A 53684-nucleotide genomic window follows, 5' to 3' on the forward strand; every position below is an offset into this window, starting at 1 on the left:
CGAAGGTGATGGAAGTGCAGTGGGAATAACAGAGGGTTCCCCTGAATTGAGAACATGGATGGTAGCTGGTCCCGAAGTCAGTTTTCTGTGTAGGGAGAACAATGACAAAGAAGAGGTTCAGCACCATGAGGAGGAGACTGGTGAACATCCTACCCTGAACACCAGAAAATGTTTTAAAAAGGTCTTGAAGTTGGACAAGACTGTGAATTGTATTGTCCAATAAAGAGGAAGCATCAAAAGCATCCTCAATAGAACGGATGCAGAAGAATATTAAAGATTACTGTCAGTTGTTTTAAAATGTTTATTTCATGCCAGTCACAAGAGTGCAATTTAAACGATTTTTTCAAACACGAAATGTATTTTTCGCATTTATTTTATTACCAAGTTTACGCCAGCTAACTGTAGTTGGATATACGATGTAATTTGAGCAATTTTACCCAGCCTTTAAAGTTATTCTCATTTCATTGTTTCATGGCATTTATTTGATCTAATGACATCAGGCTCATTATAATCAACAGAAGTAGTGCTATTATATCATCACTTATTGAAATAAATTCATGATCCGTGACGAGACAGAATAAAGACGAGGAGAAACCTGCTGATTCCATGATATTCCATTCCGTATTTGTCATACATAAAAGACGCGATGAACAATACAATGACTGTATTATACCCATATGACAGCGCCATCTCACAGAGGACTTAGCAAAGTGTCAACCATACACCTGTCCACGGTTATTGTACGGACGATTCATGGCTTATGAAAAACACACCGTGGGAAATATAAGCCTCGCTCTTCTTGTTATTGGTTTGTTAATGCTAGTCACTGGAATACTGAGTTTCGTGTTCGCAACAGTCACGGGATGGCCAAGAGCTTTCACGCCGTTATGGACGGCAATTCTGGTAAATCATTCAAATATACGTCATATATTTTAAATATTGTTATCCACAGTATGTACAAAATTGCGATAAGGGAGACATACCTGTTATTGTTTGTTTTTGATTTTTGTTTTGTTTTTGCAGTCGTAGTCAATAGTAGGGTTTCCAACTTTAACCGGACATCCATTGTTTAATGTTTCACATCGCGGTCTGTCAGCTACAGTGGTTGTTTCTTACGAATTAATTACGCTCTAAAAATGGTTTACGTGTCTTGAATGATTTATAATTATAAACAAATACATTACATTGGTATAGGGATCTTTGGAAGCAAGTAGTGCAAACTATTTCTCGCTGGTATGAAATATTCTACATTTGCGGCGGAACCAAACTTACATGTTTACATAGAGAACAGAACAACAAAATTACACACATCCTCGACTATTGAAAAATCATTTTTCGCCACAATAAGAACAAACCCTGTCTTAAAATAGCATTTTTGTTTGAATTTTGGCTCCTTTCCACTACCAGCTGGTGACCTGTATATATCTAAGTGTTGCCAAATTTTGAAACGTATGCAAATGAGGATAAATAATTATAATACACGGATTGTTTGTAGGTTATTGTTGATGGTATATAACACATTTAATTTAATTTAACACATTTAATAACATATTTCACTTCATAATACCAACTAATTATAGTATTTGTTATTTCTATTGTGTCTATCACACTGTGTTTTAACCAAACCTTATACTACTGAACTCCTCACCAGCTCTCAGTCTAGCAATGCTATTTTTGGCTGCGATTAGTTTTTTGTATGACAGGGTGGGTCAGGTCAGAATGGGGTAAAACATTTAACCTTTACTAATTCCATCCGATTATATTGTTAGTATGCACGCAGTGACTAAATTTAACTTGTTTGCATTATATGAAAATCACATTTATAATTTATTCTGTTATATTATAGTACTATGTTTTAGCGAATTTAAGTTTGGTTCTGAAATAAAAATGTGCATCTACAAATACTGTGAATTTCTCTCGAGTCAAATCGTGATGATTTATCAATTTGCATCCCAATGTTTATCCCTTATTTGTTTATCAAGGCTATCGCGATTGGTAGTGTTGGACTCCATGCATCGAGAAATGACAGGGTATACACAATTGTAAGTACGCCTTTCACAACTCACATTATTAATATCATTTTAAGGTGGACCATTACTCATAATTTCTGAGAAAGTTGGTAACACATCTGTGAGATTGTTCACTTCTTTACTATGTCCAATCAGTTTTTATTTACTATAGTTATTAACCGATTGTTAATGTGTACACTATTTTGTGAACATTGGTCAAATATATTACAAATTGATATTTTAGAACAATTTCATAGAGCACAATGTTACAGAAGGATAGCATGTATTATCTGCTTTTTAAAATCCAACTGTAAGAAAAATTCATAATAGCAAATGTTTCAGCCAATGAATTGAGAATTGCCATAATAACTCCACAAAAGTTCTAATACCACATAATAATATCATTTAAGTCAACATTTTAATAAAACATAAGTAATATCCAGGGCATGTTCAATTATGAGCATGCTTCTACCTTGTGAAGGGTAATGAGCTAAAATATAAATGTTGTACAATTCACAGGAATACTGCAGCGGTAAGGGGTCTCTTGTATTCATGAGACCGATTATACAACTACCTAACGCTTTTTCTTTCGCTTAACACGTGATCATAAATATAATAATATTGCTGTGATTCATTTAGTACACATATTTATTCACATTCATTATTTATTCTCGCATGTTGTGTTACGTTCCTTAGAGCAAGTTTTTCCGAATATCCAACATGGTGTTAATATTTTCTTCAATTGTATGCTTTATAACTGTAATCACCGACCTAGTCCGAGGGACGGATGAGTTCGTCTTTGAAACACATATAGCTGGGGTAATACTGTTCTCCATACTTGTGGCGCTAGCCTTCGCGTCGCTGATCACATCAGGTATCGCCGTCAGCAGCAGAGCAAATGTACCGGAGAGGGTAAGTGAAATCAATGGTTGAGTTAGTAAAATGGTGGCGAATATTACATATATCTGCATCATATTTATTTATTTATTCATTCATTTATTTAACTCACTGATCAGTTATTTTCTATAGTTTTTGCCTGACGAAATAATATTTATGCAAAATATTTTACATTTTTTTATTTCAGGTAGTTGTTATTCAAGGACCCCTACCACATGTATACACATCAACATCGCCACCAATCGGTGAGTATTCAAATATTTTGTTTTGCGCACACAGGTCAAATGTTAAAAGTTAAAAAAATAATTATATCTGCATGTTATTTATTGAGTATGGTCGAACTTATAGTTATACTTTGTGTTATATATTACTATGGTAACAACCTATATGCTACCATTTTATAATAATTTTCATAATGTTTCAACAACTGGTGACTCTTTGGTGCTGCTCAGCCAATGCATCTTACTTGTTTTCAGTTACAAATGAACCTGCATTTACGTATTCATCACAACCATCGGTACCACAGCAGTCATCGCAACACTATTCATCACAACCATCGGTACCACAGCAGTCATCGCAACACTATTTACCAGAACATTTCAGAACTGTATATAACTGAACTACATAAAAGTTCCTGAGATGCGCCAAGAAGAGCCGAATCATGGAGATTTCTAATATTCAAAATAACAATAAGCATTATGTCTATGTAATATTTAATGTATACATAAGAACAGTAGATTAGTAACAGATGTTTACTGCACACGATAAACCTTTACATAAGTCGCGCCCTCTAGCGCTTCTAAGATATATTAGACCACTTTCACTGAAATCGGTGATACGTAGTTTTGCATCCCCACGCACCGGATATGTATTGTGTATTGTGCTGAGGGATGTACTAATCGACGTGATATAAGTAAGATTTGCTTTCATCAAATATCAACAGACTGACACTGTTGCATTTTACGACGTATTGCTTGCACTTACGTCTCGCTATCAGGAAAGTGGTCTATAACTATTTATACTAGCCGTTAGCAATGTCATTACATTATTTAAATATTATTATCAAAATATTTTCAATCAATTACTTATTTCAATTTTGTTTGCAATTATTTGCTGACTCGGTAGGGAGTGTAGGACCAGGACTTGTCAAAAAGCAATAATGAACGCCGCGACTAGATTGGAGAGTTTGCCTCATGTCACGCCATTGTCTATGTCGTAGTCTTCAATTTGGGTGCGAACGATTTCGAGATCGAGTACCGCAAGTCTTATCCTTTTCCCATAGGCTTTTGCGCTTTACGCACTAGCATTTTTGCCACAGGCAACCTTCAATGTTGGTGGTCAATCGTCTCACTATGCACGTTTCGCCAGTTGTTTTACCTGAAAATGTACCACACAACATAAAATAAATTGACAACAAATTATTTATTAATGTATGACTTCTCTAAAACCCTAAATTTAATGGCGAAACACTAATCGATGTATACATTACTCAGACGGCATATGTTAAAATGTTAAGGCTACTGTGCTAAGCTAACAACTCTAGTTTATTTTTTTAATTTTATTTTCATGTTATTGAAGGAATACCAACTTGTTGTCAAGCTGACACATTGATTTTTCATGGTTTAATGGTGCTATTAAATTACGAATGGTAATAGAATAAAAATTGCATTGAAACAATATTATGATGTGAACGTAACCTATATCATGAAATCCTTATTGTTTAGATTTATTATTGACAGTATATCAACCGAATAAATACAAATATAGTAGAATGTCTTTCACTCACATGACATGGAGCAACAGCATGTGTCACTTAGTACAAATCAAAGAAGATGTTTGAAAAAAGGGGCAATAATAAATTAACTCCACTTCAATCTAATAAAAAGTCTGACAATGGAGAAGCAGTGCACAGCAAATGCACAACCACTATCAACTATCAAATCATCTTTTGAGGAATAGACTAAGCTTGGTCAAAAAATAGATACCTTGAAAAGAAATTGAACAATTGAAATTATCTGAAGAAGTACAATACGAGTACCGCAGAAAATGTTATCAGTCTCTACGTCATAAGCTGAATCTAACAAAGTTTGAAAAGAAAGTAAGTTTATCTTCCTCCAGGAAAGCCTCCTCATCTAAAAGAAGGAAACTATTTGACCAAAACATGTGTGTTTTCTGTCAACATGATGACAAAACAGCTCTATATAGTGTGAGTTGGGAGGAAACTTAACTATTATAGATATTAAAGCATCAAGTCAAAATCAAGAATTCTGTACCAGGTTTACATTTCTCAACGAGGATTTAGATGCTTTTGCCAAAAATGTGAAATACTACATCAACTGTTTACGAAAAGAGACACAAGCAATTGAGTCATCTAGCTGTGGAATTTACATCACTTCAAAAAAAAAAAAAAAAAAAAAAAAAAACTATTGGAAAAGCTACTATTTACATAAAAATAGCAAGTATAGTAGAAATTGTAGTCACAGATAATGAAAACTGTGAATCATACTTCCCCAGTGTTGATATGAATTCCATACATAATACTTACAAATGTCTGGTTGAAGAGAAGGATGTGACATTCAAACCAGAAGCCATTTACAAACGACATATCAAAAACATCCTGCTTGAAAGAATACCTGAAATTGAATTTGCAAAACTTGGAACAAAACCAGAAATAGTATTCTCAGAGTTTACCAAGGAAAAGCAGATGGCCATGTACAAGGCATCCAGGATTATTTGCAACTATTGCAGACTTGATTTGCAGTATGCTACAATATTAGATTAACTCCAGTATTATTAGTACTTTCTTATTGTGAAAAGCCGATTTCTATTGCCACTACGTTGTCAAAGTTGTTGGAATTAATGTTTTTAAAACAATTAATGGTCTTTATTACCATAACTGTCAAAAGAAGCTTATCACAAAAACAGCACCCACGATGTAAACCTATTCACGTCACAGTAGTCCGTTTATGAATTGTATAGTGCTTACCCAATGTTTACAGTAAAAATACGTGATTTCCTATAAAAAGAATCGATATAAACAAATATATCAGGATTACATGTTCCTTTACTATGATGTCATTTCTCCAATTAGATTGCAATCATCATATTTCTAGTGATATTTGTTTGAAGTGCGTAATCAAGCTAGAAACAACAGGTTCGGTTTGCATATTATTGATGAGAAACAAAATACGATTACGCATGCGCATTGTCAATATATCGACATTTTACAACTCGTATACAGACTCTCGGTAATGACGTAGCGTACATGTCGAACAGTCAAATTACTGCTGTATACCACAAACTGGCGACGGACTAATGGCTTACACTAGACATACTGTGAAGAGGATTAGTATTGCGCTCCTAGTTGTTGGTTCTCTCATGGTAGTGTTTGGAGTAGTGAGTCTGTTATTTGTTGTTGTCCCTGGTTGGCCACGTGACTCCGCCGCGCCTATATGGACGGGTGCTCTGGTAAATTTACAAATACTGTTATTTTTATTTGTTTTGTGTTGAGGTAGAAAAAAACAAAACACATTCATGTTCTGTGTTATACTTAGGTAATGATCTGCTATAATTTGGTTATTTTATATTTTGGGAATGAACAGACAATCGTATGCACAATGTCAATAGTAATGAGTTGTATTCAGGTGATGTCCTGTTTTAAAATGTCAGTGTCCAACTGAACAACTCTAATTGGCGATGAAAACATCCCTGTGTTGTTTATTTGCAATGACGTACTTATGTTTGATTTAAACAATTTTAATCCTTCGTCACATCATTCGAGATTTGTTGTTTTCAAGGTTATTTATTAAAATAAAACGTTTGATCATCGCATTGTGTGTATGTCGCAACTCTTCACCACGACGCACCACGGTTATCAATGATATCCGTTCTCTTATTCTATCTACGACGACTTATATTATAGCGATACGATTTTGTTTGAAATATGAGCCACGGGAGTGTTCTCAGCATGGTATACGCATCGTAACCTGCCCGCTCACAAATGGGGATTACAGTATTCATCTGCAGAGTACCTAAATTTAGAATTGTAAACCTGTTTATGAAAGCGACATCGAAACCATTTTTTTCAGTGGCCATATTGGTGTATAAAACACACCGTGTAGAACACGCAGTCATGGTGATCTCTCTAATATAAAATTTTACATTATTTGGTACCCCAATTACGATACACTCAAGTATATGTATCCCGATTCGGAATCACAACGTTGTTTTCGTTGACATCCGATAGCACTAGTAGTTTCGAAATGCTCTCAATTGTCCAACGCGTTTTGTAAACCATGCATCACGATATATACAATAGTTATGATTTCATCCTTAGTGGAGGATTTTATAGAGCAAGGAATGTTTGTTATCATTACGAGTCACATTTTGTATTATTGTTATTAACTAATATAAAGTTGTCATTTCTCTAGGCCATCGCAATTGGCGCTGTTGGTATTCACTCAGCGAGAACAAATCGAATACATTCCGTGGTAAGTCGAGTCTACTGTCATGATTTATTTTTATTTGTCTAAAGATCAGTCACCGATACGACTAGATAGTTGAGTTCTAGTGGACAGCTGGTTAATATCATTTAACACATTTCCATAACCTGTTAACATTTAAGCTTATACGAGGTCATTGACGGAACTTGACTCAGCGAATGGAACTAATTGCGATATACAGCCAAATCAAAGTCAGCTTGGACGTTCAGTTGTGAGACATGACAAAATAAACGGTGCCAGCGATAAATTTCGCCAATGAAAGAACAAAATAAACGCAACCAAAGGCGCCGACCACGCGCGTTGGAAATAAATAGAACACGTTGCGACGAGAAATCTCACCTGCATCTTTCACTCACGCAAACGCATACACATGCTATTTCCATATATTGAATACGTTGGCAACTTGAAAGCAACAGTCTCACACTGAATACATATGTTTAACAATTATCAAACTAAACATTCAATGAAGCAGACTGCGACGATTAAGGCGAAAAGACAAGGCTAAGACGAAAAATGAATTGAATATCCATCTTTTGAAAAAATCAGCTAAACGGTGAATTGGCGAGTTATCAACGAAGACGACCGGACGTCTCCGGTCATGAACTGGCTGGTTCGAATTTATCCACTTTTACAGTGATGAATATTGCGTTCGAGTTGAGTTACTAGTAATTACAAGCCTGATTTACATTTTTCTTGTGTTTTTTTTGTCAATGTATTAAATATAAGTGCCCTGGGAAATAGCATAATTATATTGCGTGAGTGAAAGGGGCTGCCAGAAAGAGTGTGTGTCACAACGCGTTCTATTTATTTCCAACGCGCGTGGTCGGCCCCTCTGATTGCGTTTATTTTGTATTTTTATTTTCGAAATGTATCACTGGCTGCGTGTTTTTTATACGTCTCGCAACTGAAAGTCTAAGCTGACCTTGTTTTAGCTGTAATCGTCGCCAATCTGTCTACTATTTCTGACAATTTCTTAGGTGTAGATTTCCCGTTATAGCAGGCGATTAATCAGTAGATATGACGTGTCCAGTACGTTGTGTGATTGGCTGTATGATTGAAAGCTACGCCTTATACCAGTAGTCTTTATACTCCCTTGTAATTGGCTGGTCTTAGTTAGTTAGTTAGAGAGTTCCGACGTGGCGCTGAGATGAGAGGTTGAAACGATACGAGTATCTGTGTGTTTTGTTCAGTGAAAAGGTGGTGAATTGGCCGAACCCTGGTACCTCAGAATTGGTTTAATAATACGATAATTAAACCTTGATACTACTGTAGGGCGTGGTGCGGTGAATATTAATGAGTAAACCATATCCAGCTTTAAATCGCTATGAATATTGTATTTATTTTATTTGCCGAGACGCTACTCTAAAGAAGGCATTTCAAGATATTTACTGCTATTACCGCAGCGTACACTCAACGGACACGCTATATTGTCCTCGGTTGTAACTTATCAACCCACTCTCTAAACCCATTACATATGATAAAACTAACTTCATTATTGATTGCTTACATATTCAGGGCGTCTTTTTCATGGTGTTCAACTTAGTGTTGATACTATGCTCTTTATTCAGTCTTATATCTGTTATCATGGGAGTTATTGATACCGTGAAGGAATTCGTTTTCAAGACACGAATAGGGAGTGTTGGCATTTATATTGTGGTTGCCATTTTGTCGTTTGTGTCACTTGTGACGTCATGTCTCGCGGTAAATAATAGAGAGAGATCTCCAGACAAGGTAAGTTGTCGGCATTTGTCAACAAAATAAGTGGCGTTTTGAGTTTCGTTATTTAAGATATATGGGGAACTATAGGAGAACATGATGCCCCAGGGTTTGACTGAACCCCACCAAATCTGTTCTAAACGTTTGGAATTTCGGCATTCCCATGATACATTCCATGGTAGGAAAAAGTAAAAAGAGGAAAGAGGAAAAGACTCAGACAGTATGGCGTCGCATCGACCTCCACTGCGCGTCGGTCGACACTACTGATGTAATGTCTTCGTGCATATGTTGCAGTATCCTCGTAAAAACCTCATATTGTGATGTATCATGACCTGAAAACGTTGTTTTGCAGCAAATTTGTTTTGGATATGTTCAATATCAAACATTGCACATGCGTATTAATTTTGTCATAGAAAATAACGGTATATATGCATACATTTTAGACTATGATATCTCATAATACAATGTGTTTATCAATATGCAATACCAAATATGTATCTTTTCGTGACATTGCATCTAAATCGCGTTTGATTCGCATACATCCATGTGTTCGAATTTCGTCTGTTCTATTTTGACTTTTTCCATATACTAGTTACAACTTTGGAACTAATATGTCTAAACTCTGTAAAATATATGTGTTCGAATTTCGTCTGTTCTATTTTGACTTTTCCCATATACTAGTTACAACTTTGGAACTAATATGTCTAAACTCTGTAAAATATATGTGTTCGAATTTCGTCTGTTCTATTTTGACTTTTCCCATATACTAGTTACAACTTTGGAACTAATATGTCTAAACTCTGTAAAATCTATGTGTTCGAATTTCGTCTGTTCTATTTTGACTTTTTCCATATACTAGTTACAACTTTGGAACTAATATGTCTAAACTCTGTAAAATATATGTGTTCGAATTTCGTCTGTTCTATTTTGACTTTTCCCATATACTAGTTACAACTTTGCAACTAATATGTCTAAACTCCGTAAACTCTATGTGTTCGAATTTCGTCTGTTCTATTTTGACTTTTTCCATATACTAGTTACAACTTTGCAACTAATATGTCTAAACTCTGTAAAATCTATGTGTTCGAATTTCGTCTGTTCAATTTTGACTTTTTCCATATACTAGTTACAACTTTGGAACTAATATGTCTAAACTCTGTAAAATATATGTGTTCGAATTTCGTCTGTTCTATTTTGACTTTTCCCATATACTAGTTACAACTTTGCAACTAATATGTCTAAACTCCGTAAACTCTATGTGTTCGAATTTCGTCTGTTCTATTTTGACTTTTCCCATATACTAGTTATAACTTTGCAACTAATATGTCTAAACTCCGTAAACTCTATGTGTTCGAATTTCGTCTGTTTTATTTTGACTTTTCCCATATACTAGTTACAACTTTGCAACTAATATGTCTAAACTCCGTAAACTCTATGTGTTCGAATTTCGTCTGTTCTATTTTGACTTTTCCCATATACTAGTTACAACTTTGCAACTAATATGTCTAAACTCCGTAAACTCTATGTGTTCGAATTTCGTCTGTTCTATTTTGACTTTTTCCATATACTAGTTACAACTTTGCAACTAATATGTCTAAACTCCGTAAACTCTATGTGGTCGAATTTCGTCTGTTCTATTTTGACTTTTTCCATATACTAGTTACAACTTTGCAACTAATATGTCTAAACTCCGTAAACTCTATGTGTTCGAATTTCGTCTGTTTACTTTTGACTTTTCCCATATACTAGTTATAACTTTGCAACTAATATGTCTAAACTCCGTAAACTCTATGTGTTCGAATTTCGTCTGTTCTATTTTGACTTTTTCCATATACTAGTTACAACTTTGCAACTAATATGTCTAAACTCCGTAAACTCTATGTGTTCGAATTTCGTCTGTTCTATGTTGACTTTTTCCCATATACTAGTTACAACTTTGCAACTAATATGTCTAAACTCCGTAAACGTTACGTGTTCGAATTTCGTCTGTTCTATTTTGACTTTTTCCATATACTAGTTACAACTTTGGAACCAATATGTCTAAACTCCGTAAACTCTATGTGTTCGAATTTCGTCTGTTCTATTTTGACTTTTCCCATATACTAGTTACAACTTTGCAACTAATATGTCTAAACTCCGTAAACTTTATGTGTTCGAATTTTGTCTGTTCTATTTTGACTTTTTCCATATACTAGTTACAACTTTGCAACTAATATGTCTAAACTCCGTAAACTCTGTGTGTTCGAATTTCGTCTGTTCTATTTTGACTTTTTACATATACTAGTTACAACTTTGCAACTAATGTGTCTAAACTCCGTAAACTCTATGTGTTCGAATTTCGTCTGTTCTATTTTGACTTTTTCCATATACTAATTATAACTTTGCAACTAATATGTCTAAACTACGTAAACTCTATGTGCTCGATTTTCGTCTGTTCTATTGTCATGAATTTGTTTTCGCGTATCTGTTAACCGACTTAATTAGTTGATTATTAGCTGAATTGCTGTGTTATGTCTGTCATCGTGTAGGCCTATTTGAAGTTTTGGACGGAACTTGGCTCAGTGATTTGGAACTAATTACCAGATAACCGCCGCTATTTAGACTACTCATTCTGACAGTTTATATCCATAGTTATTAATGTAGTGAACGATTAATCAAAAGATATGACGTATTCAGTACTTAGTGTGATTGGCTTTATGATTGAAGGTTACGCCCTAGAGTCTTTTACTGTTTTGTAATTGGTTAGAGTATTGAAAATGAATAAAGAGAGTTTGAGTTGGTCTTGGCGAATACTCCACGACAGACGCAGTCGAGTCGAGTCGAGAGTCCAGTCCAGGGGCGAGCCTTGAGGCAGTCCAGTCTTGGGCGAGTCTTGGTTCAGCCTTGTGAGATTCTTGGGGACTTTTCCCCAGGACGCTGTGTCTTATAGAGTGCTCGGTTGATCGACTAAGACGAGAGTTGAAACGTATTTCGTTGTGTGCGTCTTATTTGACTGTAAAGTATAAGTGACTTTCCCGATCCCGTACCTCGAGGGGACGCGATAGAGAGACGAGACGTGTTTCCACCTGACACGTGTGGAGAACCCCGAGAGAAGAGATTTTCCCCCGTGATACTATTTTGACTTTTTCCAAATAATAGTTACAACTAAACTCCGTAAACTCTATGTGTTCGAATTTCGTCTGTTCTATTTTGATTTTTTCTATATACTAGTTACAACTTTGGAACCAATATGACGAAACTCCGTAAAAGTTATGATGGTAAGAAATGCTGATTATGAAAGCATGTTTTAGGTCATTAATTTCGTTTTGTTGCAGGTTGTTGTTGTTGTGCACGAACCAACTGAACACACGGAAACATCGCCACCAATCGGTGAGTTTTGGCTAACCATCGTGATACACCATTCATGTAGTCGTGGATAATCCATATTTTTATGATGAACTTTGATTTGCGTGAAATAATTGTGATGTATTGTATATTAACTGGCGCTAGCAATTATAGTTGTGTCGCTGTCACAGCAACGAACCAAGTTTTGACAGTTGCTTAGCAACAGGTATGACATAATATATACATTATTTGAACGTTTAATGAATTATAGTGGCAACACTCAGTAACAACTTCGTACAGTCTGCTTATCAGTAGTATTCATTAATATCTGAAAAAAATGAAAGGTTTCCACTACCATTACTCAAATTAGTGTTGAATAAAATTCACGCAAACCATATAGATATGAGTGTACATAATTTGACATCACACACATTACCTCTTTAACTCATTCTGTGTGGTAATCCGAATATAATCCGAACTTTTTTGTTTCACTGTTCACTGTTTTATGACCACGTGCAATAATTTATCAGTAACTCATCTGACAGTAGACAGATATGTCTATGAGTTGGTCCAGTGAAACTAACATGAGGACGTTTCCGCCCTCGATACAGTTATCAATACTTGAACAGTTCTCAATGGGATGCCCGCCTATTAACGCGCACTAAATTTACACAAAGCAAAATCATTTATTTAAATTTATTGCAGTTGTTGGTGAAACTTCGTACGTGTACACGCCACAGGCAGAGATATATGCAACATCGAACACTGGGGCGTCTCCGGAACCATATTATCCACAACCAACTACAACTATCTCTACGTCATACAGTCCTCCTGACACCCCTACATTGAATAATGGACATCATATATACTTTGACTAAAGCCTAATTTAGCCGAAATCATTTTTAATAATTTATAAATAAGTTACATTTCTAAAATTGATATATGCCTAAGCCTTTTTTACATACTTCAAATGTATTTGTTTAATGTGCGCATAATATTGAATAAATTACTATATATCTCGGCCTAAATTATGTAATTTCTGAAACTAAAAACATTATGTCGAATTTAAGTTGTCGTGCTCTATTTGTCTCGTAAATAACAATAATATATACAAGTATCATTCATGCACACATCTATCACATGTATATAATCGTATGCAAATATTTTCAAAATAGTAAATTGCAGTTTAAGTAAATAAAACTTTAGTTCATTTATGTCATGAATGTATTTATTATTTGAAGGAGACTTTCGTAGAGGAGATGTACTAGTATATACAATAACATGTAAGTATTTTGTCCATAACAAGTCTGTTTCAATCAACCATAGCTGATTCCGTAAATAGCTCTTTCTCGTTGACTGCCACGCATGGGTAAACAAAAACAGCGGCACAATCAGTGATACTTACTTGTCCGTCATACCAGTGTGATTCGTCTTATAGTAAGCATCTGCAGACACAAAGTTAAAGTCGCTGGTCACTGGTAGCATAGTGGTTGTCGCATCAGACTCATGATCGGTAGACCCAAGTTCAAATCCTACCTTAGGCTGAACATCAAAATGGTCGACCCCTACCCTGGGTGAGTGTACCACAGACTCAATGGGAAGGCCGATTCCACTGGCCGAGATTCATTCACTAACGAATGCGACTTTGGGGGAACCTTGGTTAAGGTTCGCAGGTGCTTGTGTTCGACCGGGCCTGGTTGACGCCAGGATAGCGCATTACAAATTGCCATTTGACAGAGAGATGGCCACACAACCCTGTCATGTAGTCCCAAACATGAATATGACTTCTGTGGCAAAATGCACTATGTGTCTTCACTAGCACTTGCAATTTGCACATACAAAAAAAAAAGTCAGGAGAGACAACAGTGACACTGAATGTCCGGAACTGTCGCCTGGCACAAAAAATATTTAAAAAAAAAAAAAAAAAAAAAAGTTAAAGTCGCACTTTATCACAAATGTACACGGCAGGCAACCGCCTTTTAGCCACATGTCGATTTCATTATTTATTGTATTTTGAAATATTTTAACAAGCCTTATAATTTTTCAATGTTAATTTTTAGAAAAGTATATGTCACAGTGAAGCAGAATGTACACAAGCGACTTGAGACACAAGGCATCATTTCTTGCAATTGGTTGTATTTGACGTTGTTTATATAGTTTAATACTGTTTTTGTAGGATAGCGGAATGTCCGCCAGTCCTTTATAATTTCATACTTATGAATTGTCCATTTGTTTATTATCATCGATTCCTAATATGAATATGGATTGGTTGTGATATAATTCATAGACGAATTTAAATATACCGATGAGCCACGATGCATATCATGTTTCAGTCGTCATGTTTAAATGTCACAATAACGCAATGCTACGTCACGCTACTTCTTGCGATTGCACAGTTGAAATAAACATACTGCATTACATGTTACTGAACTTTTGCTCTTTGCGAAAAACACGACTGCTGAGACCACTGTATTGTTTATTTAATTGACATCATTAACTCCAGTCGGCGTATCGACAAAAGGCAGAGTAGTTTCCCATGTGGCAGTTTATTTACCCTGTGGTATATCTATTAACGTCTCGTCTTAGAAAACCACAATTTTTGTCGGAAAATCTGTGTAGTCGTATTATCTCAAACGCTGCCGCCATCAAACAGACTCTTACCGCATATTGTTCATGGCTGGTATTAGTAGATGGATTACGCAACATCCTGTGTGTAGATAGTTTTAATGCCGCCTTTCATGTCTGAATTTATATTTAGTATTAGTAGTAGTTGTTTACTTCAACTGTATAAACAACACGTGTTAACTATCTCTGTATTACTGAGAAATAAATCAGTTCTTCTTCAGGTTTGAAACAGTCAACATCGCCTTGTTTTACTCTCTCGCACACACACATACGTCGAACCTTTTCCCACATTAGAATTTATGGTGCCGAGACCAGGATCTTGAACTGAAACAGAGAGTAAACCAAGACATCATCGATATGGCAGAAACTGACGGCCAGAAAGCAAGCAAGAAGCGTAAGGGCAACAGAGGACAGATGACCAAACAGATTCACAAAGCCGAAGAACTCATGCAAAAAGACGAATTCTTGACATCCGATAAAGATTTGATGACTGCAACAATACAAGATATAAGGCAATGTCTAAAAACCATTCAAGAATGCGATGACAAAATACTGGATGAAGCCGAAAACGATGAAGTATACGCCAAAATATTCGAAGAAGCAGATGACTACGGAATCAAGATAAACGAAACTTTGGTGCGTTTTCAAAGCTTTCTAGAGAGAAACACTGAACAAAGACCGGTAACAGAGACACCCACATCACCCGATACTTCGATGACATCAAGAACAACAAGAACGGTCAACCTACCCAAGTTACAGTTACCAACGTTTGAAGGTAACATTCTGAAATGGACCACGTTCATTGACGCCTTTAGGTCGTCCGTAGATAATGACTCTAGTCTGGAAAACATCCAAAAATTCCAGTACTTGATGACACAACTAAGTGGTGAAGCAGCACGAACTGTCGAAGGTCTGCAGTTAACCAACGCAAACTACTCAGAAGCACTGACACTCTTAGAACAAAGGTATGGTCAACCACATAAGATTATTTCTAGCTACATGAAGGCATTACGGGAGCTACTATCAGGGGTAAATATCTCTTCTCTCGGGGTTCTCCACACGCGTCAGGGGGGGAAACTCGTCTCGTCTCTCTCTCGTCCCCTTGAGGTACGGGATCGGGAAAGTCACTTTAACTTTACAGTCAAATAAGGCACACACAACGAAATACGTTTCAACTCTCGTCTTAGTCGATCTTTTGGAGCACTCTATAAGACACAGCGCTCTGGGGAAAAGTCCCCAAGACTCTCACAAGGCTGAACCAAGACTCGCCCAAGACTGGACTGCCTCAAGGCTCGCCCCTGGACTGGACTCTCGACTGCGTCTGTCGTGGAGTATTCGCCAAGACCAACTCAAACTCTCTTTATTCATTTTCAAAACTCTAACCAATTACAAAGCAGTAAAAAGACTCTAAGGCGTAACCTTCAATCATAAAGCCAATCACACTAAGTACTGAATACGTCATATCTTTTGATTAATCGTTCACTACATTAATAACTATGGATACCAACTGTCAGAATCGCGACGGTTATCTGGTAATTAGTTCCAAATCACTGAGCCAAGTTCCGTCCAAAACTTCAAATAGGCCTAAACGATGACAGACATAACACAGCAATTCAGCTAATAATCAACTAATTAAGTCGGTTAACAGATACGCGAAAACAAATTCATGATACTACAACCACCCGATAATTCTTTATCAAGTATGACCAATTTTTACGACAATCTAGAAACCTACATTCGTGGATTGCGATCTCTTGGTAAAAAGGAGGATTCCTATGGCGATCTACTTGTTCCGATTATTTTCGAGAAGTTGCCTGCAAATACAAGAACCCAGATTTCACGCGAACATGGTAATAAGGCCTGGTCGATAACAGAATTGAAGAAAGCCATACACAAAGAAATCCAAGCTAGACAAGCGGGTAATCCGATAGAACAATTCAATGAACAACACGCCACTGAAAGATATTCACCCTCTACAACATCTTTTCATGTTGGATACAAGTCAAACAGATCTTGCGATTTCAAGCCTAGACCCATCAAATGCGCATACTGCAAAGCTGCCCACTCAGCACATGCTTGTGAAATCATAATTGGACCTGATAAACGTATGGCTATAGTGAAAAGAGACAGATTGTGCTTTAATTGCTTAGGACACCATAATGTACACGAGTGCAAGTCTAAATATCGCTGTAAATTCTGTCACGGGAAACACCATTCTACGCTCTGCGACAATGCTAAGAAGACACCCGTGAAATCACAAACTTCCGGTATTGAAGACACACACGTCAAACTGACACCAACTACCAGTCCAGTATTACTTAAAACTGTCTCTGCGACTATCTCCAGTTCAAGACAGGGAACTTCTGTCAACATATTACTAGACGAAGGCGCCCAGCGCACGTTTATTACCCAAGATATAGCGGACAGACTTCAGATTGACACCCGGAAATGCCGAACAGAAAACCTAAATCTCGCTACATTTGGTGCTAACAAGACGACTGTTCAAGCAAGACCTATTGTTCATATCACCCTACAAACAAAGCAAGGACCGGTTTCCATTGACGCCCTGGTTGTACCAAGAATTTCCACTCCAGTCACTAATTACGTGAGTGTTACTGTTTCTAAATACGAGTATCTACAAAAACTCTCACTCGCACCTCATGTCGAAAAGGACACTTTCGAAATAGGGCTTTTGATAGGTGCCGACTACTATTGGTCCATTGTGCAAGATAACGTGATTCGGGGTCCTGGGCCAACTGCAGTTCAGTCGAAATTGGGCTATCTTCTATCTGGACCGACCAACATACATAACAATACATCAGTTATGAACGCTACGTGTTTAAAGGTTATGGTAGACAGTACTAACGACGAACTCAATTTCTCGCGATATTGGGACTTAGAAGCCATCGGTATTTCTCACAAAGAACACTCCCGTCAGACTGATTTCGAAGAGTTCAAAAAAAATAATTTGACCCGCATAAATCATAAAACTGTACCCCCTTGAAGTACAAGATATTAGTTTTAACAGTTCGTCCGTCAGCGATACAATTTCAGCGACTCAACGAACAATAGACAATGTGCAAACAACGCGTTCAAAAAGAATGGCTGCACTCAATGCAAAGGAATTTATTAGACTCTCGGGTTAAGACAATATGTAATCTGTATATCGTACTGTACTGTAAACAGTGTGCTTGACATTAGTTCGTTTGTTGTATCTAAATTCTTTCGTTTATTTTTAATTTACACATTCTCTATGTACTTGTATTCACATACGTATTGAATTTATACTACTTTCTTTGGATTACCGCGTAGATGTTCGAATTGTTATTATATTTGCTCGTGTTATTGTTTCGATATTTGTATTAATTCTTAATTTTCACTTTGATCGTTTATTATCTCGCTGGCCCGGAGTGTCGGAAAATCTGTGTAGTCGTATTATCTCAAACGCTGCCGCCATCAAACAGACTCTTACCGCATATTGTTCATGGCTGGTATTAGTAGATGGATTACGCAACATCCTGTGTGTAGATAGTTTTAATGCCGCCTTTCATGTCTGAATTTATATTTAGTATTAGTAGTAGTTGTTTACTTCAACTGTATAAACAACACGTGTTAACTATCTCTGTATTACTGAGAAATAAATCAGTTCTTCTTCAGGTTTGAAACAGTCAACATCGCCTTGTTTTACTCTCTCGCACACACACATACGTCGAACCTTTTCCCACAATTTTCTTTCAACTCATCTCTTTTCTACCTCCATGGTTACACCAACATCGAAGTGCATTCTCAAAGTGCTGTGTGCAAAAATGCGCGTATTATGCTTCTATGTCGATCGGATGAAGTCGGACACCCTGTTTCGTTTCTGCTCATAATATAATAAACAAACCACAATTACCTATTTCATGTAAGTTTACACGGTACATAGCAGTATAGCATAGGTTTCAATTATCAAACATTGGACAGTATCATTGCTTTCAGCTCTGACACGTTCCGAAATTAAAACTAAACTAACATCAATAACATTGATCAAAAGGAATGACATTCGACTCATCGCATCAAAGGCAATAATATAACCTAGTTGAATGTATACGTTGTGAAGCTTACAATGAGTCGTTTCTCGGGCATATCACGCAGGCTTCTCTGGAATCTGGAATACGTCGACCTTGATGATAGACTCAATTTGAAGAACTGTAAAATACTAAACCAATGTTCCATTGCTTGGCTCAATGGCCCATAGAATAATGGCAAATTGTGTTGTGATTTCAAAGGTTATCTGGGTGTGAAATGCGTTAAGGCCTTTTTCTAATGGCATTGCACTAGAACAGCGTACATATGTGTGTGCCTTTGGAATCGTTAATGAGACAAGGACGGCAGTTGGCATATCTTTTCAACATTTATAACACCGATAAAAGAAATAGTATTTCTTGTGTTATGGTCATTTAATAGTTTGAATACGTCAATGAATAAGACGGAGCTAATCGACTTATAAATGGCAAGATCAATTTAAAAAAAAGAAGGGATGCCGTAGATTTGCAACCCTGTAAACAGCGCTCATCATAAGAATAGTTTGTTTGTTGTTTCGTTTATCTTGTCAAATCATTGGACGTAATATAGTACATTCACCGAGCGTATTAGCGTAAAGATAATATTTACATTTAAAAGACAGCCATGGCCTACATTTTACAAGGTTTATGTCCTATCTTATATTATTTGCTTTCTGTCACATTGTTTTCATAGTTTACACATTATAACACAATAAAATAGACATGAAATGAATGGACTGCAGACGATATGAAACTTAATTGACAGTTGCTTTCATCTGTTCGCCGTGTCTGTGGGTTAGTGTATTGTCATTTTCCACAATTCATTGTAGACAAAAAAACAGACAATACTCAGCAGATATAGTGTGAAGTAAAAGTAGGTATCACAGCGCCACCAAGTTGAAAACAGCTGCATTCCAACGAACATCGATATGTACCCCGCTGTGTGTACACGTGAGTTTGACTATCAGGGTCTTCTAGTCTTGCTGCTCATTAGGAGCGCGTTATTTTTGGAGGTTTACACGTGTTTTACAGAAGTGGCGTGTTACACTAATATGGCGAGCCGCATTATCCTGGCACAACGATTGAAATACTCAATGGCACGGAAATACGCGGATGAAATTGCTAGATACGAGTATTAAGTTCAAGTACAAATTACTGCAAAATCGAGCCAAAAAGTACTTTCTCGTACGATCGTTGGTCGCTTATCCTTTATAAACAGTGGAAATTCATTAAAAAAAACTCCTGACAACTAACAGCAGTTTACATAACTTAAAAATCTACCTTGTAACCCGTGACATTCAATTGAAACGCTCACAATTGAAATATGTCAGTAACGGAACACAACCTGTGAACAAAGTCCATGACCGACCGAACAAGGACGTACGACGTCATCGCTCTGAGTTCGCGAAGATGTAATGCAACTTATGATTGCCGATGATTAATTATTAATGAGCATGCTCCGCCGAGGTGATGTCACGGCCTACTCAAAGTAGCTTGTCAGTACGACAGCGCTGATAAGTCGTACATTTTGAGTGGTTGTTCTTAAGCAACTACCGATGCTAGATACAACTTCTATACCCGGAGGTTAAAGAAAATATTTCTTTGCGTTAGCAAGGTAGCAACGTTGACTGAAGCATTACTCTCAAACAGAAGGGTCTTTCACCAACACCATGCATAGCTGGGGAAGTCAGTGTCTTATCTACTGCGTGTCTTCTGTTTTGTTCGTCATACTGTTTTCGATGGTATGTCATTCTCAGGCTTGGGGGTGAGTACTCGGGTCCGAGTTTACATTGTTTTCATTAATTGCACCACATAACACGGGTGTTATCAGGCAGTCTACTGGGTGTGTATGAATCGTGATATATACAATGAATCCAAGGGAGACGCAGCGACCGATGCAAAGTATGTTTGGCGCTAAGCAGGATGAAATATATTTTGTCAGAGATGTTCTCACAAATGATAAAATGTGAGAGTTCAGACAAAACTTTGCCCGTCTCTTGTATGTATACTAATATATAAATTATAAATATGACAGGTATTTTAGATGTATTATACATTTGCATATTATCACTGTTTGAGCTGTTCGTAAAACAAGGTTTCTTGTCAACTGAATGTAAATATTAATAATAGTATGAAGCGTAATTGTAATTTATTTTTCCTGATCCCATAAGTATTCACTAGTTATGCATTACCTTAATTAACGTTGCCGCGTGTAGCAGATTGTGGTATGTGTGGCAACTTAATCTCTCGTTGCGTTTATAAGTAATTCACATTGGTGTGCGTCTGAGTGAACATTAATTTATCGGAAAACTAAATACCAAATCTAGATTGATACGATTGACAGCCTGGGAACCCAGAGCTTTATGCTCAAATTGTTTTACAAATCATATAAATGAAAATATTCTTTTTAGTGAAATTGCTATACGCAAATTTATACGAGGCCGGATTTCATGAGATTATAGATGATATATTGAACTTAATAAAGTGTTATCGGTACGCTTGGACTCGCTGCGTTATTTAGTTGTGCCATTAAAATATTGTATTGACAGGATTTTGTTATACGATTATAAGTGACTTGTACGATAGTAAATGAATGAATGAGTATTCTATTCTATTCTATTCTATTCTATTGTATTCTATTGTATTGTATTGTATTGTATTGTATTGTATTCTATTCTATTCTATTCTATTCTATTCTATTCTATTCTATTCTATGTTATGTTATTTTATTCTATTCTATTCTATTCTATTCTATTCTATTCTATTCTATTCTATTCTATTCTATTCTATTCTATTTTATTCTTGCTTGGAACAACAATCTAACAGAAAAAACTAGGCAATTTAGAAAGTTAACATTTCTGATTGTGATTCACATCATACACTGTGTGTTCACAGACTTGTGTAGCTGTGTGTTTTTTACGATTCCCACGAACACACGCATCAAGCTGATAGTGTATGAATGCTTGAAAGGGGTGTACAGTATTTTAATTTCGGGTAACTGAATATAATCACATTTTTCACAAAATAAACCCGATTACATTTTGCCACAGCACCAAGTTGGACAGAAAAAGTGTTTCCATGGAAACATAACCAGGACTCAACACTCTTGCATAGTTTTCCCTTCCATCAAAGGTCAGGGTAATATGTTACATTATATATAAATGAATCCAACTATTTTGTTATAAACTCGTGATTCAAATTCGTTTTTATACACGCAAAACAAGATTACACGAATGTTAATTTACGAGTCGTGCATGAGCACAAGTGCCGTGTTCTGTTACATGGCGACTGAGTTTTGAGTTGATGGGCTGTGAAGTGAATTTGCGTCAGAAGGTTCACTTGGGAATAATTGCAGCGTACACAACAGGTGAATGTAGGCTGGCTGAACGAATCACTTCCCTGTGGAGGTTTATTTTATACTCGTACGACCGTTGCTCGGTAGCCAAGCGTGATGAGAAAATGTATTTAATTGGTCGCATGTGAATAATATAGTGAGGAATCCCACAATTCCATGCCTGTCTGAATGCTTCGCTAACTCAGACGGGGACAGAGTGGCTGATACATTAAACGCAAGACTGTCGAGGCTACCGTACGATATGGGCCGCAAGTGACCGCTTTCTGTACCAACTTGCAGCGCATGGAAAACGCATCAAAATTGAATGAATCAACTACCAAAAGACTAAGCATTAAATAGAAGTTATAAAAGGAGAATGCGTAAAACTGCTCTCAAAACTTTGACAGCTCGTTTATCACGCACGCCGAATGTGTTATGTTGTTTCAAACTGTTTTTGCCTTCACGCAATTTATTAAAGTGTCCGAGCTGACGATTGCATGACAACAACAACTCACTGTGGGTTGTCAACATTTGGTCATGTAAAATCACCGCGATTCACGGGGAAATGGAAGTAAATTGGATACGATGTGCTCAAACCAGCATATCGATTTCTTTCTAAATGACAAATTTAATTGTGGTATAGCTGCATAGCGCCCAGACTCGCTTCGTTATCTCGTGCAGGTGAAGATCATTGCGACTGAGATGTTCCCATGGTAACACAATAGTGTTTGTTAACGTCTGTCTCTCTCCATATAACAATGGTTAATTGCACGATAGTTGTCTATTCTGGCATCACATATAACTAGTATCAGTATTCAAAGCAAATTAAACTACCTTCACATTCATGGTAAAGATTTTTCTAGATTTTTCCTCCACACGTTATGTTTGATGCGAGTAACGTCGAATCCAAATACTCATTTGCTTGTTTAACAATTTTCATACAATTTATATTATTTCACATGTTTTCATCTCGGCCCTATGTATACAATTTATATTATTTCACATGTTTTCATCTTGGCCCTATGTGTACAATTTATGACCGTACGATCATATATACTTAGTCATACTGAAGCTGTATGAATCACGATTTTGTTGTTTGCTATTCAGGGATAGGAAATGGTTGCATTTTTTGTAAGGGATGCCGTAGAACGTAATGTATTCAGCTGTTATCAACTACATTTCATTAGGTATATAGCTTCACAGTAATCACGCAACATCAAATCTTTAGAATTTTGTTATTTCATGAAAAGTCGAATACATCGTTAAAACTATATGGTTGTTTTGAATTGCTCGCAATAAAAACAATCTTATTGTTGTCATTGTTTGAATGACTCCTTTATCCTAGAATATTCCTAGTTATTAATATTATACGTTTAAAAGAAAGACATGCCGCCATGAGATTCATTGTGTAAAAAGCAAAGAATATGTGACATGTAAAGCGAATAATTTACGTATTTTACATATTTTAAGTCTTGTTAAATATCACCATATATATGATAAACAATTATAAACTTTTGATCATAAAATGAATGTAGAAAAATAAGGAGCAAGATATTATATATAATTCTTTAAACAATTATAAATTGTTTCATGTACATAATATCTACCAAATGTTGCTATAAAACGAAATTAGCATATAATAATTAATTTCCATTTTTATTAAGTGAAACCTCTGTTGCTATAGATCTTCATACTATTACCTAAACCATCGTTAAATGTACAAGTGCCAATTGACCAATTCATATTCTGTTTGTGATTCAATGCTAGTTCAATAAATATACCGTTGTTGCAACTACGCGTGATACATTGCATACTAATCAAATGTTTTCACGGGATTCTGATCAAATACAGTCTACATATACCTGATCAGTGTGCGTCAACTCACTGACATACTTTATTTGTATAGTTTAGCATCACTAGTGAAATTATTAAATCTATTTTTCCTTCCAAAACTACAATACGGTCTTTGCCATTGTACGGAAAGTAGATCACAACAAATGTAGAATAAATTAAGGAATCAATTTAATATTTCAAGGATAACCATGCAATACAAATAATCTCATTTTCGTGTTTGCGCAAACTCAATGCATCTCAGATTGCTCGTACAGTATCTACCAATCGCTCATCGACGTGACGTGGCAGCGACTCATGATCAACTAGACGGGAAAGTAAAACAAAGGTCACTTGAACAGATGAATCATAATAGAACTGCGCATAATATCAACACATGTTCTGCTGAATGTAATGACATCACAATACGACTTATAATACGATTTAGAGTGCCTGTCATTTGAAAACTGGATCTAAAAGATAGCTTCATGATAAGATCTACGTAAGTAGCACGGCCATTTATAACACTAGACTTATCTATAATTCCTGTTAATGCTTTTGTAGCATTTTTCACGCATATGTATTTATAAATACACACGGGCATTGCATATTAAGAAAATAAATACATGCCCGAACTTTGCAAATTCAATCTTCACCGGTCAACGACATGGCTCAAGTTATAGAGTTAGATATCACAAACGTACTAACAATTAATAACACAGAGAATGATTGTGATTGTGGATATGCTTATAACTACTATAATGGAAACATGAAATCAATATTGATAATTACATCTACCATTATAATTCGAATATGACTTTTCTCAACAAAATCTATGTTTGTAATTTAAACAGAAACTGAAACGCATATAATGCCACATGCAGTGAAAGAAGGCAACAAAAAGGGGAAATCACATAATCATATTTTCTGTTACATGGTTCCATCACATATTGATGATGATGTCTAGGTGTTTTTCGTCTGGTACTTGAATCACTGATGATTGCAAATCTGATCATTTTGGAATCTGATTTTCACATTCAATGATTTCATCAAATGCACAGATTGACGGGTAAATGATATGTACGAGTACTCTTGCCCAATCCACATATAACTGTGAATCAACGTTTTAAATCAAGGGCATGGTGGTACAATTCTTTGAAACCAACAATACTTCAGTTAATAATAACATTTTAAATCATTTGTACATGAAACAAAATGTAATAATCTTATGATATTTAAACCATAACGCATTAAAGAGTGTAGTAAGCATCGCGTGAATGTGAAAACATAATTAAAAGTGACGGCTGGAATTCAGTAGTTAATGTACGTAGTTATCTGATAATTATATTATGCGTGACATAAAATCGGTGTATAACTATTTGGTTATCATGACGTGTTGTCGAATCATCTGACATTGAATGTATGCATTGAGTTTCATGGTATATAATTCTCGCACCGATTTCTAGTGTGTGTCAGTTGTCTGTGTTTTTTTATTTGTGGATTATTTATATAGTAATTGAGGATTGTGTGTTTGTCGTTTGTTTTATTTATCTGTCGAGTGTTTGTCTGTCGCGTGCAGTTTTGTATTGTTTTTGTGTACACTGCGTGTTGTTTGTTTGTATTGTTTGTATTGTTTGTATTGTTTGTATGTTTTCGATTATTTGTCAGTAATTTGTTACTTCGTACTGATGGATTGTGTTGTTATGTACTAGTGGTTTGTTCGTTAGTCATTTCTTTTCTACTCTAAGTATAATATTTAAACGAATGTTTACTGTTGTTTTTATGAAACTGTCAAAAAAGCATTCTTCGTTTCCTCTAATTAAAATCCTGTATATACAGCATCAACACGCACGATATGCCATATGTCCACTTGTTAACCCCACACTACAAGAACAACGTTTTCAATTCATGATAAATCATTAACTAAAGTATTCGTAACATACAGCATCAAGCATATACATTCAAATGTATTGAATCTTTAATAGTGATTAGAAAACACAACATAATGAAGGAACTCAATTAGACCGACAAGCCTGTGTCTCTAAATTAAGTCTAACTGAAATAAACAGGGTATGTATACAAGTATCGATATGCCTACATCTGTAGATCGTACTCTTGAAAACTCGACTACATAGTCAACTCCTACATGTTATATTCAGGAAAATTTGTATTTATCTATTTGCCATAGATTACAGGTAGTACAAAGAATTAAAAACATACGACAAGAGAGAGAGAGAGTACATTGCGAAATAATAAATATTAAAAAATTAAATAGAATAAAATGAGCAACTGATCCATGGCTGGGATAAAAGAAGATAGCAACCGTAATGCTAGACAACTCTGTTCCCCTGTATACAATTATTTCAATAGGAAAAAACACAAGGGCGTAGTATTCACCTAACAGAATTGATTATTAAAAAAAATATTACAAAGACTAGTTATAACAGTAAATAAATAATACATAGAACTAAACATAGAAATACAGAGTAAATAAATAAGGAAATACATTAATTAATTAATCAATTTTCTTTACTAGTAGTACATTGTTAATTTCTACTTGACAGTCTGGGCCATGGACTGGACTAGTCCATAAGGACTATTTTCATGGTCCACACCAGAATTACTACTATTGTATTTTGTTTATAAATTCTGTAATAATGGTCATTCTGGTGAAATAAATAAATAAATAAATAAATAAATAAATAAATAAATAAATAAATAAATAAATAAATAAATAAATAAATAAATAAATGAATGAATAAATAAATAAATAAATAAATAAATAAATAAATAAATAAATAAATAAATAAATAAATAAATAATTAATTCACTACTACATGCTTTTCTCAGTGTGTTTTAAAAGAAAGTGAGGAAAATAAAGTTTTCTGCTGGTTTTCAATCCTTTGTCGTAATTTATGTGAACTTATGCGATCATTTGCAAAAACAACACCTGTGATCTGTGTATCACTGCGATGCCATCGGTATGTTAGAGGTATGCGAATTGCATTGGGGTTTGGACAAGAGATTATAATGATTGACTTTGGTAAGCTTAAGTTTATAAGAGCCGTGATTGGTGCACTGTGTAGAGAAGCACGAATAATGACAATTGGTGTGTTCATATTTGAAGGCATACTTGAATGTAATTTTTTGTCTATCCGGGGTTGTCCTGAGGCAACTCTTGCTGACAGAGAGTGAAACGTAAAACTCAATCTATTTGGTGCGTGTAGTTGATGTATGAAAAGACGAACAGTCACGATAACCCCATAATATAATAATGTCAGTGACGCCTTGACGGAGAACATAGCGATCTCTTGTACTTACAGTGTGGTGACGGAATCATTTTCATCACACTTGTGTCCTAATAAATAGATTAATTGTATACAACTTTATCATAATGTTCGATAAAAAAGCTTGAGTTTGATTGTCAGATACGGGAAAGAAAAATAGAAACGCCAACGGCAAAAATGTCAAATCCGGTGCGTTCGTTATACTACAGCAATCGTAAATATTGCATTCATTAAAAACTGCGTAATATACGTTTTTATGGAAATAGATCCCGGAGCCGTAATATGAGGAGACAAACGCGTAATCAATGAAATATAGAAAGACTATTATTATCTGATCCATTTCATTTATGAGTAATGTCAACATAACAGTAGATATATTATAATACAAGGAAGCATTTGGTACGTCGAAAAAAACTGTCAATAAACAAGCTGCTCTGATTGTTTTGACTGTTAGGGCTGACTAACTAATCAGGCACAAGTATATATATCTTCGTAATGACTTTAAAGTAACGCGGCATATAAATTGATCAGTCATCGTGACAACATAAAAACACATTGACCGACTTTGCTATGTTTTCATGCTGAGGTTTTGTCTGAAGTCCTACAGGGATTTATGCTACTGATTTAACTTTTATTACACGTGTATTATAGATATAAAAACAGGTTTTACGAGCGATTTTTAAGATAATTTATACGTATACTTAATGCTGCAAGGAATACAATACAATACTCACTGCACTGACAGACAGACAGACAATATAATTACTTAAAGAAATTCTTAGTATACATATTTTTGATCGCCACACACTCAGGTTAGTTTTATTGCCCGCATGGAATTAAATAACATTTTCTGATTTTAGGAGGAATGCGACTCTAAATATATTGTAATTTTGTTCATGTTCCATTCAAGTAACATTTTCTCTAGTGACAACACATTGGGACGATATGCCACAGCGTACCAAGTGTTTAAAAACAAATAATTGAATAGTGACTTATAAAATTGAAAAAAGTAAATTAAAAATAATCCGAAATGACTATGAGATTTTGAACGAGGGCCGTAGGCCCGAGCTCTAATTCTCATAGTCGCCGAGGGGCGTGATTTAACCGACTTAGCACTGGCCAATCAGCCCGAGTAAAGATTCGTATTAGCCAATCAAATGATGACATTTTGACAGCAATCAATCTTGTAGTAGTGTCAGTTGAATCTTACGTAACTCAATGGATACTTTATATCTGATCTTGGTGTTGCAATGAAAATCCTTTTTTTTTCGTTTTTCAGCCGTTATCTAAGTGAATTTGTGGTGAAGTAAAACCACACTTTATCGCGACTCTGATTGGTCGAGGGATGTTGGGCATGTGCTAAACAAATTTTAAAAAATACACAGGGAATACATACATACTATTGACTTTGACATTAAATATCCCCAAACATGCATGCTGACATATATTATATTGAAAACTTAATTGATGAGTACATGGATTATTAAGGACTCAATATGGCATAATAATAGTTTAACATATCACGTGATATGGCCATGTGTGGAAGAGGCAAGTTTAGCTCGACGAGCCCCCAGCCAATTAAAGCAAACAATCACAATCAAACAAGAGCCAGGTGTATACGAAAATTGTACGTCCTCATTATTAATAAATTAAATAGAATATACATACACTACCAGATGGACAGGTGAATCAAAAATATAAATATCAATCATAGGACACCAAACAATTGGGATATTGCGTTCAATAATTAATCACGCTAACAATCACTTGAAATAAGATATATCATACTAAATACACTTAATATGTACGCCGAATACTGTGGTAAGTGGTATAAAATTGTCGGCGTAAATTCGTCGTCACCTGCGCATGCGTCAGATAGCCGTAGCGTGTCATTTTTTACAAACGTTTACCCATGAGCCTTTGCGTTTTTACAGTGTGTTGTTATCGTCGCTTGGAATTCAATTCCCGCGCGTGCGCAGGTGACGACCCTCTCACTTTAACTAAAGTTAAACTGTGGATCTTTATTCGGGTGAAGACACCAGATATACAAATTACATATGTTTGTCTATGGGCGTTGGCAAAGGGGTCAAGCCCACAGAGTAACGTAAAGAACCTACTACTAGTCTAATGTCGGTATATGTTTTCTTTTTATTGTATACAAGCTGTCTAAAATTGTGAATATGATCTAAGAATATGGTCGCCCTGTAACTTGAACACCGTAATTATATTGAGAACTATGAGAGCTAGTGCATCTAACCTTTAGAATTGTTATTTATTTCTCCGATTATTAGGAATCTTGCAATGTTGCATCTGTATACGGAACTCCTTCGGACAGCAAACAAGTAACTCGGATCAGTTACGTGATTATGGTGCCATTTTTGATTTTCTTCAAAAATGGCAAAAATGTGGGGCAATTGTGTCGAAGGACTGTTTAAACCAATCAACTGTATATTTGTCACGTGACATATATGACCATAGCTTCGTGCAAGAAGATTAAAGTAATTTTGATCAGTTACATCGTTTGCCTGCCATCACGGATTTTCGCCAAATATCTCAGGTGTGCTTTAACCGATCAACTGGATATTTAGCAAGTAGCATATTTGGTCACAGCTTCTTACGAGACAAATGAAATAGAACAATAATCTCGGATTTCCCACAACAATACTACAATTTGGGTCATTTGTTTCCCATGAATGCTTTAACCGATAAACTTGGTATTTGGCATATAGCAAAGATGGGTATTATTATGAAATATTTGAATTGGAAAATATTGGTTCCAGCAGATTCCAAAAAGTTTTCATTTTTGTTATGATTTCTATCTGTAATTATTTCCTCATATCTTGCTCTGTAACATTTGGAAACATCACGTAAGGTGGCAACACTAATAACTGAGAAACTTATTCATGCTGCAAACATTGCACGCAAAGACGCGTGTACGCGGATATCTAATACATGTGTGAAAGCAGCTTTTCTGCTTCCTCAAATTAGACACTTGTTTTTCAACTTATCTAGTGAGTAAACTTGAGTTTAGACACACTAAACTTTATATTACACTTCAACGTGAGTACACAGAATACCAGTCTGTAATTGATACTACTGACATCTGTTTATGTAGTTATGAAGAAGCCATTAGCAGAACACTCACACACACTGTACTATGAACTTGGTATTTGGTGGTAGTTTTCCCGCCTTTAGTTTAGTGCAGGACAGACCAGTCAAGAGGCAGCAGCTATACTGAAGAGCTCTTACCATGTAGGGAGAAATAGAACCCGTACCTCCAATATTCACTGGAGTGGACATTACTGTCTGGGATCACCTACAAGAGGAAATCTGGAATCTGCTCTGTTGGATGTTGTATGCTAAAGTCCTGTACTGAGGATCTCGCCGCTACATTTATTGTGTGGTACTGCTACAAATACCGAAGGATGCTGATGTGAAAGTCAGAGACTGTACGTGATCACTCCCCAAACCCCTATTTGGTGTCACTGCTTGGTCATATACTTATATATATACAGATAAGTTCTTATTTGTGTTTTATCTTTATTATTTCTTTAGTTTTAAGATTCCATTAAATATTAGTCTAAAGTTAATCTTTGTGTGCTCGTAAGTCATTTAGTCAACAGTCCATTTCTCATTAATGGTTCCGCCCAGCTTCCCGAAACCGGCTTTATTTCGAAATGTTTAGCCTAATAAGACCCAGGCCGTTACAAATTGGTGGCAGCGGTGGGATTGTTTCGAATTTAAGAGAAGTTTTGAGAAATGACTGGCGACTTTGTGATTTCACAGTGCATATTTGATAGACATTTTTTTATAGATTTTGATAAACATTTTTCTTGGGTTTTGTGCTAGACTATTTGAATGTATGCATAACTGTTTCTGAGTGATTTAAAGAAAACTGATTTAAACAAGTATGGCTGATGGAATTTATAGGAATTTATATGATGTGGATGAAACTGGGCGTGTCAGTGGAGATGAGAGTATGCCTGAACTTGTGGGGAATTTAGAGAATGCTGGTAAGAATGAACAGGGTGCAGATGGTGATGAGAGGAGTAAAGTTGGTGATGAAGAATGGATTGATCTGGAAATGAGTGATGAAGAGTTCAGACGTAGTATGAGAAGAGAGATGTTAGAAATGAGAACGATTATGCAAGAACAGGCTAGGATTAAGACAGACTTAGAAAATAGATTAGAGTGTATAGATAGGGAACGTATGGTTGCATTAGACAAGGCTAGAAATTATGAGGAAAAGTTTAGGACATTAACTATGCAAACACATACGCCAGTAGAGATGACCAACAGACGTGAGTGTTGCCATAGTGACTGGAACACACCACTTAGTGGTAGGGACACAGCTCATACTAAGCCAAAGTCCATTGTTTTAGATAGGTCAAGTACATACACAGCAAATGGGGATATATATAAACAGGAACAGATGATGAACAGAGAGACATTAGAGGGAATTGGTTTGTCAGGCAGATCTAGTATTACACCAGGAGATAGGAAAACACAGAATATTGACACATTAGCCAGTGCTAGGTCAAAGTATAGTAGGGAGACAGGGATTCCAACAACTAGTTCATATGCCAATATTAAGATTGATAAGTATAGTGGTGATACCCCATGGGAAGATTATTTAGCATATTTTGAGGGCACTGCCTTACTGCATAGATGGAATGTGGAAGAGAGAGGTTTACAGTTGTTTGTCAACCTTAAAGATGCAGCATTGCGAACTGTAAATGATGAGCTCCGTGGTGCTCATAAATATGACTATGATGCTATTGTTTGTGCTTTGGCAATTCGTTTCGGCACTGCAAATCAAAGTGACCGGTATCTTGCTGAGTTTCGATCACGTAAGCGCATGCCTGGTGAGTCCCTTGATGTTTTTGGGTATGATCTGCGACACCTTGCTAGATTGGCTTATCCGGAAGCAAATCAGCAGATGATAAACAAAATGTCTGTTGAACAATTTGTGCGTGCAGTTGGTCATTCAGGGATTCGTAACCGTTTGAACCTGAAAGAGCCAAAAACTATGGAGCAAGCAGTGAATGAGGCACGCAAGGGTGAGATAGGTTCAGCAATGGAAAGAGATATTGAGGCTGAGGAGGAGCAAAGGTTGAGAAGGTCAAAATATGTTAGACAAGTTAGTCCAAATAATTCAGGTGCCACTTGGAATAGAGATTTTGTGTGTCATCGTTGTGCAGGAAATGGTCATAGAGCAGCCATTTGTCCCAGCATAGTAAATGCCAATACTGTATTGACAGGTGATAAAAGGTTTACGTGTCATAACTGCAGTGGTGTAGGTCATTTTGCCAGGGACTGCCCTACCACTAAAGGGAAAGGTAAGTGGGGAAACGCCAGCCGATCCAACTTGGGGGCACAAGGGGGATCGCTAGCAAACGAGAGCCCAGAGACAAAGGAATAGATACAAAGGAACCGAGTAGTATTGAAACTATAGTAAGTGAGTGTGTAGATGCAAAGCCCCGCACATTGTATGTACCAGTTTACACCTGTGGTGTTAAAGCATCATTCTGTTTTGACACTGGTGCAACAGGTAGTATAGTTTCCATAGATTTTTATAGAAGTATCCCTGCCAAAAAACGCCCAAGTATTAGACAGGTAAGTGACAATACCTGGTCCCTAGCTGATGGTAGTTGTCTTAAGGTTGTTGGCGAAGCTACTTTACCAATATGGGTAGGTTCTACTAAAGTGGAATTACTAGTGATAGTAGCTGACATTAGAGATTCAGGTATCCTTGGAATGGACTTCATGGACCAAACTGGCAGCTTGTTTGATGCACGAGGTAAGTGTGTAATAGTAAATGGAGAAACGATTTTCTGTGAAAATAAAACAACAGGTCCAACATGTGCTAGGATATATTTAAAGAATGCCATTACGATTCCTGGGGGATAAGAACAAATAGTTATAGGTAAGACCTCACGTTCAGTAAAACATAGAGATTGGAGTATGGTAGAACCAACAAAAACAAGTGTTATGGCCAATAAGGGATTATTAGTAGCAAGGTCAATGGTAATGGCACATCAACGTACAATACCTGTCAGAGTTTTAAATGTGACCAACGCTCCTATCGATCTCAAAGCTGGAAATATGATTGGTATGGTTCGTATGCTAGAGAAAGATGGAACTGTCAACATGGTAGATGAGGAAGTGGAGAGTTCGGCAACAGAGAGAGAGGCAGTAACAAGTCTGATGAGTCCTGATCAAACTCTACCAGCCCATGTAACTGACCTCTGGAAAGATGCTTGTGAACACCTGGATGAGGACAATTCTAAGAAGGTTGCTGAATTCTTGACAGAGTACCAAGACATAATCTCGAAAGGTGATGATGACATTGGACGTACCAACTTGGTGAAGCATAGTATAGATACTGGGGACGCCCAGCCTATCAGGCAACCACCAAGACGTTTGCCATTCCAACAGGCACAAGAAGCCAGTAAACAGGTAAGTGATTTATTAAATAGGAATTTGATAGAGAGGTCGACAAGCCCTTGGTCTTCACCTGTGGTCTTAGTTGGTAAAAAGGATGGTACAATGAGATTTTGTATTGATTATCGGAGATTGAACACCTGTACGATTAAAGATGCTTACCCATTGCCCAGAATCGATGACAGTCTAAATTCGTTAGGAGGTGCCAAATGGTTTAGTACTTTAGATTTAGCTAGTGGTTATTGGCAGATAGAACTAGATGAAAGTGCGAAACTAAAGTCGGCATTTGTGACACGTGATGGCTTGTTTAATTTCAAGGTCATGCCCTTTGGCCTTTGTAATGCCCCTGGTACATTCCAAAGATTGGTAGAGAGAGTAATGGCTGGATTGCAGTGGAAAATCCTTCTACTGTATCTAGATGATATTATTGTGTTTGGAGAGACTGTAGAAGAGTCATTAGAACGCTTGGGTCAGGTATTCCAAAGACAGAGGAATGCAGGACTCAAGCTCAAGCCGAAAAAGTGTAGTTTATTTAAGAATAGTGTAGTTTATTTAGGACACAAAGTTTCAGCTGACGGTATCACGACAGATCCGAATAAGGTAGATGCTGTTCGTGAATGGCCGACACCAAGAAAAGTGAAAGATGTCTGGAGTTTCATTGGGTTCGTTTCTTATTACCGAAGGTTTATCCAGGGCTTTGCTAATATATCAAAACCATTACATCGGCTGACAGAAAAGAAGCATTCCTTTGTTTGGTCTGAGGAATGTGATTTAGCATTTCAGACTTTAAAGGGTAGACTCATGAGTGCACCCATATTAGCCTATCCGCTGCCAAAAGGTGAATATATATTAGATGTAGATGCTAGTAATTACGCAATAGGCGCTGTTTTGTCACAAGTTCAAGATGGTGTAGAAAGAGTGATTGCCTATGCTAGTAAATCCTTGACTAAGGCAGAGCGAAACTACAGTGTTACACGTAGAGAGTTATTAGCGCTTGTGACATATGTTAAGTATTTTCGTCAGTACTTATGGGGAGTTAAATTTAGAGCCCGTACTGATCATGGTGCTATCACCTGGCTGAGAAACTTTAAAGAGCCATCTGGTCAAGTAGCACGTTGGATTGAGACGCTTGATACGTTTGATATTCAAATCGAACACAGAGCAGGTCGGAGTCATCAGAATGCAGATGGCTTATCTAGGCGACCAAGTGAGTCTGACAGTGAGTCAGATCAAGAATCTGTAGGTGAGTCAGGTCCCGTTGTTGTGACGCCACATGAGGATGACCCTAAGGTAGGGCGGAACTCTAAGAGGCGAAGACAGGGTCGACAAACCAGAGGTAAGAAGCACAAAGTTAAAAGTGGTCATGATGGGGACGGAAGGTCACCCAGGCCAAAACAGGTAGCTCATAAGGTTGAGATGCCCACACTACTGGCTGGTCCAGAAGTAATTGAGAATGAGGATAGTGATATGGAGAAGTCGCAGAAACCTGTGGGTATTCCAAAGGTTCAACAGGTGTTTGAACATATGAAGAGAGGTAAGGTAATAGATGGTAAGTATGTACCAAATGTATGTGAGGAGAGTGATACAGCTGTAGTAGGGCTTATTGAAGCTAAACCAGTATGGTCGTTAACTGATGTGAGAGAGGCCCAACGCGCTGATCCCGATGTGAAATGGATGATAGAAGCTAAAGAGAGAGCTGATGATCGTCCAAGCTGGACAGACATATCCGGTTTGTCAAGTCGAGCAAAGTCATATTGGGCTGAATGGGACATGATGATTTTGAAAGATGGAGTACTGTATCGACAATGGCAGTCGGTGAATGGTAAGTCAGTACAAAATAAGTTGGTAGTACCGGATGAGTACAAGTCTGTAATTTTAAGTGAATTACATAATGCCAAAACTGCAGGTCACTTAGGAGTGAAGAAGACTATAGATAGGATTAAGCGTAGTTATTATTGGAGAGGTGCAAGTGTAGATGTACGTAGTTGGATACGAAAGTGTGATAGGTGTGCTGCTAGGAAGAGGCCCACCCGGAAGGCAAGAGGGCCACTTCAACAATCTGCAGTTGGAGCCAAACTAGATCGTGTAGCTTTAGATTTATTAGGACCTTTTGATGTAACTGAGCGTGGTAATAGAATAGTTTTAGTTGTAGGTGATTATTTTACAAAGTTCATGGAAGCCTATCCACTACCTGATGGCAAATCTGAGACTGTTGCTCGAACGTTTGTTCAACAATTTGTCACCAGATATGGAGTACCTAGACAGTTACATAGTGATCAAGGTCGTGAGTTTGAGGGTAAAGTATTTCAAGAAATGACTCGCTTATTTGGAACAGAGAAGACACGTACGACTTCATATAACCCTAAGAGTGATGGCCTTGTAGAAAGATTCAATCGCACATTAGTAGCAATGGTTGGTTCACTGGTCGACCCAAATGACAAAAACTGGGATGACCAATTAGCATACGCAGGCATGGCATACCGGAGCACTCCCCAAGCTTCAACTGGAGAGTCCCCAAATATGATGATGTTTGGTGAGGAGAATCCAATGCCAATTGACATTGCGATGAGTGGCATCATTAATAAAACAAGTGATGATATTGAGTCAGATTATGTGCAAACACTTCGACATAATCTGAAAGAAGCATATGAGCGTGCACGAATTGTGCTTAAGGCTAGTGCAAGGAGGCAGAAAAAGGAATATGACCGTAGATTAGTATACAAACCATTAGAAAGAGGTCAATTCGTTTGGTTATTTAATCAACAGCGTAAGAAGGGAGTTTCCATTAAGTTGAGACCAATCTGGGAAGGTCCATATTTGATCCTGGCGAAGTTATCAGATGTGATATATCGCATACAGAAAACACCTAGAGCAGCACCGAGAGTAGTCCACTATGACAGGCTGAAACTATACACTGGTGATAGTATGCATAGTTGGCTAGACAACACAGTTGAGTGAGCAGTTGAGTATGTCTGATATGTGCATTGTGATTATATAAGTTATTTGTATACATGTGTATTTTGTTTACATTTTGTTTTGAATACAATTTTATATTAGTCTTAGTTTGTGGGAAAGTATGTTGAGATGAAAAGAACAAGTGGTTGACGTGAGAACAGCCTAAGAGTGATTGGGACTATTGAGTGATGAAAAAGAAGTACTATCTTTTATCTGTACTTAAGTTTTCAGTATTTTCTTTATTTCATACTTTACATTTTTAAACAAGAACTTACTAATGACCAAGCTTAAACAACCCATCCCCATGACCAGCAGTGAAAGTGATATATATATATATATTTATATTTCACTTAAATTAGCCCCATCACCCTTTATCTACAATTGGAAGAGGAAGACAGTTAACCTGATTAACCGGGACGGTTAATGACTTAGGAGGAAGCCATGTGTGAAAGCAGCTTTTCTGCTTCCTCAAATTAGACACTTGTTTTTCAACTTATCTAGTGAGTAAACTTGAGTTTAGACACACTAAACTTTATATTACACTTCAACGTGAGTACACAGAATACCAGTCTGTAATTGATACTACTGACATCTGTTTATGTAGTTATGAAGAAGCCATTAGCAGAACACTCACACACACTGTACTATGAACTTGGTATTTGGTGGTAGTTTTCCCGCCTTTAGTTTAGTGCAGGACAGACCAGTCAAGAGGCAGCAGCTATACTGAAGAGCTCTTACCATGTAGGGAGAAATAGAACCCGTACCTCCAATATTCACTGGAGTGGACATTACTGTCTGGGATCACCTACAAGAGGAAATCTGGAATCTGCTCTGTTGGATGTTGTATGCTAAAGTCCTGTACTGAGGATCTCGCCGCTACATTTATTGTGTGGTACTGCTACAAATACCGAAGGATGCTGATGTGAAAGTCAGAGACTGTACGTGATCACTCCCCAAACCCCTATTTGGTGTCACTGCTTGGTCATATACTTATATATATACAGATAAGTTCTTATTTGTGTTTTATCTTTATTATTTCTTTAGTTTTAAGATTCCATTAAATATTAGTCTAAAGTTAATCTTTGTGTGCTCGTAAGTCATTTAGTCAACAGTCCATTTCTCATTAATGGTTCCGCCCAGCTTCCCGAAACCGGCTTTATTTCGAAATGTTTAGCCTAATAAGACCCAGGCCGTTACACATGACAAAGTGGTCTTTTCCGTTTATCTCGAAAAATAATATAGATTGTCCCGCACTTACACCATAACTCGAGCGTATTTCGTGTTCGTTTTCTGTTTCAATGCGTTAAAAATACGTCGCGTAACATTATTAACTTGATAAAAGCATTTAAGAAACAGTGAAATAAAACGATATTAACATATTTGTTTGGTTATATCTCGTGTGGATATCTCAATAATGATCGGGCCGCACGCACTGCAGCTGTTATGAATTCATACAAATACCGCTAAGCTTGTTCAGTGACCTTATTTTCGATACCTAGTTATATAAATATGAAATTAGATATATTACGAAGTGTGTATAACAAAATTGGGAAGCATACTATACTCGGAAATACTGTTTGTGAACCAAGTACATTCACCTTTTTCATTTTTTTTCTTAATTTTTTGTTTCATTCTAACATGTATTTAGTATCTGGTAATTAGAAAATACTCCTGGGATATTTGCAGATTCTACGCTATTTGGTACCATATGGTATGTATACATACCACATACTGAAAACTGAAACGTGAATTATATATTAGAATATATTAATGCTGAGTGCCCATGAATAAAAATAGAGAGAAAGAGAGGAAGGATGTTGTACAACAGCATCTGTGCTACAAGTAAACTGTACAGCACAGTCCAAAGAATCATTAGATATCAACTGTTCCCCTAATTATGCCCTGTACCCATTCGTGTGTCCTTGAATTTGCCGAACCTGGATTCTAGAGTAAATTCACTACGTTTTCTCACTACACCGACATTCCGCCGCCGTTGCGACATTTATCTATGCTTTCTATATCCACCATGGATAACATCTTTCTGTCTGGGAACTGTGCCGAACAATACTACGAGATAAACGTGCTGGACAACTAAACACGCCACAAGCTGATTCTTAATTAAGTGGAAGTCATATCTGAGATCATTTCGATAGCGGGTAGAGACACATGAATATGTATACGTATGCTTATTCAATGAAAATGTATGATAATATGTAATTCTCAACAACATTGTCCTTCAATCTGGAACGTGTTTACAAAATGCATGTATCTATTTTTATAAAATGGAGCAATTTAATTACAATTTAATTAAACGCGATTAAAATGCAATCCTATATAGGAATACTATTTAATTACAGTTTAATTTAAATTAATTAAATTGTGATGATTTATAGGAATGCAATTTAATGATAATTTAATTAAACTTATAATGCAATTCCATATAGGAATGTAATTTAATTTAATTTATGTTTATGTTTATTTAAATTGTAACTAGTTTAAAATACCAAAATTAAAGTTAAATTTAATTCAATGCGTGTTGGCATTATAACTATTATGGTAATATGATGGTATACTGTATAACAACCTAAACTCTAAACCTAATATTAATTTATATCGACAAGCGTAAACCTACGAATGCCGGTTGTATATTGAATGCGAACCTGAAATCGAAACTGTATAACTGACAAAATTAATATTAAAGCCAATAAAAAGAAATACGTGTCTTTGCATTTAGGTTTATATATAATTCACTTTTAGTTTTGTTATATTTATTTGCAATATTTATCCACCTGCTTACTACTCGGATATTTTGTATTATTTCAAATAAGATTTATTGCGCTTATCGGTGGAGCCTGCATTGTAATCTGATCAAATTCATCAATAACATGAACCTTATATGTTTCCTCATATTGAGTGAACAGTATATTTTGTTGTCTGCTTTAACAGCACTTTGTCGTTGTTTCAACGCCATTTTCGCGTGCGTCTCCATCGCCATAGGTCTTAGGGTTTTGTTTCATTTCTTGATCTGAATCAATAACCGCGTTGTCGTTGTACCTCTACTGGAGCGAAACGTGTAGTTGAGTGTGCCGTTGCGCGATATGCGAGTAAGAATTTGTTTAGCTCATTTGTTTTGTTGTTACAGAGCTGTTGAACGCTTATGTTTAATATTAGTTTTATTTAAAGAACTTTTGAATTGCTCAGATAAATTGTGGACTGTTATTGGCTTTAATGGACACAAGGATACTATACATTTTGAATCTATTAGCTGTAGTAATTTATTTGTCTGTTGTTGACAGTATATCTAATTGACTGGTGTAGGCCGAGTTTGTTGACTGACACTTTTGTTTCACATCACGATCTATTATCGACCACCATACTTTTGTATTTGTTTGTTTTTGTGCTATAACTCTCCCTCCTCCTGAGCAATCGATTTTCAATAACTTGCGTCTCTGCGACTGGATCAAAATATGCAAAAGTTTTAGCATCCGTGAGAGCCCGTAATATATTGGGAGCAGCACGGCCAGTCATTTCTTCTTGTGGTTGTACAAACCAGGAGCTGAATGGATGCCAAACATTTTCTGATTGTTTGAGTATTTTGTGTGTCCAAATGTCGTAATACTCTTTTGTGGAAACCTCATTTCAAATATAATTACTGAAAACAATATATATTTTGTAGACAGTCATATTTGGTATTTATCTGGTCATGCCTTTCAAAACATGTTGTATCGTTCGTGTAACTTTAATTAACTAGTTTTCCACTATAGTGATGTTTTACTTAAAAATTGTCATATCACCTACATGCTCTATAATATCTTAAAATGTACACACCATAAGGTGAAGCCGAAGAAAAGTTATATGAAATATACGGGAAATTGACAATTTCAAAAGTGAACTTGAAGTAATTCCGCGTAAAAAATAATACGAATACAATAGTCTGTCTAGATATCATTTCCCTAAACTTGACAAATATAGTGTTAATGAGAAATATAATTTATGCTTTGCAGCCATGTTTTTGCTGGAACATTCAGAGTTATGTGTCATGACAATGTATATTATCCTTGCTGCTAGTTGAAAAGCTTTGTTTGTAAATATACCGGGTTATCATCAAATATAGTATAACGGTCAACGAACTGACTGAACTAGGTTTACCTAAGGTAATAAGGTATATTAGGGTAATATAACACAGTCACGAGGCTCGAATACGTTTGCAATTTTGAAACTATTGGATCATAGTATTAAGGTCAATGGCTACTGCTAAGCGAACGTTAATGAATTTAAAAAAAAGAAAGTAAACGTGAAACTATAATAAAAAAAATCATAGTCTTTAAATAAAGCCACGGACGAGTGAATGGCACTGTATGTTACCGGGGAAGACAATGTAATGCGTGTGAGTGAGGGACAATGTAGAACATATAATACAAAAAAGAGCCATCTTGCGAGAATCGCTGTGTACCACTAAACAGGGTACACGACCTCGGAATTTATTCAAAACATTCTAATTTTGCTGCACCCATTTATAAACCTCGTTTAAGGGGTGCCGTCGTGACAAAGCTCTGTTCGATATGGGGAACGTATGCGACTTATACAAAGCGTGTCGAACATACTCAGCACGAATACGACTACCACCTTTAAGACTTATGGAGCCAGGTGAAAAGTTTGATTTAACTATGTCACGCAAACATCAGGAAAAACAAACCTACACGTCCATTAAATGAAACAGACTACCTGATTAAAACGATGTTAGTGATATATTCCCATACGTGCTGAATACGTACGTCTATGGTAAATGTCCGGTTATAGGCAGTTTATACAGAGATTATACGGAGAGTATACTATAAACCGCGTTCAACTGGTATAGAACCTGAGCAGGGCAGTGCTTGGTGACCTGTAATTATATGACAACGACGTCATGTGAAGTCCAAATATGGATAATGGTGTATGGTTTATAATAAATACATTCGGACACGAATAACCCAAAGTCGTTTCGAGAACCGAGAATGCGCCTAACACATCGCTAAACGACGTAACTGTAGACAAAACAATCTAAATGTGGCAATGTTGAATTCGTTATGATCGCCAGAAATTATTAATGTTTACTAGCATACATAAATTACTATTTGCTACATATAAGATTTTTCTTATTCCAATCTGGAAATGTGCCTGTACGGTAGAAGACATGGTGTAATATATATAGCAGTATTTAGAGGATAATAATAATCTTCGTTCTATCAAACTAGAGAATGAGTTGCGTTGTTTGTGTAATTGTCGAAAGATTCAAGACTACTTGTCTCAGATAGCTGTCATACATGAAAACTCTTCTTGGATGTATTCCTTGAGGTTTATATATGATTTTCACATTGATTTAATTTTGTCATTCAATTTAGTGTTATGATTTGCTTTGTGGGGTTGTCTAACTAATTTTGCCCGTAATGTGTGCGTTAGTAAGGAATATCTTGACACTAACATATAACGCAGTAAAACATTCACCAACATTTAACTGCAACACACAGAATGCCGCCCTTTCTTGAATTGATCATTTGGTGGACACGTTGTTGGATTAATCTTCTGGTACAGTACATCTAAAATTTCCAATCCATATCATGTGTATGCCTTTTGAGAAAATCCGGTAGAGTTATAGTCGGCTATCTAGAATACAGTCGCTGCGGGTCATTGGTTTGCTGTAAGCCTGCATAGCAACTATCGTACGAAAGAATAAAAATAGTTCCGTCGGAATGTTTTGCTGTTCGTCTTCGATTGCTATTTCAAAAGCGACAATATAAATCTTTAAAATAGTAACATCGCCATCGTTCACTTTCGTAGCCCAATGTGAATCCTTGCTCTCGACAAATTCAGCCAACTCAAATATTCAAATCGTGGAAAGTTATCACCTGTTTTGCAAAAGTACATCATTTTGATACAGTTTTGTCTACGCATGTGCGACACTGTATTGCCGGTATATGGTTCGAAAGTATTATCTACCCGGGGAATAGTTCCCTTGCGCCGGCGGGAGATATCGTGAACATATTTAATGACTGACTGTGTATTGTCCAATCACTGCACAGAATTTGAATTTTGTGTGCTATAAATATGTGAATTAATGAGTTTACACACAGAATGCGATTTCATAGATGTTATAGATGTTCATAGTTAATATAACCAAGATATTTATACGCAATAATAACAATTTGTTCGGTATTTTTCTTCTATTTTAGCAAATCCTCAATGCAAAGGTAAAACATTATATCAATTAAGATTCATAATTTTCTCTATTTAATTCAAAATAACACTTTTCGTTTTTTTAAGGAAATATGCTATGGCGAAATTCTTAATCTGTTCATAATTTACAAATTCCTCCGTATTATTTCGAATCGGAGACCACAAATGTCTAAATATTATAGGAAAAATACAACTAGCGTAAAAATGAATAACATATGGAATATTCATCAATGGGATTACGTTCGGTGAACAATTGGTTTTCAAGGCAGTATTACGAACATGAACGTGCATGACATCCTATTGGGAAATGCAAAATGTATGGACATCTACACGCTATTATCAGTGGCTGCGTCAGTGTATTTCAGTGACGTCACCGCCGAATGACTTAAGATTAGCCGCGAACTGGTTTTACCGTGCCACGATAAAAGAAAGCATCAAGTCAACGGCGTAGAAGTGATGACATCGTAAGAATTCCGTCAGCCATGTTTCCTTTTCTTCTTGTCTTTTATATAATACATTATAAACTCTCAGACACAACGTTTGTCTTACTTATCCCCGCTTTATATTTATAAACGTAATAAGCTCTTTCTTTTTAATGTGTCTTGACATTTTAGTTTTTTTCTAAGCACCCAACAGAGACACTAATTGAATTTCCCTTTTGACAATATTGCGTGAACCTGCACCGATCTGTTGAATTGCCAATGAAAGCTTTAATGTCAAATATCACACACATGTCACCAATTAGCGCTCCCCTTCAGCCAAACCAATGATATTCTCTCTATGCACTTTATATTTAAAAACGAGTGAAAAGATTTGTTTTGCTTTTCTGTTTTATTCGATGAAATTAAACACATTACGTACATAACATTATGTTGTTATTTACACTTCCTACAGAATACAGAGCGAAGCGGAAAGAAACCACAGTGAGTTTCTGAAAAATCTACTGTCCAATTACGACAGCAGAATACGTCCTGAATTCATGGGTAAGTCGTACTTTGAGATGACGTCATGAATGTTAATTCAATAAGACGTCGCTTTCTTACAAATATAGTGTATCGGGGAGTGTAGTTTTTATTCTAATGATGTTTTCAACATTTACTTCAACATAGGACGTTACATCTGATCAATGAACATATCTTTACGTTTTAGATAGTAGTTTTTGTTTAACTTTAGGGTATTATTTTGTTTTACATTACTATCAAATTTAGGTCTTTGATCTGAATTGGAATATTTTGAAATTGATGTTCTTCGTTAATAATTATAATATATAGTCCAGGAGTAATCACTGATATCCGATCGTTGATGAGAGCATATATGTTAACATGAAAACTCCATTTTACCAATTTATTCGATCTTGGTCAACAACAAAATACGATTGCAAGATTTAACGTTAATTACGTAAACACGCTCAGGTCTATGTGACTTCTACGTATCAATGAAATGCGGTGATGCCAGTGTCATGTTCAGACTCTAAGTAGTACTTAAACTTCAACTTCGCCGACGTTCCGATACATTTGAAGGTTTGACATCCTAGTTTGTGAAAAGTATTTTGAGTTAGTCAAACATTTAATGTGGCTGATTTTTTTCCAATTAGCCTCGGCTCACTGCTTTGAGCTAGTCAGCGTGATGAACTTCCACAAATCCATTGAAGCGACTCATTGGTGATAATGAGTTTTAAACAACGTGAAAATGGTTTCTGAAATGGCGCAGTCTTAACTTAGAAATGAGTTGATATATATAGAAAACTGTTTGGCAAAGATTTTTAAATAATCTATTCTCGATGCAATGTAATGTGCACCCTGTGAGACTTACGGAAGAATTTGGAATATCAGTACCATATTTTAGATTCATAATTTTTCGAGGGTTAAATATCATTTTGAGTAAATGTCAAATTTATTGTCATTATTTACTGAGATTGAAAATGGCAGCGTCACAAATCTATTTTGCTGTAGCAGCTGTCGGTGTCATTATTTATAAATGGTGTTCTGACCCAACTGACCTCTCTCGCGAGACTTTAAAATTTAATGACTTAAATTACTAGTATTTCACAGGATTTAAGAGGCATGTGTTCAAATCGTATATATGTGACTTTAATGCCAGAATGCATATTGACAAGTTGTATGTTTTTGGCGTCAATTTAAAAAAAAGGCTTTATATGCACCAGTCGTACAGTTATGCTATAGTTGTTTTCCGCGGGGCCACTCACTGAGGTATAATTTGGGTCCTTCACAAAATTAGTGTTACATTTTTTGTCCAGTCATGTTACAGAACTTGTACTTCGGGGAGATTTTTGCCAAAATTGCACACGAACTAAACGTGATTGGGGATTTTCTTACTGGATCCTCTTCAGCGGTTTTATGACGGCATCCTATGTACCTCATTTATGGTATGACGCCAATACGTACACATTGTGCGAACAGTGTGACAAAACCCAAGAGTGTTAATTTACATTAAACCAACTTGCTTTCTAAACTAAAGATTGGAAAGCAATTTACTGTCCCCTACAATAAACACTAAATAAGTATTATATTAAATAGGACCTACGTGGAAAATGTTTGCTTTCCTAAAATCAAACGTGTATCACTGAAAATGAAATCAAAACAATATCTTCGGATGCACAGTTACATAACTGCTATATACCAGGGTCTGAAAAGAAAAAGAGAAACCCGTCCTCCCATTTAAATATTCGTTCCTTATCGTCCCTGCCAATTCAATACCGAACAGTGAATATATTTATTATTTATATTTATCCAATTTATTTATTAATTGTTTATACATTATATTGGATTTAACACCCTCCGTGTTGTTATGTTTTATTGTCATCATTATTCAGTGGTTTGAAGGAAATTAAAGTGTGTAGTCACACTATATACTCACGTTGTAAAAGAGATTTATTAGCGGTTGCGATCTTACACGACACCTACCTAAACGGCTGTAATTTAGTTCAATCATACACAACACTGCATTGCTGTTATACCGAAACTAATCTTTCACCCTCGACCTTATTGAAATGAGTCAATATGTGACTAATCAAAACGCTGGCAATCTTTCATACTATTTACTCATGCAGGACAATTGACCCTCCCAACCTCGTGATATCAAATTGTACAGTTGACTAATTGTTTATTTAATCTGTTTCGCAACTATTGACCTATAGCGCTTACCCGGGCATTACGCACATAAGACAGCGACAAGAAAAGACCTTGAAATAAAGCTTTCCCTTTTTATACCGAATGTTATGTTACAAATTGGCTATCATGTTCACCATCGACAACAATCGAAAATAAAATTCCACGATTTTCACGGTCGAGCGGCGTACTGGTAGCACTCCATAAATGATTTAATGAAATACTGTACCGAGTGATAAAACATTTGAAATGTTTTCAATTAAAATTCACTCAAATACCGTATTACTATTACTTACCGTATTAATTGTTTCAATTATGCGTTGGTAGAATAGTTTGGGTTGTGTCACTAAAATGTTTTTGTTTTTTTCTTTTTGCTATATATGGCTTTTGGGAGTTGAAGTGTACGTTGAGTGTTCATAGCGATAAACTGTGGATGGCTTTTTAAAGTTCAAGTGCCAATAAAATGAGAACTGGGGATAAGTAAGCTATAACTCTCGCTGGCATTTATAGCGCATATGATTTATTTTCTAGAGTTGTTTGATGGGGACTTTGTGCTATTTTTAACGATATACCTAAATCGTTAGATGCAGCGTGCGTTATGAAATGCATTACATTTGACTATAAATATCACAATAAATATAGCCCGAAAAGGGGGTCTTCGGTTTAGTCATCCGATCAAAGATGGCCGACTACCGGCCGTTTTAATATCTAAAAATGTTCTAAAGTGGACTTTTTCCGTGCATACTTGGGACAATGTGTTTAAAACTTGGTAAGACGGCCGTACATATCGGGAGTCTAATGTATGTCCAGTTGTTGTTTTTTCGGACATTCTTAGGCCGATTCATTACAAATAAAGCAAGACAGATTCGGTCTCAATTGTTCTAATAAGGATGCAAACCATCTTTAACAGACATAATTTTGTTTCGCTGATGAAAACTATCCGCATTTACTAGTAAATAAAAACGATGTTTTGCTAAGTGGGGGATACATCTCACCCCTCGCTCTTTAAAAATAAGTAGCGAATTCCAGATGAACGAGTAAGTTAAGCAACACATACACGTACGTTTTAGAGCTGCAGAAAAAACCTAAACCTCGTCAAAGTCGCTGTATAACTTTGCTGCGTACCATGGACGTTTTACCAGACATGTAAACAGTTCATTAATTAACGATACTAGTGACCTTGTAGCCGTACTCTAACTATCAGTTCGACAATGGAGCATTAGTCAGGGTGAATTCTATGCAGAATAGTTGACAGGTCTCACTGAATGCCTTCAAATGTTCTAGAATTCCCCCCAACATATACATCTACAGATAGTTTTGACAATGGCGTTTAAGTAAAATAAAGCCCTCGTACCCAGACTCCCTCGTTCCGCAATACAATTTTTCGACCTGCGGTATCGACATTTCGGAATTTATCCTATACAACAACCATGCGAGAGGCTCAAATTACATAATTTTACGCAGACAAACACTACATAAAAACACTGAATTTTATGTTATTAGTAAATTATACTTTTTGACAACTCGCCTGTAACCCTGTAATATGCATATTACATATGTCGTAAATTAAAAAATAGAAACCCACGTCAAAAACAAAGCCTCCGATTTGTCAAGATTAGTATACGTTTTTGCAGATTACACGGATACTCGGGCACTCAACATAATGAAAAGGTTCTGATGGCTCGGATCACTTCGGATCATTTAGTGAAACAAATGCTAACATATGGTTTCCTTGGTGATACCCAGTCCAATTATTACAGTGACGGCCGCTGTAACATCGCACACAATTAAATCGCATGGATTCATACCATATGTCCAGTGTAATATTTAGATTATTATTAATAATATAGAATCGTGATTTTTGTTATAACCATGCATGTTTTGAAACACAAATATTATATTTATTTAGTAGACAGTGCCAAATACACTGTTCGATTAAAATTTTTCAAAGAACGGTAATCTACATAAATAAAGTGGATTAGCTTCGAACGAACTCTGATTGTCATGAATTCATGTGCTTTTACTGTAACAATCACATATTTACGTCACTTCCGGTGCAATGCCACACGTGTTATAAATCAGTCGAACGAATGTGAATTTCAGATTAATCTGCGAAACTATTCCGCAGTTGAGACAAAGCATATTATAAAGACAAAATCTGTCGACAAACAAGCTGTTCTTTGATTGCTCGACTGCCTTTTGATTGGTCTGCTCTCGCAATGATTGCTCTTCCGAAGAATACCGATACTATGTGGTTGGTGATTATCACATGTTGTATAGCAGCAAGGTTTCGAAATATATCGAATTAACCAAGCTGTACATGTACATATATTTATAACGAAACTGAACACGATGTCAGAATGTGTGTGTAATTTACACCAACTAGTTGCACTCATCATCTTACTTCCGTAATTTGTGTCTGGTTTCTGATTTAATGAGGGAAACGACTGTGAATGTTTTTGGTATTAATTTTAGTGTTAAATTCGCAAATCCCAGAAAACCACGGAAGAAGAATAAGCGTGAAATATTATGATAACTGGTATAATTTCAGTATAATTAGAACTGGGTCGTGAAATTTTGTATTGGTACTCGTTTTGATACAACATTCAATCACTATTGGATATCCTGATGTTTTGCATACATAGTGATTTTGTTTAACGAATCATTCATTTTTATTCTATTTATGATAAAAGAAATACCGATTTCATTCTAAAGACAAATGCCAAATTAATATATGAAAATTCATTACCAATAAAACATGTGATGTTGGTATTATTTTAATTAGACCCTTCTTTTGAGTGTTAAAAAATATTTGTTAATTTATATAATTACAATGTACTATGTATGTGAAAAAAGAAGAACAAATTACGGAAACTGAATGTACGATTACATTTCACATATAATACTTGTTGGCATGCCTATTTATTAATGCAATTCACGCGCAACTATGCAAACACAGTTCTTAAATTAATGATTTTAAATTAAAAGGAATTCCCTGTCCGTATTTGAGTTTTTGTTCCACTGACGATATAGAGTACATGTTTTCAAAGCACTATCATAATTATGCATAGTTTCACAGCAGAAGTAAAAACATGTGCGTTTTAATCAACAAAAGGTTTATCTTATTCCTAAAAATAGAGACCATCCTACGAAGGCTGTTAATAATGCATGTACGGTTGACGCATGGGATGTTACAGTTCATGACATATCGCTACAACCATCACAATATTTATATCACAGTGTTTACACGTTACATTGCTTTTCATTTTCACAGACAGTTTTTTTGAATATAGTCATTATTCGTCGAGATAATATGAATGACCACAGACATAAGATAGTAAATTATTAATTATAGCTCAGACGAAAAGTTTGATATATTTATAAGACATGTAATGTTATATAATTACATAAATCAGTGTCATATAGGAAAACTCATTGCATTCGCTGGTCATTTGATGATTTGATGATTTGCCATAATAACTACATGGATACATGATTACTTTCTTTCTCTCTATAGCTATCTGATATTCATTTTTCTTGAACAGTTAAAATTGTAGGTTTACTTATCAGTCACGTGGTCTTTGTAATCTCTATAGCTTTAGTTCACTCATTTGAATCGCCAGTATATGATGCGTGACAAAAACGAGATAACAAATACCTTCCACAGTCATTCGGGTAATCTATATTATATTGCTTATTAAATATATATTGAAACAATACACCTTGTACATAACAACAGTGATGGGCATTATTATCGTGGAAAAAACATATTCTGACTTTTAATTTTCACAAATGTAGATGAAATATTGACATTTGAGACTTTGAAAGATGAATAGCATTTAATATAAATCTGGTCAAATATTCGTTCATTAACTTCAACAGTAAACGATCCTAAGTTTGAGCTTTCAGAACATACATGGTAAGTGTAACGAGAAATCTTCATTATTTCACCAAATCAGAGTTAAACGACAACACTATAAATAAGATGCAACATCAATTTGCATAATTCTAATGCTACTCGATTTAGAATATGAAAAGTATATCGCAATGACGCAAGTGCAATTTGGCGGAAAATAAAGACGATACACTGACGATGGCGGCCTCAAAGCACAGATGTTTTATGTATTTCTAATGATATACAGGGATGTTTGAAGACTCAAATTTGATCAAAGCCATTTTTCACACTCGCCGGTATATTTGACATTACGAACTTAACGGATGCGTTCCGTCAAGGAATGTGGAGAGTATTACGTTTAGCTCTGGGAGGGCTATTTTTAGTACTCCGCAGTATCAGCGATGGCATATGTATTACTGGGTGATAGATCGCCTACATTCAATATTTGTTATATAATTATATAAACTAGGCGGCTTGCCATTCTAAGTAGCGGTTATTATTGTGCATTTGTGAGTGACTGGCGTAAACAGACTGAGAAATGATTGCACGATTGCAGTAGGTAGTGTGGTTATTGTAAGCCTTATGTCGCTGTTCTGTCTTGACTATTTTCACAGCAGTTTAACAGGGAAGAGGTAAAACTCTCATGGAATTACATATTGTGTTAAAAAAATATTTATTTTCAATGTAAAGGAAGACCGCGGGTTTAGGACAATAACCTACCGTATGTTATATAGTAACATTTCCCTGTGTATTAACATGTCAATTTAATTGTGTTGAGCATGGAGCCCAATAATAATATTGTTCACACATGACGCCCAGGATTAGCACAGTGTGTTGTAAATCGATTTAGCATCCAACAAATCAGCATTTGTCCTGAAAGAGTCCACGTATATATGTAAAACATATTCCGGTGTGACAAGTGTGTGCTTTAAGAACAGGCATTTCAAATGGCTGGGTTGAAAGGCGGTGATCGTCGCGCCACGCACGCGCGAGATATGGGTCTCAAAAAATGGCGACTTTGACTATTGCGCACACTAACGAGTACACGCTGAACGGTTACCACGTATTAATTAGGTATTTTTTTGTTTTTGGAATGTGTCGAACAAGTCGCCGGTGATTTCACTAGAAAAGCGCATTCGAAATGTCGGCGTGGCGCGACGACCTTTAAAGACGCCGGGGGGAAATGACGGCGTTGTGGGCTTGAAAACAAATTAGTTAACGGATGATTTCCAACCAGCGATATACAAGTGTAAGATTGTTATCCCGCACTAAAGTTTATTTATTCCAAATATGTATGTATTCATTTATTCCAAACCAATTTGATATTATAGTTGTATGTTTATATATCTTCCTTGTGAATAAACTATTGAAATCAGCACCCAGTACAACACAAACTTGTTTTCTGTGCAGTTTGCTAATATATCAACACGATTAGCCATGTTCACACTATGTACCCATGTACATATTATCTTAATGTAGATGTGCAGGCACTACCGACGCCAGGGCGCCACTCCCGGCGTATTAATGAGGCTTTTATATTTGCGTATTCAATATATGTCGTATAATTATGAAACCATATTATTAAGTAAAAAAATGAGTATTGCCGTTCAAGTAACATATTTCTTTGATGGATTGTTGTTGTAGGTCCTCCTGTGAATGTGACATGCGACATGTTTGTTGAAAGTATTGACACGGTCAAGGAAACGACCATGGTGAGTACGTGACCTATGCAATAACCAAATTGACAGCATATCATGCGCGTGCGTGATGATATTTTCAATAACGTCAACTTCACCGTCGGCTCACGACGCGCACGGCTTTAGCCTCATTCATACCCAGATTTTGACCAAACTACAACAAATTGCCCATGATTTCGGATATCTGAATCCATGACGTTATCAGAGTGAACGATATTTATTAAATTCTGTTGTCGGTTGTGAAATCAAGCAACACCACAAATCATTTTATATAGCAAATTGAATTGTTCTATTTCAAGCAAACAATTCTAACTAAACACAAAATATTAATTACCAGCAACTCAATTATCTGTGACTCAATGTGGGTAACTTATCGTGTATGGCACTTCAATAACATCGTGATGTAATATTCGGTTGATATTTGACTGCTATGACGTAGATTGAGCATACTCGGACAACAAATTTTGCTTTAATGTATTTTCACTCCCACGTCTTGTTATGTGACAGTAGTTTAACTGTAACCTCACTTATCCATAATGTAAACTAATATGGTGTCGAGCTGAGTTCAGATGTACTGTTATGCGTCAATCGCCATCTTAGCCATATGTTGTAACTTAAAGATAATTATGCAAATTCCTCGCTTCCAACAACTACATCAATATTGATACATGTGATGCGTGTTTTATTTCAAGTATGTGATACTGCGCTGTGATTGCGAAACCATTGGTAATTAGACGATGAATATATTTAGATCTCCTGATTGCAAAACAAAGATGTATTAAAATTACTCAGATATATCAGCAAATCTTGGAATGACCGATAATTTCCATCGAACAAACCTCAAGAAGTTGTCTCCAATCTTGCTAATGCATGCCTTTTCGCTAATTTACATTTCCTTGAGATGTGAACTTATTGGTGAAAATATAATAATACTTATTAAGGTATAAATATTAATACCCGATTGTCCGTTTTCTGGTCGTTAGGGTATCGGCATGATGGCTTCTTGACGGTAACATAGATGTTTATTTAATTCCATTGATTGATTCAGTATTCCTTTTACATTAATATCGTGAGGGTAATGTACAATTCCATAAATAAACACATGCTGCATGTGTGTGTGTATGGCCTCGAACCGCAATAGAACATCGACCCAGTAGTGTCGATTGCACGCGTCTGTCTCTCACCGCCTGTCAGTCCGGGACAAGGACAAACTGCCGGGGATGGTATCGAACATTTATATATGATTCACTCTGAGACTAACAATTAACCTCATACATTCAGAAGTTGTGGCACGACTGTGATGTGAAGTCTTTTACGCGGTAGAAAACGACTATTTTGAAAAATGCATGTTATAAGAGACTCTTCAAACAAAGAACGCGACACTGCGTTCTATTCGCTTGCAATAATATATTTACATTAATTGTATTTTATTTTGCCAGCTGAAACAATTGAATGAATACATAAATAAATTCATGAGCAACAGTTGCGCATTTCGCGTGATTGATGTTGTCCTAGTTTATTTATTCATGCTATATCAGTGCAAGGAAAATACGTTGCACTATGTCCAAAAAATTAGTCTGGTGAATGGTGACGCCACGGTATGACTATGTCGACAAGAGATCTACAATTTGTAAAAAAAAAAATGTTATTCACAAAACATAATTGTGAATTTTTTATAATTGTACAATACCTTTCTGTTGAAAGATTTCGCTAGATGGAAATCAATTTACGTTGGGGTATATCAATATTCGTGCCATATGCTCGTTGTGACGTAAGAATAGA

General features: G+C 36.1%; 3 protein-coding genes across 5 annotated transcripts; all 3 read left to right on the top strand.

Moving 5' to 3' along the window:
* The first annotated feature begins 696 nt into the window (after nucleotides 1–696).
* On the top strand, nucleotides 697–4583 carry LOC102807563 (uncharacterized). Its single transcript, XM_006815338.3, has 5 exons — nucleotides 697–903; nucleotides 1983–2042; nucleotides 2706–2921; nucleotides 3094–3151; nucleotides 3383–4583. Exons 1-5 carry the CDS (start codon nucleotides 754–756, stop codon nucleotides 3523–3525), a joined length of 627 nt encoding a protein of 208 aa, XP_006815401.1. The 5' UTR covers nucleotides 697–753; the 3' UTR covers nucleotides 3526–4583.
* Nucleotides 4584–6070: 1487 nt separating this feature from the next.
* LOC102807687 (uncharacterized) lies at nucleotides 6071–18745 on the top strand. Of its 3 annotated transcripts, none has more exons than XM_006815339.3 (5): nucleotides 6108–6374; nucleotides 7337–7396; nucleotides 8924–9139; nucleotides 12439–12493; nucleotides 13154–13662. In XM_006815339.3, the coding sequence occupies exons 1-5, from the start codon at nucleotides 6222–6224 to the stop codon at nucleotides 13324–13326; spliced, it is 657 nt and encodes a 218-aa protein (XP_006815402.1). In that variant the 5' UTR covers nucleotides 6108–6221; the 3' UTR covers nucleotides 13327–13662. The 3 variants fall into 3 exon arrangements, with proteins under 3 accessions (XP_085357094.1, XP_006815402.1, XP_085357093.1); XM_085500967.1 differs by lacking the exon at nucleotides 6108–6374 and adding an exon at nucleotides 6761–7041; XM_085500968.1 differs by lacking the exons at nucleotides 12439–12493; nucleotides 13154–13662 and adding an exon at nucleotides 16801–18745 and having other exon boundaries at nucleotides 6071–6374.
* Nucleotides 17181–18077, top strand: LOC146740183 (uncharacterized). The gene has a single exon (XM_085501583.1). It carries the CDS (start codon nucleotides 17181–17183, stop codon nucleotides 18075–18077), a length of 897 nt encoding a protein of 298 aa, XP_085357709.1.
* Nucleotides 18746–53684: the final 34939 nt, after the last annotated feature.

The sequence above is a fragment of the Saccoglossus kowalevskii genome, chromosome 7, assembly GCF_978046115.1.
Source record: "Saccoglossus kowalevskii chromosome 7, keSacKowa6.1, whole genome shotgun sequence".
Taxonomy (NCBI): Eukaryota; Metazoa; Hemichordata; class Enteropneusta; family Harrimaniidae; genus Saccoglossus; species Saccoglossus kowalevskii.

Bases quoted from the DNA above. Each gene is read 5' to 3' on its own strand.
- LOC102807687 (XM_006815339.3), top strand. From the start codon at position 6,222: ATGGCTTACACTAGACATACTGTGAAGAGGATTAGTATTGCGCTCCTA. The intron at 6,375-7,336 runs GTAAATTTACAA...TCATTTCTCTAG, and splicing joins CTATATGGACGGGTGCTCTG to GCCATCGCAATTGGCGCTGT. The intron at 7,397-8,923 runs GTAAGTCGAGTC...TTACATATTCAG, and splicing joins CAAATCGAATACATTCCGTG to GGCGTCTTTTTCATGGTGTT.
- LOC102807563 (XM_006815338.3), top strand. From the start codon at position 754: ATGGCTTATGAAAAACACACCGTGGGAAATATAAGCCTCGCTCTTCTT. The intron at 904-1,982 runs GTAAATCATTCA...TTGTTTATCAAG, and splicing joins CGTTATGGACGGCAATTCTG to GCTATCGCGATTGGTAGTGT. The intron at 2,922-3,093 runs GTAAGTGAAATC...TTTTTATTTCAG, and splicing joins GAGCAAATGTACCGGAGAGG to GTAGTTGTTATTCAAGGACC.
- LOC146740183 (XM_085501583.1), top strand. From the start codon at position 17,181: ATGGCTATAGTGAAAAGAGACAGATTGTGCTTTAATTGCTTAGGACAC.